General features: G+C 51.7%; 3 protein-coding genes across 10 annotated transcripts in view; 1 reads left to right on the top strand and 2 right to left on the bottom strand.

Moving 5' to 3' along the window:
• The first annotated feature begins 1,627 nt into the window (after positions 1-1,627).
• On the top strand, positions 1,628-15,788 carry CMKLR1 (chemerin chemokine-like receptor 1). Of its 4 annotated transcripts, none has more exons than XM_087912984.1 (4): positions 1,628-2,016; positions 8,342-8,445; positions 11,531-11,601; positions 13,137-15,788. In XM_087912984.1, exon 4 carries the CDS (start codon positions 13,140-13,142, stop codon positions 14,214-14,216), a length of 1,077 nt encoding a protein of 358 aa, XP_087769110.1. In that variant the 5' UTR covers positions 1,628-2,016; positions 8,342-8,445; positions 11,531-11,601; positions 13,137-13,139; the 3' UTR covers positions 14,217-15,788. The 4 variants fall into 4 exon arrangements, with proteins under 4 accessions (XP_087769110.1, XP_087769111.1, XP_087769112.1 ...); XM_087912985.1 differs by having other exon boundaries at positions 1,650-1,996; XM_087912986.1 differs by lacking the exon at positions 1,628-2,016 and having other exon boundaries at positions 8,340-8,461; positions 11,548-11,601.
• Positions 15,789-23,370: 7,582 nt separating this feature from the next.
• WSCD2 (WSC domain sialate O sulfotransferase 2) lies at positions 23,371-44,174 on the bottom strand. 5 transcript variants are annotated; one of them, XM_087912987.1, is made up of 10 exons: positions 43,598-44,174; positions 40,237-40,768; positions 33,499-34,339; positions 30,008-30,122; positions 28,674-28,858; positions 28,367-28,488; positions 28,015-28,189; positions 27,146-27,310; positions 25,192-25,392; positions 23,371-24,343 (listed from the first exon to the last, which is right to left on the bottom strand). In XM_087912987.1, the coding sequence occupies exons 3-10, from the start codon at positions 33,875-33,877 to the stop codon at positions 23,991-23,993; spliced, it is 1,695 nt and encodes a 564-aa protein (XP_087769113.1). In that variant the 5' UTR covers positions 33,878-34,339; positions 40,237-40,768; positions 43,598-44,174; the 3' UTR covers positions 23,371-23,990. The 5 variants fall into 5 exon arrangements, with proteins under 5 accessions (XP_087769113.1, XP_026575195.1, XP_087769114.1 ...); XM_026719410.2 differs by lacking the exon at positions 40,237-40,768; XM_087912988.1 differs by lacking the exon at positions 40,237-40,768 and having other exon boundaries at positions 33,568-34,339; positions 43,598-44,173.
• Positions 44,175-52,753: 8,579 nt separating this feature from the next.
• RPH3A (rabphilin 3A) overlaps positions 52,754-68,408 on the bottom strand; it is a 20,732-nt gene continuing 5,077 nt past the window's right edge. The window contains 17 exon segments of the mRNA XM_087913460.1: positions 52,754-55,141; positions 55,601-55,697; positions 58,523-58,604; positions 59,234-59,385; positions 60,142-60,198; positions 60,556-60,682; positions 61,309-61,418; positions 61,561-61,635; positions 62,319-62,398; positions 62,612-63,113; positions 63,116-63,210; positions 63,598-63,753; positions 64,464-64,591; positions 64,820-64,913; positions 65,420-65,576; positions 66,626-66,712; positions 67,125-67,254. Of these exon segments, the coding sequence (XP_087769586.1) occupies positions 55,011-55,141; positions 55,601-55,697; positions 58,523-58,604; positions 59,234-59,385; positions 60,142-60,198; positions 60,556-60,682; positions 61,309-61,418; positions 61,561-61,635; positions 62,319-62,398; positions 62,612-63,113; positions 63,116-63,210; positions 63,598-63,753; positions 64,464-64,591; positions 64,820-64,913; positions 65,420-65,576; positions 66,626-66,712; positions 67,125-67,254 (2,260 nt within the window). The 3' untranslated portion in view covers positions 52,754-55,010.

A 68,408-nucleotide genomic window follows, 5' to 3' on the forward strand; every position in this document is an offset into this window, starting at 1 on the left:
CCTTCTGGCTCCATGCCGCCATCCTTCCTCGCTCAGATCAGCAGGGGCCCTTTCTCAACGCTGGCGAGCGGACTGTCTGTCTGTTGGGTAGGTTTCCTCTGGGGAGAGCCAATTCTCACAGCCTTTCCTTTTTGATCAGGTAGGCCCCAGACGTTACCTTGGCACCAACAGTCACCCGGAAGACATCCTGCCTTAGGGATTTGCAAGAAGAACTTGACTGAACCAAGGAAGCTTCCAGCTTCACCTGGGCCAGGTTTGGTCTTTAGGAAGTGGACGAGGGAGCAGCCTTGAACCCTCTTTCATGTGGCCCATTCACAAATGCCTCCCTCCCAGGCAGGAATGCCCCCAAGGCAACCGCTTCGCCTACCATCTTCAGAAGGAGGAGGATGAAAATGCTTCATCCGATGGAGAATTTCTTCCAGAGGTCAACCTGAAATGATCCCCTAACTGCCCAGTGAGTGTGGAGGTGGGGTTTTTTCACAGGCGTCTTAAGGTTGGTCGTTTGATGGAGTCTTTGGACGACGTTTCTCAACCCAGGCAGCTTCCAGAGGGCGGAGTTCAACTCCCAGAATTCCCCAGCCAATCATGGGGAAATGATTTTGCAAAATTCAGAACGTGGCCATACAGCCTGGAGTCCAATGGAGGAGAAGACGGTGCAGTGACTCAGGGTTTTGAGTGGGCTGCGGAGTAGCACTTCCTGTTTTGGGTTTCTTTGGAGAAAGTTGGATGCTTTGTGCCAATGGAAGTGTCCTGCCTTCAGGGGCTCTTTGACCTAAATCAGGGGCTCCGAAGTTGGCAACTTTAAGACTTGTGGACTCCAACTTCCAGAAGCAGCGCTGGCTGGGGAATCCTGGGAGCTGAAATGCACAGGTCTTAAAATTGCCAACTTCGGTGAACTCTAAATGAATAGCGCTGCTCCGATCAGGTGAAACCCCGCCATTCCTGTCCCATAACCCAGCAATGTGCATCGCCTTCAGTGATGTGAGGGCTGGAGGCCACCTGGTGAAATTCCAGAGCAACCCACAAAGGAAGACCTGATTGTGAAATCTTGGAGAGAGGAGAGACGTGCCGGCCTTGAGGTGCGTGGGCGAGAACATTGTGCAAATGTGTTTTGCACGGAAGAGCTGCCGGCCTCTCCAGCTGTCCATGGGTGAAAATGTCAGGCTTTCCCAGCCGAGCGTTTGCAAAAGAAAACAGGAGCTACGGAAGAGATCCCCACTTCCAGTTAGAGAGTCTTTAACCCCCAGGAACCTCCAGGAATAAGAACTTTAGAGACCCTTCCTTGCTTCAAGTTACCCCAGCTTTAGTCCTCTACCTGTAGATAGAGACACACCTGTCTCAACCAGGACACCCGTCCTCCAAAACTCTCCTTCCGGCTACCCTTTTTCTGCTTCTGAGGAATGAGCAGGATCTCCAACAGCTTTGAAACCTGGTCAGGTGACGCCAAGCCCCTCCCCCACCCCATCTTCAAAGGTGCTGTGATTTCCTAGGGCGGCTTCGGGTGTAATTTTTTTGCATGAAAAAATATCTGGCAGAGAAGGGCCTGGAATGAAGCGAGGGCTGCTCAGCCCTTCAGCCTTGGCTGGCGGAGGAGGACGAGACGGCCACACCCTCTCCTCTTCCAGCTGCGGAGCAGAGTGAAGAAATTCCTGCTCAAACGTGGTGGTGAACGCCTGCCTGGGACGGCTTGTTTCCTTCTTCAGCTTCTCCTCCTCACCTCTTTTCACGCTGCTGCGGCGCAGATGCTCCGAGGGCCTCTTTTGTCTCTTGAAGAACCTGCCTCGTGGTCCCTCTGCCCTTCCAGGAGGTCTAGTGGTCTTTCCATTCCGCGAGGCGGCCCCTTCCGATGAAGGATGGTGTCCCTTGCTGAGTTCGTGGCGAGAACCTGCAAACCTGCCCCAGACTGAAACGCTGCAGGCAGCTGGAGGAATTTGGCGCTGTTTCTCCTTCTGAAGGGAATGAAAAGGGCTTTTGGTGAAGCGGAAGAAGCAGAAAGGTGACTTGACTGAGCCAAAGGTATTTCTCCTCTCAGGGGGGAAAAAAAGCACCTATTTTGCATCGGTCAGATTTTATAACTAGACTTGCAGAACCTGAACTGTGAGACAAAATGTGAGTGGCAGCCTGCAAAATTTGAGCTTCCTGCTCTTTTGCAAGGCTAACAATGGTCAGCGGGTGTTTGGCCTCCTTACGAGTTGAGCATCCTTAGAATAGCTACAACAATTCTTCTTAATCTTTGAATACGTGTTATATCTCCTAGAGGAGGATCGTGCTAGGGAGGACAATTTCCTGGGTTGTAGACAAGCTGCTTGACCTCCAGTAGACCATCTCTGAACATCTCAACCCTGAACCTGGATCCCTGGTTCCTCTTTTTCTCCTTTCCCAGAATTAAACCCTGAGACAGTAGCCGCGTAAGCACATTTTTCTCCTCTTTGAAAGTTCAGGATGGTTGTGAAACAGTTGGGCAAGAAGTCTATGAAAGGGATGGAGGCACCACCGAAAAGCTTCCACTGGTATATTTACTGTGCAGCCGTTCCCTCTTTTCTCGCCTAGGGAGCAGCACAGCAGGGGGGAGAGAGGGAGTCCAAAGTCGAATTAAACCAGCAATGCAATTAAACCAACCAACCGAGCTTTAAATATTTAAGTATATGGAAATAGTAGCCCTTCTTCCCCCCGGCCCCAAACACGGCTGAGAATCTCCATCAGATATGATGGCAATGACAAAGAAAACGACCCTCCGAGTTTCTCCTTGGCGAAGGCGGCTGCCGGCTTCTCTTTTGAGGACTCCCAGATAGGTCAAATTAGGAGGATTTGGGTCCAGTTGAGGCCAAGTAACCTTGAGGTAGTGCGACCCTGGAGGACACTGCTTGACCAGTACCTTGTTTTATCACCTGCTTCTTGCCCCTTCGGTGATTTTGTTCCGATCTCTTCTCTGACCAAGTCAGTGGAGGAGATGGATTCTCTCTTTTGCAAGGACAGGCGTCCTGGTCAGCCATGAGAGATGATGGTGGGTGTGGCCATGCTTAACTCCTCCAAGGATTCCAAATTGGCTTCACATTCTGGTCAAATTTCTGCCCAAACAGATGTTGATGTTAGACTATCAACGGTGTCTTAATGGGGTCTGAAAGATCTATAGATGGAAAAACTTGGGTGAATTCCTGTCTGTTGTCTGCCTCTCGTGTGTTAGAAACAAAAAGGAACCGTGAAGCTTGTTTGGGTCTCTTTCAGGAACAAACAAGACAGATTTAATGCTGCATTAACATTCTTACTCCTGTTCTTAGGATACAGGATAAACAGAGAATTTGCAGGTTAACAAATTAGGTTAAGTTGTTTGCATAGCATGTTAACCCACCCCTGGCCCCGCTAAAGATGTTCTGTGAAGAGAAAAACTCCCATCTCAAAATAACAGCAAGATACTCTGCTTAAGTTTTCAAAAAAAAAAAATCTAGCTTGTTAGAGTAGTTTTACAATTGGTTGCTTGGCCCCCCTTTAGTGGGTGAGTTGGTAGTGGCAGGTTTTGGCTGAACCTGGGAAAATTTCACTCCTGGTGGACTTGAGAATTGGACACGTTTGTCATCTCTCCTTCAGGCAGGGTGAAAGGGGCCTGTTTTGTCTTGTTTTGGGAAATCATGGTTTATTCATGGACCAGGAACCATCATTCCTCATTCCACCTGGAGGAGAAATCTGGCCTGTCATTTCAGCTGACCTGTTCCAAACCAGAGTTTTGAAAACCAGACTTGAATGGCTGTTGAATGGAAAATGGAAGGTCGTGAGGATGCTGATATCTCCATTCACAGAGGTACTGGCTGAACTGCCACAAGACGCGTAACTAAACCACCTTGGAGATTTGCACAGGTTCTGGAACCTCAGACTAGCCAGATTAGCACAATAACCCAGAAGATAAGCCATGTTTCAAGCCAGCCATGATTCGCAGAGTCTTCTGCTGTTACGCAACCGGTTCCGAGAGCTCTATGAACTCTGCCCGCCACCAACAATAATGGAGTGAAACCAATTTAGCACCGAGAAAGCACACATCCTTTCATTAATTCATTGTGGGCAACACGACAGAAGGTTGCTGTGTATCTTCAGATTGGAAAGGATCCGTTTTATGGCTAAGGACAAACAAATGCTCAACATTTCCTTCCTGCTCATCAGTCTTAATCTCCTTTCCTACAGCAGTGTACTAGACACACACACACGCACACACACACACGCAATAAAGGTGAAATAACTCAAGGGAAATAATTGCTTAGGAAGCTTGCTGATTTGGCAAAGTCAGAAGTTCCTTCGGCTTCTGTGCTCACCCCTGGCCAAACAGCAAATGATTCTGCAGCAAAATGGATTTTCTTCTTTTCACCTTGGCTTCAGGGATTTGCAGCCCATGAAAAAGACTGCAAACAATCCCACATGCCCCGTTTGACATAGTCACAACACTGCTAATGCAACACTTTGTAGTGACAGCTTTTTCAGCAGCCTCAGGTCGTGATGGGAGCATTTCAGGAATTTATCTGGCGAAGATAAGGAAGGAAGGCCAAGAGGGACCAGTGATTAAGTTCACACGCATTGCTCAAATCACCGCTTAACCACGACGGATTAAAAGAAAGTCACAATGGAACCACAAAAGTAATCCTCAAACCACAGTGCTGGGTTAGCTGCAATGGGCCGGACCCTGGTCAGAATTGAGGGCAAAGGGCAGCAGAGCTAGTGAAATATCGATCTGGACATTGGTGTTTTCCAGATGACAATAACTGGTTTTATAAACAGCTCTCTGGATTGCCTCACATTCCTCCCAGCTGAATATGGATGGTCAGCACAATGAAAAAGAGAAGAGTGGTAGGGAAATTCCTCTGCAGAAGTGGATTTTTTTTTAAAAAAAATTTTTTTGCAATGGATTAAGCAAAGGGAAGTGCCAAGATTTGAGCAAGCCGGCTGAGACTGTGATTTTTGTTCTCTCTGCTGATGTCATTAAACGGACATCTGCTCCGCGTCTCCTCTTACAGGTTCCTTGGGGTGAGTTTTCACCATGGCTTTGGCACGGCCGAAATAAAGAATTTCCAGAGTGAACGTGAACAGGCTGTGCTCAGATTTCAGCCCAAAGATACCGGGGGCGTTAGACACACACGAAGGGCGAGATCACGAGAGTTGAAAACGCACCGGCCACCTCCAGCTGTTCCCTTGGGAAGAAAGTCACCAGGCAGCCCGGCCAGAGAGGAGGCGGCACCTTCTCCAGGGGCCTGAAGGGCCAAGGAAGGTCTGGTGGCTCATTTGGGCTTCTGATATCCTCTCCAAACGTCTCGGTTTAGATTTTGGGGAGCCTCTGAGGGAGAGGAATGTGTGGCTGTACACCCTGGAAAAGATGCCTTTTGGGGTCTCCCTAGCCCTGGAATATTGGAGGAGATACCAAACCAAACGGAGCCAAGCCAACCAGGATTTCTGCAGTCCAAAAGTCCAGCATCATGGTCAGATTTAAGCTTCGGCTGGTTTTATGTCCTGTGAGAAAACCCCCTTGGTCTGGGATTGAGATAAGCAATCTCATTGGGTCAAATCAAGATTAATACGTTGAATATTACGGTCTGCGGCATTTGCCCTCTTAAAAATGACCTTGTTGGAACCCCCAGTCCGAGGGCCTCCTCTCTTGGCCCATGAAGGCAACGGGCTCCCTTGGGAAGTGGGCCAGTCCAGAGAGAGGCTTCGTGGGCTTTTAGATTTTTTTTAAAACCAGCTTGCAACCATTTATGCGACATTTTTCGCTGCTCCCCACTTGGAGACCCCTCTGAACCCAAAGGCAGATATATGTTGGCTTAAGCGTTGTCTGAATAACGTGCCAAAAGAAAAATAAATTGCATGACGGTTTTGCTGACTCAGCATACGGTTCCCCCGTGGGTGAAAGAAGACTGAAAAAAGGAAGCGGTTGCTGAGATGGGTGACGTTTTGTGGTCAAGTGGTGGTGGGGATGGGAACATTTACACTCTGCTCATCCAGCCCCTGGCGAGCTGATTCCCACCATGGGTTGGTTTTCTTAGAATGGCGGTGGAGGCCGAGGCCGGCTCTGGAGCTCAAACCCCCCCATGGCAAAATCCGCTTCTTTCCTCTCCACCCACAAAAGGCCGGGCAATTAACCCCACCAACCAAACCAAGCGAAGGAACTTTACAGGCTGTGAATCCCAGGTCCAACCTGCAGTCCCAGAGGGAGGAAACGTTGGGTGAAAAGGCCCAAAGCCTCCCTGGTCAAAGGCTGCTCAAAGCGTGTCTAGCGAGCGATTGCAATAAAATGTCTGCAATCCTTGATTTGGAACGGAGGGCCGGGAAGAAACGACGTAGGATTAGTTGGGAGCAGCTTCTCAACAGATCGCTTGGTTAGTTCTGCATTTTTTGGCCATCTTCACGGACAGCTGCTGGGTGGGCCCACCGGTTTCTGGTTCAGCTCCAGGGTTGCGATCTCCAGCCAAGGGTCCTGGGTTCCTTGGTGGCTTCAGGAGCCCAAACCTGCAGCTTGGATAATAGCGCCTTCTGTCCTCCAACCTGAACTTCTCAGTAGACACATGGACACATAAATCAATGCACAGGCACAATCTAGGTGGTTTCTTTCTTTTTTTTAATGGGGTGGGATGTGGTGGCGTCAGTGACTGCTGATCCAAGGTGGCCTTTGATCCCTCTGGAATTGAAGGAGGTGTTTCTTCAAGAACAGCACCACCTTCATCTTCCTCTCAGGTGGCTTCGGACCATCTGCTTGCTGAGCGGTGCCCTTGGCCTGATCCAGCTTCAAGGCTCTCCGGAGACCTTCTACAGGGTGCCCGGGAACCCCTTGCCCCAGGGAAGCCTGAGCGAATGAATTTCCTTGGGACAGTTGAGGGCACGTTCTACCCTGGTTTCCCTGGCCCCAGCTTGGTCTCCTGCTAAGCTTTCTTCTTCCCCTCGTCCCCGGGGAAGCAGCCAAACCCAGAAGGGTCAAAGAGGGGGAAGGGCTTAAGCCTGTTTGCAATGCAAGCAGGGCTAGAGATAAGCGGGGGAGCTTCCTTAGATCAAAGCCACAGAGAGCCTGGGAAAATTTCTCCCCATCGGTGTCCCTGACTGTGAAAAGCCACGCCTGGGCGGCTGTTTATCTGGGCCAGTGCGTGAAACAACATTTCAACTCCCTGCCTTTTTTCCAGCTGGTATCCGGGCTCAACAAGTGCCAAGAGAGCCTTGCGGGAGGATCTGAACATGCTTTCAGAGGGCAGCACCATTTCTCTCCGATCGGAGCACCCAGCGTGCCCTGAAAGAGGCTTGCCCTGAGCCAGGGGATCGCGTCACGTAAATTGAGTTATTCTCTCCGATCCTGAAGGAATCGCCTTCAGACTATCCCCCTCTTCAGTTTCACTGCTTCTGTATTTCAGGCTTCTGGGCTGACTCCAAAAAGGGCTTCACATGCTTGTCTTTCCCAGTTGGGCTCCAGTTTCACTCGTGGGTGGAAGTTGGAACTCCAGCTGGCCGAAAGAGATGGTTGTCTTGATGTAGACTAAATGCTTGGGAAGGACTGTATGTCAGCAAGCATGGAGAGGGAGCCTCGGTGGATGCTGAGAAGCAGAGTCCATACCTTCAAGGTAGACTGCTAAGAGAGGCTGAAGAAGAGGCTCCTCCACTAACCCAGTGGAGCAGAAGTGGAAGAAGAAGGAGAGGCCGAGTCTTTTAAGTGAGGGTCCTGGCTTATCCTTCTTCTTCTGGCCTCTGGACAACTTCAGGCATTTTGGAGTCTCCAACTCTGGAAGTTCATCCAACAGCCCTTGGTCACCTTGAGTGAGCAGGGATCCTCTCTAAGGAAACAGACCAAGAAAAAACCATTTTTAAAGAACTATTACCATCTGGCAGGGGGTACAGAATAATAAAAACTAGGACAAATCGGCTGAAAAACAGCTTCTATCCCAGGGCAGGAGCTCTGTTGAATTCTGTTGTGTAGTGCAGTGTTGGTGTGGTGTCGGGGTTTCCGGTTCAATGTGTGAAGGGTGAAGGATGTGTGTTCGTGTTTATTTTCATGGTTGTGATGTGCACTGAAGATGGTGTTTGATTTTGTTGTACGAGGTGCAATGACGATAAAGGAAACTAAGCTAAATGGGCATGGTCTCAAGGAAGAGGCGGACATTGGGTCCTCAAAACGAGTGGCCACCTTTGCTCGAGACCAGGGCCAAATCCTACCTTGTGGCTGGGACCATGAGATGGCAGAAGGTGAAGTTGGTGGGATTGCACCAGAAATGACAAATACAGGAAGTCAAGAATGATAAGGGACTTACTCATTTCTTATCACACTTGCTCCACCTTCTCTTCCTTTCTTGGCACATTGCTTCTTCTTTCCCTTGCATTTATGCAGGTTAGCATCCAGATCGCTGGTCTTGACGATTTTTCTTGAGCCAAAACTTCTTCTGAGAGGGACGTTTCCCCATCAGCAAAGTACGACCACCGTCTCGTCATAAGGTGAGGAGCTCCGGGAGTCCCTCCGTGCTGGTTGGGTGGGTTTGTGGGATGACAGGCACCCCCTCACCTCCTGGGGCAAGTTAGAGTAGCAAGGAAGTTGGCGAGCAGAGAGAGCCAACGACCTCCGACCCCATTTGTCCGAGAGGGAGAATGAGTTCTCCCCCAATCCCTCCCAAGGGACAGAGCCGCTAGAGTTAAAACCGGCTGCAACCCAGTTTGTGGTTGGGTGGGAGGGCGTGGGAGACACTTGGCAAACTCAGCACACCCGGCTTAGGTCTCATGCAGCCAAACTGGTGTGATGGGTCACCAAATTGGAAGCTCAACCACCTTCCCCTTCTGTCCTGGTCGGTCCAGGGGCCCCTGGTGAAACCAGTTGATCTCCCTGCAGAAGCCAAACACGGCCTAGGATCCATTCTCTGGGACGCACCTGGAAAAGAGGTGGAACTTGGATCGTAATGCGGTGGCCACAATTCTCTTGACTTTTTTGACTCTGCTCTGCAGAAACCTCTGGTGGTTTGCATCGGAAGGGACAGGTATTAGCTGCCCACTCAGGCATGGCAAGGCTCAAGTCCTGTTAAAAATGCAGCCCTGACTTGGAATGCCTGCACCCATTTGGGGCGGTGGGTCTGTGGGCCGGAATGCCAGGATCTTCTACCCATTCTGGAAAAAATGCAGAGGGAGAAGGTGGGCGCCCTGGCTAAACCAGGCCAAGGTCTGTCCTGGTGGAGGCAGGAATTCTTTAGCCAGATCATCAGTGGAGGGGGGAACGGAGAAGGCCGCCTTCATTCTGCGGTTTGTGTGGCCTTGTTCCATCTGTTTGTTTTCCTTCTCGTCTTGCGGCTGTGTTTCCAAACACCTGATAGCCTCGAGGTTGTGCGCACGAAAGCTGAGCAGACAGTTCTACAGGCATCCTTATCGCCTGCCCAGAAAGCAACAATTCGGGTGCCCCAGGAACCTGCCAGGAACAACACAGCGCTGCAAGGGGCCTGTCCTTGGGGGGGGCAGAGATAGAAAAGAAAACTAGGGGAAAGAGAGTCCTATCATTTTTTGGGGGGGCCGGGGGGTCTGCTGGGGAGGTGGCTGCCTGTGTTGGCGGTCAGGGCCTGAGTCAGGAGGCTTCTAAATTGGGACATCCTGTTTGGGTTTTGAGATGACAAAGTGCTGAGTTGCTTGCGTGCAACTGCTTTGCAGAACCTCTTTGCAAAGTTGGGTGAGGCTGCTGGGAGCCCACCCAAGTTGAGGAACAAGACTCTGAATGTTCCCATCAGAAGTAGAGCCACCCCGCTTCACCCCAAGGGCCTCTCCAGCAGTGCCTCATGGGCCGTTGGGCATTCTGAAGAATGGGTCCCAGCAGCCCAAGAAGGACGTGCCTAGAAGCTTTGGCGCTTTTTCTGAAGTCCTGGTTGGGGTTCTCCTCAGCCCCCTTCCAGCTTCTGAGAAGTTCTGCTCCATCCTCAGAAATCCAAGAATTCAAGAAGAGACTGTCAGAAATGGCGTAGGCTCTCCTGCTTGGGGGAGGTTAGACTAGATCACCTACAAAGTCCCTTCCAACTCTGTTAATCGAATCAAATCGAATCGAATCCCGGATGTGGAGATGTCAATTCTGAGGTCAAAAGCAGCGGAGGGTCATTCATTAGCTTGAAGGGAAACGCCAGGGCGTGTTGTTGGTCCCAGGAGATGGAAAGTCTATTGGGTGGCCAGGACATGGTTCCATTTATTCGGAGTCATTGCCCCAAAGTATTTACCCAATCAGTCTGACCTAATAGGTTACATTCGGACATGCATCCTATCACCTTCTTGGCAGAGTCCTTCCCTTCACACCTATCCTGCTCCTTGAGGTAACCACCAGAGTAGGAGGGCTACTCCAGGGATACAGGGGAGAAAATCCCCCTCACTGAGCAGTATTATCCATAGCCTTTTGGTCAGGAGGATACAAAATCCTTGCCGTGCCTCTGAGGTGTTGATGCCTTGGGCCACAACCTCCAGCCCGTCACTCGTAGATTAAATCCATTCCCTCCCCAAAGAGTCCGTGGTGGCCTTCCAGAGAGAGGTGGAGTTCTGATTTGACCGGCTTCTCTGGAGCATTTCTTCATAAAACCCCCTTTCCCTCCTGAGTGAAGCTTTCCGGAGGGCCAGGAATCTCTCTGCGGCCAGCCAAGGAAGGTCCCTGAGGGAATAAAGAGCGAATTAGGTGGAGCCACTGGGGAGTTTTGCTCCTCAAATGGGTCACCTTAATTAGTGGTGAAGAACTGCACCAGGAGAAGAAGGGGCCCTTGGACTGGGTTAGGAAGTAGGAATGAAGACCCCGAACAACCCACGGACGTCGCCCTGGTCTTCTTGAAAAAAGATCCTTACATTTCTAAAAAGACAACAGAGTTGGAAGGGACCTTGGAGGTCTTCTAGTCCAGCCCCCTGTTCAGGCAGGAGACCCTATATGATTCCAGACAAATGGCTCTCCCATCTCTTCTTAGAAACCCCCAGTGTTGGAGCAGGGTCACAACTTCTGGGGGCAAGTCGTTCCACTGACCCATTGAACATTCTACCGACTCAGTTGAATTAAGGAAAGGGGGGGGCGGGGGTGGTTGAAAAGCCAGCAGGCCGTCATTTTCTGGAGGGAATCCATGTTTGTCCTTACGAAAAGGCGGGGCTCCGAGCTCTGCCCAACGCAGGACCTTCATTTTGTAGGGTCCCCCCAAGCTTTTCTCCTCCTTGAGAGAGAACCACACCCCCCCTCACCTCCTCCTCCCACCCAAAGAGAGAGCTTATCCTTTATGGATAACGGGCACTGCTGGCTCCACCCAGGATGGCAGAGTCTCTGATTCTGCCAATGCAGAGCCACCCAAACTGCTGCCCGCCTCCCTCCCTCCCTCCCCTCCCTCCCACCCACCAGGACCAGGAGGGAAAGCAAAACAGCCACCAACTTCCCCGAGAGGGTTTCCTCTTTCCAAAAAGAAAGCAGCTGCAAAGCAGCTTAAACCCAGCCCTCGCCTCGAATGGCTCATTGAACAGGAGCATTGCTCGCCTCGTCCTCGGCTGATATTCTTCGTTCCGCCGGGTGTCATTGTTTGTTTTGTACCCTTGGCAGGAAAAGTTCCCAATAAGGCCGACTCGGCTGATCTTCCTCCGTATTCCTGCGTTGAGCCTCGCTTGTTGACGGTAAGAAGACTCAGGTCACAAGGGCCTGTCTGAATGCCGCTTTTTCTTGGCTCCTGCGCCTGGCCTGCTCTGGCTGGGGACATCATTTGGGGAAACGAAACCTGTGCGGGTATTATTGTACCTGGCTGGTGTGTGTGTGTGTGTGTGTGTGTGAGATTTTGCAGTGGGTCCTTGGGGGGCCCCTTCCCAAGCATGGAAGCTTATCAGAGATCCAACCTAGAATTAAGGAGACGTTTCCTGACCTTCAGAACTATCAATCACTGGAATAATTTGCCTCTGGGAGTGATGGGAGCTCCGTCGCTGGAGGTTCTTAATGAGATCGGACCTTTTGTCCAGAACGGCACAGGGTCTCTTGCCTGACCAGGGAGTTGGGCGCTCAAGATCCTTTCCAAACTCTGTTATTCTGTATTTTAATCCAGCTGAACCAAGGCTTGCCATTCCTTCTCGCTTGGCTTCCTCCTATGATTATTGAGGTGGCCAAGGAAGGAACCTCGGGTCTGGAATCCTAGCTCAGCTTGCCCACAGCTTTGGAAAGACAGTTCATCTGGGTCTTCTGAGGCCTCGTCTTGCTGGCAGAAGCCCACCGCCCATCTGTTTCCTGGCCCCCAGATGTAAAACCTGCCCATGAAATATTAATGTTTTTGTCTGCTTGGAAATCCTTGGTCTGCCTTTTAAGCTCCAGCTGAACATTTCTCACTTGGTTCCACTCAGCAGGATCTCCAAGGTGAAGAGCAGTGCTGATGAAACAAAATGCTTTTGAGTTGCATTCTTAGATGAGATTTAACCCATGTGGACTTCAACTCTGGCTGGGGGATTCTGGCAGCTGAAGCCCACGTGTCTTAAAGTGGCCAAGGTTAAGAAACATTGTCTTAACCCATCAAAGTTTCCCACTCCCATTTGTATTGTCTTTGAGAACAGTTTTGAGTATTGCAAGTGATACTATTAAAATTTCAAAGCTCACCAGGGTTTTACTTTCACGCGAAAAACATGCTAGCCCTCTATTTATTACATATTAAAGAACTGACACCACTGTGCTCTGCTTGCCAAAGGATTTTTCCTTCTTTTTAAAATGCCAGCTAGACAAAGTCTACCGATGCTTTGATACAGTTTGATCTAACAGAGGGACCGGACTGATGTTCCACCACTAGATGTGTGATCTGTCTTGTCTCTCCTGCAAGGGGTTCTGGGACATTTTTCAAGGCAGGATGCTCATTTATTTTGGAGAATGCCGTATTCAGCCTCCTCCTTCCGTTCATTGGAATTGGCGTCACCGGGTAGGATTGGGGTCATCCAAGGAAGAAGTTGTGTAGAGATTAGTCTATGTCCCTCTCCATCCATCCATATCAATTAGTTTTGACTTGCAACAATAATTCTTTGTGTTTACTCAGTTGTTACTCAGCCATTACAGGCAGCCTTAGATGAGGCTAGCTCTCACTGGCTTGTCCTATCAGCCCTCACTCTTCTGTGTTTCCTAACTGTGCTGTAGAGCTACCTTGGCATCATGTCAATTTTTTGACTTACCTGTGTTCCAACAGATCATGGGAGAATTCGAGAACACTACGGATTACTTAGACTATGATATTTTCGAAGACCTCATTCCTGTCAGAGACACATACAGAAAAGAAACCTCAATAGAGCCTCTGACCATTGTTCAAGTGGTCACCGCTCTCATCTACAGCATCACCTGCCTCCTGGGTCTATTGGGCAACGGTTTGGTCATCGCCATTATCTTCAAGATGAAGAAGACAGTCACCACCATCTGGTTCCTCAACCTGGCAGCTGCTGACTTCCTCTTCAACGTCTTCCTGCCCCTGAACATCGCCTACACCGCCATGGGTTTCCACTGGGTTTTTGGCAGAGACATGTGCAAAGTCAACAATTTGCTTCTCAACCTCAACATGTACACCAGTGTGTTTCTGCTGACCATCATCAGCTTTCACCGCTGCGTTTTGGTGATCTTCCCAGTCCAATCTCAAAAGCATTGGACCCCGACAATTGCCTGGGTGGTCTGCGTCGTCATTTGGGTTTTCGGTTTTCTAATGAGCTCCCCTTCCATTGTTTTCCGAGACACCACAACCTTCCACAACCGCATCCTTTGTTTCTACAACTTCTCCTTGTCTAGTTCTCGAAATGACTCTGGCCTTGGCACCCAGAAACACAAAATGGTAACCACCTTTCGCTTCCTGATGGGGTTTATCTTACCAGTGATCATTATCACAGTATGTTACATTACCATAATTTTTCGCCTGAAAAAGAACCGCCTCACCAAGTCCAAGAAGCCGTTGAGAATCATTGTCACCATTATCACCACCTTCTTCTTGTGTTGGTGTCCATACCATACCCTCCACCTCCTGGAAACTGACCATCGCTCAGTTCCAGAAACAGTCTTTGAAATTGGGTTGCCCCTTGTCACCGCCATCGCCGCTTCCAACAGCTGCATGAACCCGATCCTGTACGTCTTCATGGGCCAAGATTTCAGGAAGTTTAAGGTAACCATCCTGTCCAGGCTGGCGAATGCCCTGACCGAGGACACAATCAATTCGGTCCACTCATTCTCACGCAAGAGCGTCACCAAAGCCAGTTCAATGACTGAAAAAGAATCCATTTTACTCTGAGCTTTGGAACCCAACGTGGATTACAGTAGATCCTGGTTTCCAGCAATGATCCAAAGCTCCTGATGGTTGCCTTCTTGGATTATTCCGGTGGTTTCAGGAAGGACTTGATACTGGCTTGGTGAATCTAAGCCAATGGTGGTTATAAGTACACTCTTGTTTATTCTTATCACAGCATTTTGCAGGTTATGGCATAAACACCTGACCCTAACCACAGAAACAAACTTCACGACAAAGGAAGGCTTGATGGTTGAACTTCAGCCTGTAAAGTCTTCACTGCATCCTACAAGTTCTTCGCAATAAGCATATTTTGAGCTCTGGGGGAAATGGACCCCCCCTCTCTGATCTGAGAATTGGGAAGTTTAGGGTTTGTAGAGATTCTCAGTCCTCCAGGTCCTGGTTGTCCCCAAGGTGCTTTTTTCAGGAGGAAACTGGACTTTCTTGGTTTTTCTTTGAAGACATTTCACTTCTCATCCAAGAAGCTTCTTCAGTTCTGACAGGATGGCGGGGAATTGCCTCCTTAAAAAGCACCTTTGGAAATTTAGGGTGAATTTGTTTTAGACAGGACTCTGAAACAGATGGGTATGTGTGTGTGTGTGTGTGTGTTTCCTAATCCTTTGTACCTGTGCAAATCCAGGTGTGATTTCTCATTCTGTCACCTTCCAGGTGAGCAGACATGCAAGAGATTCATTTCCTGCAATCGTCAAGTTTCCCAGTGGAGAATTTAATTCTGGTAAAATAAAATAAAAAACCTTCTTTCCATACTATAAATCACTCTTCGGAGAATCATCATTTCATACAGTTCTGTCCAGCAACTTTCTCTCTCTTGTTGACTTTTCCCTGAGATTTCATAGTCCACGAATAAATCTTTGCTCTAAGAGGCGGGTGGTGCATCCCATCTATTCAATTTCATGCCCAGTTAATTTGGGAAATAATTCATTTTCCGCTCTTTTTCTTTTCGCTGATGAATAGACCTAAATCTGAGGCGCTGAGCTAGAATCCAACCCTGGATTTATAACTTGATCAGTTGGTTTTCCTTATCCCAGATCTAACAAAACCGCTTCGGATTGTATCTGGAAAGACCTGGGCTATGGAAGCTCTCTTTCTGAATCCTTCTTTCCCCCCCGAAGGGTCAGGCAGAACAACGTCTCCACCCTGGAGTAGATCAACAAGGATCTCTAACTCCTGGCAGTCTCCCCAGATACAACCAGAATTAAAAAGGAAGTTGTGGAAATTTGATACACCGGGAACAATCTCTTGCATGAAAGAAATAGTTCCTGGACATGCAAACATTTTTTCCAGCTGGTGAATCTTAAAGGATGAGAGTCCGTCATTCAAGTCCCAGCAATACGACGTGTGTTGAACATCAATCTGTCGTCTCAGGTTTTCTACAAATGAAAAAGTATGTACCAGTAGGTGTTGTATGTAAGATTCCTAACAAGTATATCTGTATTTAAGATAAGTTGGGGTTTTTTTTAACTTGGTATTTCTAAAGATACGCACTGTTGTTGTTTTTTTCATAAGCAATTTTGTAAAGTCCACCTTTTTTAAATGAAAAAAATAAATTCCAAGCAGTGATATCCTGTAGCATTTGTGTTGCAAAGTGGGGCGTATATTAAATAAAGAGACACATTTTTGTGCGATGGTTTGAGTGAAGGAATATTTGGAGGGGAAAGTATTAATAGGTCAGGTGGCTGGGGAATTCTGGGAGTCGAAGCCCAGCAGTCTTAAAGTTTGCCAAGACTGGACACCCCTGAATAAATACCTCAGCGCAATCTGGTGCTGGTCTCTTCTAAGAACCTTAACTATGAAGTTTTCCATGATCTTCTTCTCGGCTCTGGAGGGGCTGCTAAAAACATCACCAATAAACAACGGCCTTTAGCGCCTCTGTGTTTTTCATCTGCAAAGTGTTTTGCACATTTTCATCTAATTAATTCAAGTGTTACCCAAAGAGGGCAAATTTGTGAGGGAGATAGATGATCAAGGGAAAATTCCTTTCAGAAGCAGACCAACAAGCGTTGGGTGAGGCCAAGGGAAGCTCTGCCTTAAGACGAAGGCTCCGGTCTCGAATAATGTATTTTCGTACTTATTTCCACAAAGGCATGCACCTTTAGGTAGATTAAAAAAAAAAACTTTTTTTAAAATGGATGCTTTGGAGAGGGGTGAATTTCAGAAGCATTTGGCTTCTGCAGATTTTGGAAATGAAAGGGACGTTGTGTCTAAAGACAGACTAGACATTAGAGAGATTGAAGATTAGCATTCATATTGTGAACTTCTGAGAATACGAAGGTCTAAATTATCCAGCAGAAATTTTAAAAAGTAAGAAACCAAAATCAAGCTAAGTCACGGAAAATGTGAGCACAGAAGGTCTGTGAACATTGTCCATTCCCGAGACTTAATTTGAGGGCTGAAAAGATTTCCCTTTTCAATCTGTTTGTTTAGCACCAGGATATAACAAACTGATCTGGCAGTTGCAATCCAAATATACACACACACACACACACACACACAGACACACCTTGGTCTAACCATATGACAGGCCAACTTGCCAAAAGAAGGGCGTTTACAAAAAACATTTCTACATTTCCTTTGTCTTCATGCTATATGTGTGTAATATCCAATACAAAAATAAAATTCAGCAGTCTGGATATATGTTTTAAAAGCCTTCTAAACCCAGAATCTTTGTAAGAAAGAAACAAGGGACTTACCTTTTTGTAGGCTCAGAGGCTAAGCAGGTTCAGCGTTGATTAGGACTTGGGAAACGGGGGAGTCCAGAGAATTCTAAGATGTAGCCTAGATTGAGAAGCCCCCCAAAACATCTCAGAAGCGAGGAATGGAACATCATTTGCAAACGGTTCCCAAGAAAATACAGGCCTGAGTTCCTGGAGGCACCAGGATAGCTTCAGTTGGAGGGAAACCTGACCATCCCTTAACGAGAAAATAAACAGCGCAGCCAATTTAAAGTGTCTTTCACAAACCCCGAGTTGCAATTCTACAAAGAAGACCTTCCAGAACAGGTCCTCTCCACTGAAGTCAAGAAGGGGCTTGGAGAAACATCCTTGCTGAGGACCGTAAGACACCAAAGGCAGAGAAAAAAAGACTTTGGAAGCCTGTTTAGGATTTCTGGGAACTGTAAGCCAATTCCTGGGCAGGCAGTGACTTTGAGGGCTGCCAAGCGCTCTTGTTGACCTCCAACCTGATCCTGCGGCTCATACAAAGATCCTGGGACTCAGCTGCCCAATTGCAAGAGGACTCGGCCCAATGAAGTCATATCCCCCCTAGCTCTAAGGAAAGTCCTCAGCCCAGCCTCGCGAACAGAATGTGGGGCAACTGCCTGGAACGGCCTCTGCTTGAGACCCTGGGAAGGGGCTCTAGAGTCACAATCCCACCTGTCGTGGCCACGTGGGCCAAGATGTGTCTTCCAAAGAGAAAGGTGCATATTGCCTTCAGTTGCTGCAGAAGGTCCATTGTCATCTCTTGTTTATTTCTCCAGCTCATCCTCTCCAGAAAGCCATGATCTCTGCAAACAGCTTTCCTGGATTGATGAGTGGTGCACAACTCTTGGGTTAAACCACCAACGTAAAGCACACTTGGTGAAAGCAAATATTTGACTTCCATCCTTCCAGTTTGTTTGCCTGTTTAATGTGGTACCAACCCTTTTCCCATATAAATAAGGGTGTCCTGGAGGAAGCAGCTGGTGCTTTTCACAAGCTAGAGATGGAAGCACCAACATTCACACGTTCTGCTAAACCCTGGTTTGCTTTAGCCACTTTTTTTTTTAACAGGACAGAGCTGGCTTTCCAGACCTGTGAAGTAATTGGTTCAGAATCTGTTTAGGTTTTCTGGAATTCCACGTCAAATTTTAACAGGTATTAGGGGTGATTTATGGCTGGCTTTGGCATACTTTATCATGTGTGCAAAGAAAGGCAGATCTAATATTCAGTGCTGTTATCTCCAAAGTTTTTTTTTTATTAAAAATATAAAACAGATCTGACTCAATCTTTAGATAACAACTTACATCACTGTAGGCTCTCTGATTTTCACCTGTATCATTTTTCAGGCCAAAAAGGACGTCTGTTCGTTTTATGGGTGCTCGTCTGTACCCAGTCACTTAACTCAGGGGCCTCCAAACCTGGCAAAGAGAAGACTTTGTGGACTTCAACTCCCAGAATTCCTCAGCCAGCCTTCAAGTGGCCAAGGTTGGAGGCTCCTGACCTCGTCCATCACCTCTTCCTTCTACTTCTCATCCCTTCGCCTGGTTTAGTTTCTTCTCCTCCATCAGCTCAGTGTTTCTCAATCTGTCCAACTTTAAGGTGTGAGCACCACTGAAAACCCCTTTGATTCCAGGATCCGTTTCCGCCCTCCTTTTTGTGACACTGGGCCACGTCTTCTGGTGGCACCAAGCAGGGGAGGGGGAAAAAAATATATGTCCCTTTGAGCATGTGGAAGAGCAGCTCTTGAAATGCCATCACGCTGAGATGGGAATGTTGTCCTCGGTGCGCCTGAGGCTGAGCAAGATGTAAATTGCTCCAAAACCAGAGAGCAATCTTGTCTGTGTCATTAATAATTCTCTCTGAAATAAGCATAACTGCATATTTGCTTGATCGTATCAGAGGGCGAACGCAGCCGGCTGACACGACAACAGAGGGAGATAAGTGAACTGAAGGAAGGAAGGAAGGGAGGGAGGGAGGGAGGGAGGGAGGAAGGAGGGAGGGAGGAGGAGGGAGGGAGGAAGGAAGGAAGGAAGGGAGGAAGGAAGGAAGGAAGGAAGGAAGGAAGGAAGGAAGGAAGGAAGGAGATGGGGAAGGGAGGGAGGGAGGAAGGAAGGAGGGAGGGAGGGAGGAAGGAAGGAAGGAAGGAAGGAAGGGAGGGAGGGAGGAAGGAAGGAGGGAGGGAGAAAAGGAAGGAAGGAGATGGGGAAGGGAGGGAGGAAGGAAGGAGGGAGGGAGGAAAGGAAGGAAAGAAGGAAAAGAAAGGAAAAGAACACTCTCTGGTGGATAGTTTTCTGGTTTCACGCTTGTTACAGGGATCCAGAGACGGGCCTTCTTATTCCGTTTTCCTTCCTTCTGCTTCAGTTGCCTTCTTGGAATCACCCAGAGCCTTCCTCTCCCTCGCCTGCCTCTCTCCCTTTCCATGTTCAGGAGGTGATGGGTGCCGATGAATCCTCACTGCACAGTTACACTCCTTCTCTGCATCCTTTCAGACATCTGGGCTGGTTCCAATCGCACGTTCGTGTAAACATTGGAAGAGATTCCTCTGAGTGACACCCGTAACATTTGGGTTTAGCCTGCCTTGCTTTCCATTATTATGGGGTGGTGTTTTGTTCTCTCCCCCCCCTCCCCCCCAGTTTAGCTGTCAGGCTATGGAAACAAAGCTGTGCGGCATGTTATTTCCATAAATCCCCCCCTTTTGTTTGAGAAATGATGGGAGCAAAACAAAAGGAAGACATATTTGTTTTCTTCCTGGGTGCCACGTTGCTTGGACGGATCCCCATTCCAATCCCAGCTCCCCATGTTCTGGCAGATGGTGGACCATAAACTTTATGGAAAAAGTGTAAAAGTGATAAACAAACATGTTTCTTTTGTGGAGGGATGAATGTCATGGCGTGGAAGACTTACTCTCTCTCATCTTCCTAGGCATGTTGTTGCTTTTATTAACATACGAGTGGATTATATTGTTAAGCACCTTCTCCCAAATCATCTGAATTAAAACTGACATTTGTGATGTTCAGCCGAGAGACGCGTCCCTGTTTTTCTGCTCCTGTTAATTGCAATGGCCTGACTTCTCCGCTGGAGGAATTTTCTTCGTATTCTGCCTCCTTCTTCCTTATAACAGGTGTGCTATGGTGTGCTGGTCTTTCAGCAAAAGTGTGCACTCTTATTTGTGAAAACGTAGTCACAACGAATTGTTTTCCATATGGATTGTGTTTCCCCAGCTAAGGCAACCGTTTTCCAAGTGCAGATGCAAACATTCAGTAGTTTTATTCTCTAGAGAGTTCCATTGGAAAAGTTTGGGGAGTCCTGAGGCTTCTTCAAGGTAAACGAATAAACACAATAAATTTAGAATAACAAGAACAAGGAATCCATCTCTTCAGTCTGGTTTTAAAGTCATGCTTGGGTCTGCACAAAGTCTTGAAGACAATAAAAACTTGAAGCAAGAAGGAAAGTGGGTAGATCTAAACATGGCCTGAGGGGCCTCCAAGAATTCCCCACTGACCAATAAGATGGTTAACTTTCTTCCTTTAAGCAGACCATTCCCTTCAAGACAATGGGCGTCGTTGTTGGAAAATATTCTGCAGTCCTGTCCAGATTGTGGATCAGTGATGGAGCTCACGCTTTGGGAATCCGTGGGCTTTTGTTTTATTCCCGGGGTACAAAGCTTTGCTCGGACATATAACGATTTAGTTCAATATTGAGATGATGGGAGAACTGAAGAACTGAAAACCCCCCAGGAGGCATAAAAAACCCAGGTTTTAATGCTGTCCTCGGAAGGAAGGGAAACAGGATCACTCAGTTTGCCACCGAGACAGCATGACAGATCTGAAGGACTTCACTCTTAATTCTCTCTCTCTCTCTCTCTCTCCTCTTTCGGGTATCTTAGGAAATTATTTCCTAGAGTAACTCAATATTTCATTGGGAGCCAACTTAGAAACCAATGAATTCCTTCACTGGATGCCTCTGGGACCTTCAGTCTTGGTCTCCACCCAGGAGGGGATCTAAAGGGCTTGGAGTTCAGTGTGTGTGTGTGTGTGTGTGCGTGTGTGTGTCCATTTTTATCTGTGCAAAAGGGAACATCTCCTCATTTTTCAGGCCCCACGTTCACCTGTTTCTGTTCTGAATCTTTTCTCTCGGTCTGCTGAAACAGCCACCCGTCCAAAGTATTTTTAAATTTTACAGGGAACACCAGCCTGGGTTTGAATGGGAAGGCAGGGTTGCTATAGCAACCACTAGGTATAACCAACCAGCCGTTGTCTAGTCCTCCCGGGGGCGGGGTGGCACCTCAAAATTAATAAGCCGGTGGGATGCCAAGCAAAGCAAAATCCTAAGGAAGGTTAGAGACAAAAGGGGGGCCCCCTCCGTCTTTGAATGGGGTCAGGGAGCTGGGTGCGATTCTCTGGAATAAACAGCCCTCTTCATTCCTGCCTTGGGGGTCGCCCTCCACACAGTGGGAAATGGGGTGGATTCTCCTAATCTGCAAACGGAGCTGGGTTTTGCACGACGGGCATTTCTCGCTGTTCTAGGGCATTTCTCGAGGGTTTTGCGTAGCTCAGCAGATCTGCAAAGTGGCAGGAAAACATCGGCCTCATGAGCCGGAGGGCTGAAAAAGGAGAGACGGGCAGACCGATAGAAGATTTGTTTCCCTAGCTCTCTTATCTGCCTATTTTGAATTCGCCTGATCTGGCGTAATCCAGCGATAAGTCCCTCTGATGGCGAAATCCGACGCTTCTGAATTAATCAATTTGGAGGGATTTGCACCATATCCGGAGTCACAGTCTAGCCAAGCGAGCTTCGTTTACACAACAAGGGGACGGCAAAACCGAATCACAACTTTCACACATTTTAGCCTTTTGGTTTTGCTCAGCCTTGGCATGACCCAACTATATGATGTGAGAGCACAATTGGGATGAAAGCAGGAAACGAATTTAAGATGGAGACTGGAAAGTCTCACCTTGAAGGCTGCAGTTGTTTCTTAGTGAGTCTGGACTCTCATAACTTTGCAACAGTGGAGACAATATTATTTTTTTCCTCCCTCCCTCCCTCCCTCCCTCTCTCCCTCTCTCCCCCCTTCTCCTCCTCTCCTTCTCCTCTCACTCCCCCCCAACAGCCTTTGGTCAGCTAATTTTCCTATTTCTCTGCCTACCCTGGACATCCAAGCATGCGTGCAGGATGTCTTAAGAACTTCTGCAATTACATTCTTGGTCTTGCTTGCATTTCCCAAGAAGTTGTGATGGTAAACTCCCCCTTTTTCCACATCAGCTGTTGCATCCACACGCGGAAAGGGCCGTGAGAGAACGTCCCAGACCTCCCACTGGAAGAAGGAGAGGCCACCCGGGGTGGAAGAGATCTGCACCCCATCACCAGCAGCAGCCCCTCCTCAAAATGATCGGATCAAAATGCCTTTGATATCGGGGGGTTGCTGAGCAGAAGCCCTGGCAGGGGGAGCACCTGTGAAAACTCCCAGCGGGAGCTGCTCATTTCGCATTCAGCACCACGGTCAGCGTAAGCGGGAAGGGAGGGACCGCGCAGGAAAGGAGGGAGGGGCCCCTTTCTGATAGGAAGCATCCCAGCCCCTCCTTTGCCCACCCACCGTCCTGCAAGACCACATCCAGCCCTGGTGATGTTCCAGCTGCCGCTGGGCGGAAGCCGCCCTCCCGTTCTGCTCAGCGCTGATGGGCGCGGATGGGCAGGGGCGCCTCGCTCGGCAAGCAGACTCTTGGCCAAAGGAGAAGCATCCGCACAACGCACATCAGGGGTGCCCAGCAGGGAAAGACAAAACGACAGCCCGCAAACGAGCGGGAGCTGCAGAGAAATGTCGCAACGGGCCGCGTGGCTATTGTGGACGTTGGCCAGACCGTTAGGCTTTCTCACAAGGCTGCCCTTCGCCTTCTCCAGCTCCTTTCTCATCCCTCACGATTCCTTGCTCCCGCTCAGCATTGGGTGGTCACAAAACGTAGCTGGTTCTCATTAGGTAACTGAAAAACAACCTAAGGGATTTTTCCCCCAGCCTATCTTTGCCTTTATGCACACAAAAGTAGAGAGATTATTCCAAATAGGACTTAGCCTACCTATGTCCCCTATCATCCACCACAGATACATACATGTATGTATGTATGTATGTATGTATGTATGTATGTATGTGTGTATCTGTGGTGGATGATAGGGGACATAGGTAGGCTAAGTCCTATTTGGAATCTCTGTTATTTATGACATGAGATAAAATTCTAATTCACTTGAGCGTCATCATAGCAAAGCTGCTCCTTGGAAGTTCAGCAGGAGCTGGAAGATAGAGATACAACTAGCTGATGAATATAAGATTAGGGAGAGACAGGTGTTTGGTTTTACCTGTGGCTGGATCCATCACCTCATACCCAAGATAGTGCCATCCTCCCAGACACAGACACCGGATCCCACAAAAGACCCACAGCTACAGCCGTGGAGATATTAACAAAAGGTTGGTTTAATGGGCGGCATTTGACCTGAGGATTGTTCAGATGGAGTCCAGCAGCTTTGAGGTGGAAAGGAAGGAAGATGCAGAAATGATATTGCTAGCACAAAGCTCAGCAGGGATCAGCTGATCTATCCTGACCAGCCTTTGAGAGGAAACCAGGTTCTGAAGATCCAGGATTCAAAAACAGAGGAGTCTTCCGGGGTCAGCAGAACCAAGGGAGGCGACCACACGGTGGGGGTTTTGAACCAAATTGCTTGTTTCAAACTGGGTTCGAGAAGGCAACCGGCTAAGGAAGAGAAGAGCGACCTTACTTGGGTGGGAAGGAACACAAAACTTTGGGGGGTGGGGGGTGGGGGGGTAGCAGCAGCAGCAGAAGCAGCAAAGATCTCCCACCGAGGGAGCTCATTTTCTGGAGACAGGTTGGCCGAAACATCTTCGCTCAACCATGACATTCGCCACCTTTGCTCATGCAAGAGAGCCCTCTCAAAGCGAGGCCCCAGCAGGATGAGTCCTCCTGCACCACCCCCTGGGTGGAAACGGTTCTTGGCCAGGAGGGAGCCAATCTGCCCCTCCTAAAGAGATCGGTCCCTCGGCCCCAAGAAATCTCCATCATCTGGGATAGTAGTCTCTGGGGACACCGGTGAGGTTCCTGAGTTTCAGAGCCATGTCCACCGTCTTGATGTAGCCGTTGATCATTTTCTTCATCTCTGGGGTGTAGGGGTCATACTCCAGTTTCCTCAGCCCTGAGCGCTTAAAGTTACCGTCCTTCTGGCCCTCGACGCACAGCAAGCGGTCCTCGTGAACAGCGATGCCCAGCAGGCTGACCATCCTCTTGAGCTGGACGAAGAGATCCTGCTTGAGGTCCTCAAAATGGACCACCAAGACCTTCTTGCCAAATTTCAGCCAGTCAAGGGTGTGCGTCACCCACCACGGAGCATAGTTCTTGACAAATTCCGGCCATTCTGAGTGGAGGAAGAAAATACATTGGTCAACCCTGAAGTGGGCCTGGACGAGGCCACCTTGGAGGCTCCAGGGTTGCCACACAACAGGGGGGGGGCGGGAATAGTCAGGTGGGGTTTGGTAGCCCAAACAATAAAGCTTTCCTGTGGGAACCAAGGACATTCTCACAGGGGGCTGGCCAGAGGAGGAGTGAAGTAACCAAGCAACCAGCCAGCACCTGGTTTGGACAGCGTGACCAGTGACTTGGAGGGAAAGGGGAAAGTTTTACTTTTTCATTGGGTGAAAGGCATGGGAACTTTCAGAGTTGGCTTTCACCAGTTGTGCCGATATGGTGCATCCAATAAAACTGTTTTTTGAGGGATTTGCCAGCCTCGGAGTTCTGCTTTCTATGGTGCATTACTTAGAACACTGACCGTGTTAATCTCTAAGCCAAGGAAGGCTTAGCGAATAACATTGTCAGTGTTCCAAGTAATATACATATGTGTGTGTGTGTGTGTGTTCAGGTTTCTTCCCCAGTTCTTTCCATTCTGCACAGCTGACTTATAAGAACCATGAAGGTAGAAAGCTGGAGGCCAAACCTCCTAGGACTAAAAGGGTCCATACCTGTCACAAAACATGGGCACCCCACCCCTCCTCTTTGAGACACGACCCTCACTCAGAGCACCCCTATCGATGAAGATTGAGGCTTATCCCGGTCAGCTGTGGCTCTCCTGAAACCTGAACTCCGCCTAGCTTCTCTGGAAGCTCTGGCCTCGCATCGGAGCTTCTGGGTCCTGAGGTTCAGCGGAGGTGGTGGAGCTGCCTAATGAAACGCCTGATTCGGACGGGCATCCCAGCTGGGCAGACCTACCCTTGCCCTTCCAGTGGGCGTGAGAAGCAAAGCCGATGTGACCCCCGTACTTCCGGTTGAACTCCGCCATCAGTGCTTTGAAGGGGTTGCGAACCAGCAGGATGGCCGCGTCAAAGGCTTCGATCTCCTTCTGCCCACTCTCGTGCGTTTTGATGCAGATCGTCCGGCCGCTGCGCCAGTGGTCCCGCTCACCTTTGAACCCTTTGGGCAGCGTGGGGAGGGGGGAGAGGGAGAGGGAGGGAAAGAAAGAGTGAGCCGTGAGCGGCAACTATGGGGAAAGGAAGGAAGGATGTCGGGAAGGGTGTGGCAACTCTATAGCTGGTCTCTTGATTCCGGGAAGGCAAGGCAGGGCAAGGGGCAGAGAAAGGAAAAGGCAGGATGGAGAATGATTTAAAGCCAGGAGGGTCTTTCCCCTTGACCGGCTGCTGAAGAATAATTTAAAATAGGAACTAATCGGGAAGAGATCCTAAAATGAAAATGGCCCCCCACATAAGGATAAAGGTGGCAGGTATCTCTGTCTCTCTCTCTTACTGCATCACTGGAGGTTTTCAAGAAGAGATGGGACAATGGCTTGTTTGAAATGGTCTGGGTCAAGGGCCCCCAAACTTGGCCACTTTAAGACTGGTGGACTTCAACTCCCAGAATTCCCCCGCCAGCCACGCCTGCTTTTTTCCTCTCTCTCTTAATCTCCTAAAGTGGAGAGAGATTGCAGAGGAAGGGATCGCAAGAGAGTCAGCTATGCTGGCTGGAGAATCCTGGGAGTTGAAGCCCACCAGTCTTTAAAGTGGCCGAGTTTGGGGACCTCTGGTCTAGGATCTCCTGTTTGACCAGGGGGTTGGACTAGAAGATCTCCGAGGTCCCTTCCAACTCTATTCCTCTGTTCTTTACTCTTCAACTTCTCGTGCAGGCTGGCTTCAGGCCTTCCTCTCTGCGTTCCCTCCTCACAAGGCAGCTTAACAGATGCTTTACAGATGGGAGGGTCCCGTGTGGTTTTCCCCCGGTGGGATCGTTCAATCTCAGGTCGTTAAACCTCCTTTGCCCGGCGAGAGGATCAGTAACGGAGCTCTCCATGGGATACCAAGCTTCCCCTTGAAGACTTGGTGGGGCTTTCTCTAAGAAGCGGTTAACCGGTTTGTCTTTTTTCTCCCACGGATCTTTCAGAACCGTAACGAGCAAGAACTACCAAGGTTTGGTCTCCAGGCAACCGCAAATCCCAAGAAAAAGATCTGAAGCCGGCTTGGCAATTTGGAAGGAACAGAGGGAAGGAGAGAAAAAGAAAGAATGGAAGAAGATAAAGCGATGGCCGGAAGAGGCGAATTCCCCAATTGTCTGGGTTGGGCAGAGTTTGAAAGAAATGGTGGGGTCAAGGCTCCGGTCTTCCAGAAACGACCTTGATCCGTCTGGAGTTCTTCCCTGACAAGGGAGGCCGGATGCCAACGGGGTAGCCTAGGACAGAGGCCTCCAGCCTTGGCAACTTGTGGATTTCTGGGCTGGGGAATTCTGGGAGTTGTAGTCCACAAGTCCTAAACTTGCCAAGGATGGAGACCTCTGGCCTAGGAGATGTTCTACCAGGTAGCTGGAGCAAAGCCAGAAGTTGGGCAGAAAAAGTGACCCACTATTTAGGCCAGGGGTCTCCAACCTTGGCTGCTTTAAGACTTGTGGACTTCAACTCCTAGAGGTCCTGAGGAACTCTAGGAGTTGAGTCCACAAGTCTTAAATTGGCCAAGATTGGGGACCCCTGATTTAGACTAGAGAAGAGACTCCATTCACCGCCTGGATTTTGTGGGGACACACTGGTTGGTCTTCCATGGTGGAAGCTGCTGAGATAGAAAGGGTCAAATTCATAGCTGAGTGAGGTTTTCGGTTGAGTTCTCCTCCAATGGCTCAGAGTGAGTCTGGCCCCCTCTCCCCATTCCACACCTATTCCGCCTCCCAAGGAAGCCATGTCAATCACCTTTATTATAAAGAGAGCCATCAAAATAATAACTCCCCGTATAGAAACCCGTGGCCAGCTCGATGAGATGCCGTGCCCATGTGTTGCCCGCTCCGGGAAAGCTGGCAAGGGCGACCAATTGTTTGGCTCGAGCGGTGAGAAATCTCCGGTCCATACATCGGTTGTCTGTGAAGCAGAGAACAAGACAGGGTCCCTGTGAGGTCATGAAGGAGGTGTTTCTGAGGGCTGATGGGGTCCTGGAGGGCACAGGGGAAAGAGAAGAAGTTTCCAGACCCCTGGCTCATCCCAGACCACTCATGCTGGTGGCCTGGAGGACTCTCGGTTGCCCCAGGCCAACAGGCCGTGCTCTGGAGCAGAAGGCTTTGAAGCTATCTCATTGAGCTTCCAGAAAAGACGCTTGGCTTTAAAAATGTATTTATTTATTTCACATGGTTTTACATGGAAGCCGAGACTCAAATTGTCAGCTGGGAAGTGGCCAACGTTGAGAAATACTGAACTAGAGCAGGGGTCTCCAACCTTAGCAACTTTAAGCCTGGAGGACTTCAACTCCCGGAATCCCCCCAGACAGCTGTCTGGGGGATTCCAGGAGTTGAAGTCCTCCAGGCTTAAAGTTGCTAAGGTTGGAGACCCCTGTACTAGAGGGTCCGTAACACCCACCACCCCAGATCAGGGACTAGGCTATGGTTTTACAAATTAATAACCAGAGACGAGGGTATTAAGGTGAGCTCCAAGAGGTGGTGGACACGGTGTACCCGGGACCCCAGACCCCCTTGGTGATGGAACAGGAGTCTGCCAGGGTGCCCAGGAGGTCTTCTGAATGCCCCCAGCCCCCAGGCCCAGCCACCCAGCCCCTCCCCTGCCCCCGATACCTTGCACTTGGGTCTGGTATACAATGAAATAGTCTGAAGTGCCGCAGCTTTCAAATTCCTCCCCGTTGCATCTCTGGGCGCAAAGATGCTCTCCTTCTCGTTCGTGCAAGGAGAAAAGAGTGGTGGGGAAACCGCAGTGGCAGAAGGTGCCAGCCAGAGCTGCAAGAGGGTATTCCTGGGAGGGAGGGAGAATTCACGGCTAGGCGTGGGGCAAATGCTTCGGGAGCAGAGAGGGACGCAGGTCTGCTCCTGCCCGCCGATTGGGAAGGGCGGATGCAGACATCCTGGCGTTCTCATGCACAACACGGGAAGGGGGAAGGGCCACGCCCTTGTGCAGCCCCCTTCTGCTCACCTTTCCTGTGCAGAAGTCAACGCATCGGTTCACAGACATGTTCCTCATGGGCCTGCTCGCCAACAAAGCCAAGGTGAGGTTTTCTGGCCGGCGGAAACAGCCACGGAAGACGGCACTGCCATCTGGGGAGAGAAGCAGAAGGAGGTTTCTTGGCCAGAATTCGGAGAGAGAGAGAGAGAGAGATCCAAAAGCCATGGCAGACTCACTAAGGACGCTCTGGGCACCAGACCCTTCCTCCTTCCGCCCATCCAGTTGACCAAAAGGACGACGCTGGGCCAATGCCCTCAAAAACGGAGGCCACACTCACACCTCCTGGTGGACTCCTGGGCCAGCTCCAGGCGGTAGATGGACAGCCGGTTCGGTCCCCCGCAAAAGCTGCTCTTTTCTCCTTTGCACTCCATGTTGCACTCGGCGTCGCTCACATTCATGGCCAGGATCTTGTGTCCACAGTAGCATTCTGCCCCAAACTCCAGCCCCGCGTAGAGGTAGCCCCTGCCACAGACGAAGGCACCCTGAATGTGGGCATCCTCCAGATGCAGAGGCCGGACGTCCCTCCCCGGACAATAACCCTGCACAGCAGCTGAAGTCCTGAATGAGCGCCGTGGGCTGTGTCATCCTCGCACACTAACTGGGTTAGCTGAACCCCTTGAGGAATTCTGAGCAACTGGGCAGGAGAAAGGGACGAAACCAGGGGTGGATTTCTGGGAACGGGTCCCACCGCCTTTCAGCTTTAACGCTATTTCATCGTTTGCCGCCCCAACCATTCGCTTGACGAGGAATAAATTCGTCAACTAGAGAAAATAAAAGTGGTCTCTACTCTTCCTCTCAAGTGGGCCAGGGAGGGAAACGTGATTCGGTGTGTTACTCCTGATCACAAGATTTACTCCAGGCAGGTAGAAAAACACCTATTTCCCAAGAGGAACGGTTACCGTCACTCTATGGAGTGTAGACAGCGCTATTACTTCAAGTCTGCTAGATTGTGTGATAGTGTGTGTGGGGGAGTGGAGGGGAGTGAGGTGTGTCTTTTGCCACTGCTGTTGTCTTTTGAAGCAATAACTAAGGGGAAAATCTCCAGCAGGTAGCAGTCAGAGGAGGAAGTCCTGCCCCAGAGCAGAACTGAAAAGTATTTGTGGGTCCAGAAATTGGAGGAGAAGAAAATTCATGGATGCTCTCTAGGGAAGAAGACAACCTAGAATGTTCTTCTTGGTCTGTAAGGGCCAGTATTTCTTTTTTCCTCCTTCCCTCCCTCTTTGAATGGCTCCCAACAAAACACTCTCCCAGATAACCTCAATTCAGCATGATTTGGCTCCAACCATTTGGTGTCATGACCCTCGCTTCCCCACTCCCTAACCCTTCAACGCAAGGTAACCCAAGAGGCATCAAGACCTTCCTTCCAATTGATAAAATGGATAAATTATTGGAAGGGATCACCGTCTGCCTTCCCCGGGAGCTCTCCCTGGTCCTGAAATGCCTGGCAGTCATTGCCACAGGAGTCCAGCCTTCGGCCCTGCACAAGACCTGGACCAGCTGCCCTCATGGCAAATAGTCCCAGGGAGAACCTGAAATCGCCAATCCCCCCAAAGAAGGAAACGCACTCGATGCCTGGAGTTAATGAAGTCCTGGTGCCGTTTGCCACCCTACCGTTCGGCGCAGTTGTCCTGGCAACGGAACAATGTCATTTTTTTGTAGTCAAAGAAGGACACTCCGCGGAGGGCTCTCTGGTGAGTGTTGTCAACATAACAGCCGATGTATTTTGCTGGTTAAAGGAGAAGACGTGTTAGCATCCGCCCTTGGGAAGGAAGAATCCGCTTCAAGAGAGGGACAAGGCGCACTCCAGATCTTGACCCAGGGAGTCCTGGGAAAGACGGGGATAGCGGGATTATCCAGAGTGACAATTCTCAGCACTAACTTGGCCTGGGGAGAATCTCCATGGGTTTTTTCAGATTCTGCATTTTAAAAAATTCTTGTGAGACCTACGAGATCCCTTCCAGAGGCTGCTTTTCCTAGCAGGATTCTCTAACCACCGCACGGCCTCCCTCCTCCTCCCCCCAAAATTTGCACTGCTTGTCCAGAGAACCATCCATCAGAGTGACAAGCCAGCTTTGCTAGTGCCTGGATGTGAATTCAAAGCACGTTCCGCTGCATACCGATGGCTCTTTCGATTTACAAGACCAGGGTTGGTGCAAGGAGACCTGCTGGGAGTGCCTCCTTCTGGCATGGCAAGGGGAAGAAAGGGGTGGCACTGCCAGCCACCTTCGGCTTTCCGTTTGCCACTCACCCAGCTGGGGAGGTTGCCTCAACTCCCCAAAGGTTACAGCTCTGCCCTTTCCTTGGATCTGAAAGGAGACCAAGGCTGAAGTTAGCCCAGTGATCCATCTGAACGGGACTGAGGTGCTGAACTACCACTCCCATCATCCCCAGCCAGCAGGGTCCTGGCACAGCCAGCCAATGATTTGAGCTCATTTCCCTCCTCGGCTTTTCAATGTGCTAACGAGGCAAACTCTGATTCTAAGGCCCATAACAATCTGGCTTTATAGTAAACACCCATCGGCATTGACAAAATCCACCCTCAGTCAATTGCAAAAGGCTGCCTTACTGGGAGCAGCTGACATCCTACAACGATGCCTTCAACACCCTCAAACCTCCATATCTGCCTCTCCCAGGTCCTGGGGAAGGACTCAACAGGCGCGTAGAAATGCCAAACCCAGTCTGAACATCTGGCTGAGTGTGCAACAAAGCACCCTTGTGCAACAGGTGACACCTGAGAGGAAAGTTAAGGCCTGAAACGTCCTGTCCTTTGGCTTTAGCTTTCGGGAGAAACTGACTTTTGGGGGGACATAGCCACGCCCCAAATCCTGTCACTGAATTTGGGGTGCAGGAGGTTTAGAAGGGAGGAGAAAGAGGTTGACAATTGATAGCAAAGTCCTTCCAATTCAGTCTTGGAGAAAATCCCCCAAGTGCCCCCGCCACACACACACACACACACACACACTCCTGTTCATGGGGTTTTTCAAAGGGCTGGTCTGCTGGGGCCCCTGCCCTGGTCCAGAGGGGGCTTCTGGCTGGAGAAAAGGAGTGGTGGGGTGAGATGGGCGCAGGGGACCCGAATGGACCCCTCCCCGCTCTGCTCTTGCCCTCAGTGGAGCATCAGCCAAGGGAGGGAGGATGGATCGTGTCCAGGACAGCCCCCCCCCCAAGTTGGCTCCGATGATTTCCCTCCCTGACAGCCAGAGCAAAGAGCTGCCCTCCCAGAAGTTAAGAGTGGGGGGTACATTGCATATGGCTGCGCCTGCCAAGCCAGGCTGCCATCGTCGGTGGCAATCGGATCTCCCTCGCCATCTGCTAGAAATTCTCGGAATGTCAAATCAAATTAGACTAATGAGCCTGGCTGAACGGGTTTCCAGAACGGGCCCACCTCCTCCCTGCCATTCGCTGGGGGGGGGGAGGGGGGGGAGAAACACCCTAGCCAAGGCCAAGAAGCCACCAGGAAGCCAAAATCCAGGTGCTCCTTTGGAAGAACTGCCAGAGCGAAAGGACTTTGGGTCAGGAATCTGCTATGCAGGGTCTGCGAAGGGAGCCTTTTCTGCTGTGGTCCCCCGGTTGGGATTCTCTCGCCAGCCGAGATCTTGCCGGAAGGGCGTTAAAATCAGGCTCTCCCAGTTGGCCTCGGGGTTCAGTTGGGTCCCTCTGTGTTGGGCATGGCCGGTGGACTAACGGAGATGATGCTACCCCGGTACCAACCTTCTCGTGGGCTGTTTATCTCTGCACTTAATGCTTCTTCTTATTTTTTTATATTCATGGTTTCAGTGGTAAGCTGCCCAGAATTGCCTGGAAGTGTGAGATGGACAGACCATCCACTGAATAAAAAAATAAAAGTCATAAATAAAAGGCGGCAGCTGAGGGAGGCTGCTTTCGGCAATCTTGACCCTGAAGCACCTTCCTGCCTCCGTGCCAGGAAGGAGGAATGATCCTTTGGCTCTGGATCTGTCCCTCGGCCCAGGCGAGGTAGTTTTAAACCAGAAGTCTCCAACCTTGGCAACTTTAAGACTTGTGGACTTCAGTCCACAAGTCTTAAAGTTGCCAAGGTTGGGGACCCGTTTTAAACGCTTAAAATGAGGCACTAACTCTTTAGAAATTCAATTACGGTGTGGATATGGAGAGAGGGAGGGAGGGAGGGAGGCCTTTCAATTTTAGGAGACGACTGTCCCCCAGGTGAGCAGCTTCTCAGAGGGAGGAAGTGAGGGAGAGGTTGAACTGCCCTGAGGCCACAGAGGATGCCCAACAGGCAGCCTGCAAAGGGGAGCTGGTGAAACTGGAAATCTCCCAGACTGGGCCAGCCGCTCCACTCTGACTCCACCTTTCCGAAGAGCTTCGTGAACCTCAGAATCTCTGGCTCTTTTTCTGGTCTTTCCTGCGGAAGAAATGTTTTGTCTCAGCCTCAATGTTTCCTTATTGACTATATTTCTTGGATTGGGGAGCGGATGCAGTGATTATTCCTCCCCTTCCTAACAGGGAGCTGTCTTGGCCAAGCCAAACCAAGTGCTTTGCTTTTATTTTCCTGGAAATAAAGTTACTACGTTCTTTGAAGTATATTAAAAAAAAAAAAAAACAGAGAGAGAGAGAAAGATTAATCATTTAGACGGATTACTTCTACCTGCTGGCTGCAATCTTAGGAGACTCTGGTGGGAATAGATGAGGAATTGAGACAATGAAAATGTCCAAATGTTGTTCCCATCTTTAAGATGGAGGTCGAGGGGAGCAGCTCGAAATCCGTCTGATTTCAGAAGGAGGTAAAATTCCGGATGAAATGATTAAGCCATCCTTTGGTGGACAGCAAGCAAATAATTCATTTATTTTGACAGCGGCAGCAGATTATCAAGAATAAGGGATGACTAGTTTAGTTCCTGCCCCCCCAACGCTGCCAGTAAAACCACCCGGTTGATATAGATAAGGGGGACATCAGGAACATAATAGAACTCGATTTCAAAAACCCGACATAGCAGCCAAACGAACCTTGTTGTAACGAGTTCTTGGGAGAATTCTTAGAAGATAAAAACCAGGTTTTAACTCCCGTTCCCTGCATGCTATTCCCCACTGATCCTGAACCAACGTCTTGCCCAAAGGACCGTTACCTCTGTCTTCCTCCTTCTCGTGAGCTCTCCTCCCCCTGAGCACTCCAGTCCAGGTCTCCCCATAATCACCTCTGCTCCTCCCGGCGGCGTCCTTTGGGGGGCTCTTGAACCAAGTGCCGTACCGCCGGGCCAAGGCCAGAGACTCCGGCATCGCTCCAGCTTCCCTGCTGAGCGGCAGCGTCCCCAACAACTGAGCATCGGTCCCTCCTGCGGCACCATTGCTGGGCCTGGGGCCGGCCCCCGGGACCCTCGTCTCCCCACTGAAGCCAGCATGGAGGAAGACCAGGCTGCCAGCCGTCAGGTAGAGCGCGATCAAGGTGAAGAAACGGATGGGTTTCCGCCGAAAGTACCTTTGGAATTTCAGCCAGAGCTTGGCCATGCCAGCGTCATTACGGATTTTCACAGGGTCCGGGTGGAGAAACGAGCAAACCCCACTTGGGAAACACCCTTCTGAAAGGAGGAACCGCTGTCTGCTGTCTAAGGGGCCACAGACCTGGGGCCACGAATCTGGGGCCACGACTGGGCCCTCAGTGCCCTCCCCTCAATAAATCAAGCCCAGCTATGACGCTCCTGTCCATGCTTTGATTCAAAAGGAGAAGGTTGCAGAGTTGCTTCAAACAAAGGACCTGGATCTTCGGACTAGGAGTTCTTGGTCTTCAGAGCAGCCAATGATGAAGGTATCATGGTCAACTTGGGGATCAGGAGTTGCCGCCGTGGCCTTGGAAGGGACGTTCACCAACGTTCACCAAAGAGAAGGTGCTTCCAAGGGGCTTTGAGTTATCCAATAATGTCCAGGAACGCAGCTGAACCAACTGCCATTCATTGTCACAGAAAATTGAACCTAGAAATCAATAGAAAAGATATTAAGACAGCGAAGACATTTCTCTTTGAGGTAGGCACTAAAGGAGCTCCCTCCATCATGACTTTAAACCCTGCTTGTCTCTGGAGATCGGGAAGGGGGCCGTTTCCCTACAGTTTCCATTCTCTTTCCCAGTTTTTAGGAGAGTTAACATAACCCAGGAGGGACTCCAGATCCTGGCTGGCATTTCACAAAAGTCGGTCTCAGAGTAAGGGCTGCAAAACCGGGTGGGAGGACCTTTATGACATCATTACATGGACACCTCTGATTGGCTACTGGGGCCAACTGCAAGCATGGCTGGCTGGGGGATTCTGGGAGTTGAAGTCCACACATCTTAAAGGGGCCAAGGTTGACAAATGCTGCTCCATAGCTCCTTCCCAGCCAAGGGAGGTTTCAGAAAGCAAGAACAATGTCAGTTGGTGCTCCATTCAAAATCCAAGAAAGAAATACTTAAGACTCCATTAATTAGAGAAAAGATATCTTTCACTGGAAATCAAGTGGAAGCAACAAAAGAATTCTGAATCTGAGAAAATGGGCGTGTAAATCACGTATACAAAGGGATGGCAACGTTCCCACCCCCAATCGTTCCATTGGCTCATCCAATTAAAAGTTGTGTACCGCATCATGTGGGCATCTCCAGGTGGTGATGAGGCCTCTGTCCGTTGACCCTGACATATTTTGATAAAGAGTTGCAGCTGCGCATAGCATAGGATAGAAACCTAAGCAAGAAACTCCGCCACCCCTCAACTTATACAGTTCTGTTTTGTAAAAACCTCCATAACTTCGCTTCCCATAACCACGTCCCCCCCCTCCTCCCCCCCGTGACTTACGACAGCCGGAAGATGCAAAGCAAAGGGAGACAATCTTGAAGGCTGACAAACCTGTTTGGACAACATTGCCCATCCTCCACTGCCCAATTACGTCGCCATCGCCCTGACCTCCACAATCTTTCCCTGGGACCACCCTGTGCCAAGGCAAAAGAGGCTGGGCTATTTCCACCCCCATGACCCATCCTCCTTGCCCTGGCTCCTCTTAAGGGCCTAAAGTCATCCTGGGCTCCCTCGAAGAGGCCCCTGTCCTCCGACAACCAGAGGGAGGCTGCAAGGAGCCCGTCCGAGAGGCAAGGCCTCCTCACGGGGACAAACTCGGGGCTATCGCTTGCTTTCTTCGGTTTCAGGGAGAGCCACAGCCGCGGCTGCATTGCAGGGTCTCCCTCTGCTCTCGGAGCTGCGTTCAGGTCTCCCCTGCAAGTGGAGGCGAAGGAAACCATGACCAAAAAAAACAACAACCCAGGAATAAGGAAGGAGCGAATAAATGAGGAAGAATGAACGCCATTAATTTAATGGACTCTAATGTTCCTACCATCTGTCTTGAGATGATTAAGTAAAAAATAACACTGGGGCAGACGGCGTGGAGTATAAATAAATGTTTTAATTCTGCTTCCTCGTCTAACTATCCAAACACGTCTTTGCCTCTGAAGCGTGAAGTTTATAGCAATCAACGGAGGGGGGAAACCTTCTGTGGTTCCAGGGAACGGGAGCGATTCGAAAGAAAGAGAAATGAGGCTTTTTAAACAAGCTTTCTTCCTTTTCTTTTCTTCCAAACGGCAGACTCCTTGGGGACCTCGGCTCGGCTCTGCTTTACAATCCCTCCTTCCCCGCTTGCTGCACCCTTCCAAACCATTGTCTTCTGCCGTCTGGAGCGGGGTGGGGTGGGTGTGAAATTCGGAAGCCTTGTTATCAATCTCGTGCCCGGTCCAGATCAAGATCTCTCTCTCAACCGTGCCATGCCTGTTCCTCACTCCACCGGGCAAGGAGTCAGGAGGGCTCTTCTCCCGGGGGTCCGGCCCCTCCCTACTTGGAGGAAACGAGGGAGGGGAGGGCTTTATTTCTGACCAGGCTGTTGAGTCTCCCAGAGTTGTGTGTGAGACAGGCAGGGGGGCCTCGGGAAAGGCCAGGGCTGCAGCAAAAGAAACGGCTCAGCTTACGTTGGGCGGAAGTGGGAGAAAGCCTCGCCGAGCAATCCGCCCCCCACCCCACTTCATTGCACCGGCCTAGTATAAAGCTCCTCTTCAGAATCGCTTGGGTGGGCTTTTTGTGTTGTCTCCTGGAGAGACGAGGGACCCTCCTTCCTTGGGGATCCCGCTGCTCAACAGAGGCCCTTGCCTCACTGCCTCCGTTGCAGTCATTGTGAGCCTCGACTGGGGTCTCCGTACGGCTTCCGGCTGCTCTTAACCTGGTTTGCTTTCTCTCCGCAGTGCCCACGAGGGAAAGCGTGGTTGAGAACCACGTCAGGCAAGCCAACCGCTTCCTCTGCCTGCAGGCCAGGCAGGACCCCTCACCCACCCACCCCACAGGCAGCAGAAGCACCATCACTGATCCGCCGCCTGCCGGCCATCGAAAGACCCTCTTTCTCCCTCCTTTCGGCTCAGTAGGGATTCACTTAACAGCGGGGGCAGGAAAGGTTGTAAAATGGGGCAAAGGTCACTCCACTGCCTCACTTAACGACAGAAATGTTGGGCTCAGTTGTGGTCGTAAGTCAAGGACACCCCCCCGGATAAGCTTTCGTAACAGTGGCCGTAAGAACCTGGGGAGCTTCTCAGGAAGTGATTTACGTGAGGCCTGGAAGCCTTCCCGCCACCTGAGGGAGGGGCTGCAGGAGCTCGACCCAGGAGAGGCTGAAAGGAAACCGGTGCAAGGCAGACCCGAACACTGGGGGCATATCAAGGGCATTGTGGGCCGAAAAGTAAAACGCTTCTCTTGCCTTCTGCTGTTCTTGCTTTGGAAGTAAAAGATGCGCTGCCAACAGTTATGCCAGCCTCTCAACCTGGAGGTTGCCTCTACAGAGCAGAGAGGAAAAATTCAAACAATAACCCCGGATAATGTGCCCAGGCCTGGCCCTTTCCTGCATCGCTCTACCTCAGCGGGTTTTAATGGGTCAGTTTTGTAAAGTCGCAATAAGCGGACAAGGGAACCCAAGGGACACTAAATTATTCAGGTCCCTCAATTGCTCTCTTACCAGCGAACAGTGTCACAAGCTTGGCTTCCCTTCGGAGCGGCGGTAGCTTTTTTTTTTTTTCTCCTTCAAAGTGTGCCCAAATGCTACCCAACGTCTGTGGAAACCCCAGATTCCTTGGGATGAGAGAAAGAAAAGAAGAGAACCGCAATTGAGCAAAGACAATGTCTCCATTGTAGCTACAGTTCCCAGCCGAGGAGGAGGAGGAGGAGGAGGAGTTGGAAAATTACTGCAAGGATGGAGAACCACCTGCCAATCGCCCAAAACTGATGCCCACCCCCCCATCAGCTGAAGGGTGGCATTCATTCTCCTCCCCCCTTCCTCTGGCCCAGCCTGGCATTCCTGCATATTCAGCAGACTCTTCAAACGTGGGCAGGGACGGCCTTTCTCTCTGAAAGAAAGCGGAGCTTTCCAGAAGCGTCCCGAGAAGAATCCACAGAGCCTGAGAAAAGTTACGAGTTCAGGAAAGGCCGGGAAGATGAGGCGAGCCAAGAAAAGATAAAGACGGTCGAGACGAACTCAACCCAGAATGGAGCTATGGCACCGCCACGGTTGCTCCTGACAGCAAAGCTGGAAAACGCCCCAAGATTGTCGTTTCGCTATTCCCCTGGTTTACTAGGGGTTTCTCCCCTCTGCCCCATATCTTAAGTTTTCTTCATATGGGAAATTGCAACCGGTAGAAGCTCTTAAGAGAAGCCCAACCCCTGGTGGTCAATGAAGTTCTCCGCTGAACTGCTGCCTGGGGCTACAGATCAGGTCATTCCCAGGAGGGAGCCGGCCAAGGTCACAATCCTCAGGGGTCCAAGGGTTGGAGGACTGCCCTCCCAAAAACTATGAGACCTCTTGGCCCCCCAGATGAAATGGCCACAAGCCAAGAGGTGAGCCGTAGGACCAGGAGATGGTGCAGAAGGTTGACATCTACAAGGGTTGGCCTTCTCTGCCTTCTGCTTTGCCTACCCATCATCGCCCTGGCTGGTTCACCCCGCAAAGATAGGAATTCTCCCTCAAAACCCAACGTTTGAACACGTTAGGATGGAGACAGTTAGTGAAAAAGCAAAGCACTGGTGACCAAGTTTTGAAAACAAGCAAAGAGACGTTTGAGAATACAGAGAAAAACCTGGAGAAGAGTTGAGTTTCCTTCATTCAAGGAAGGAATCTACCCCGGGGGAGACGGGAAGTCAGTTCTGGGGTTTCTTTGGGGGACACCTGACCCAGGTGGTAACTGGAGACCCCAGACTGCCTAAGAAAGCCACTTTCTTCCCTTTGTAAAGTGATATATCAGCAGCACTGAACAGCCAACAAAAGGGATTTTGCTTCAAGGCCAAAGCCCGGCTAAGCGGCCAGCTCAGCTTTTGTTCACAGACCGAAGGAGGAACTTGCTCCAACTCCGGGGATATAGTCTACTTTAGGCAAGGGAGTCTGGAGGCGGCTCCACCAAGCCCTGAAGGTGGCAGCCTTGCCAGATACTCCCGGCATTGCAAAAGGCACCAGCAAGGAGAAGGGTGGGGGACTCGGATTACGCAATCGGGATTCACTCTCATTAGAAAACTATGGATTTTGCATTTTAAATACACTTTAATCCTAGGCAACCTGGTGCCTTCCAGATTACTCAATGCAACTCCCACAATCCTAGGCAGAGGGCATGAGAGATGAATGTCGAAGGCCATCTCCCCCGCCCTGGCTCAGTGGAGAACCCTCATGCCAGCCTTGCCAACTTATTTCCTGACTCAGCCGAACCTTTCCATAAACTCTGGCCAAACTTGGGTTTCTTTGCGGGGGCTCTGAATGATGGAGAACAGGCCACTGGGGGAGGGGGGTGTTGGAAATGTACTCTTAACCCCACCCTGGCCTGTCCCCCTTTAAAGCCACTGCGACAGCCTTCATACAAAAATTAAAATTGCTCCCCTCTGAGCGGGATTTCTCAACACGCGAAAATGAGAAGGAAGGTGACCAAAATAAACAAATAAATTTGAAGGAAAAGCGACCCACACCCAGACCGGTTATTAGAAGGCTGCCAACTTTCACTACGTTTGCACAGGAAGGAAAGCGCACGCATCCAGTATTAATCAGGCCTCTAATTAATTGTGACTTGCCTTGATGCAAATTTAATGCATTCGGCGTCGCTACAGATTGTCATGTTGTTGTTTTTAAGGGATGAGATCAAGGTGATTGTATTTCTCTCGCTTTAAAAAAAAAAGATGCCATCCACCCAAAGGAGCAGCTGTTTTTCGACAGACGCCGAAATGCGTCAGCCGAGACGGGGAATGAGGGCCCTTCTGGAAGCAGGCAGCCAGAGGTGGTGGGACCACAGGATCCATCCCAGGCTGAGTCTGTTCCTAATTTCCCTCTGGGTGGTTATGGCTGTTCTGTCACAAAAGCCATAACCGAGGCTTGCAGTCTTCTTAATTTTTATTTTTCTTGTTTTAAGATTCTTTTAAAAATAAAACAGGGGGGGTGGGGAAATGCAAAGCAAATATTAGCCTGTAATGTTGTTTGGCCTTCTTCCCTTAAAGCTGGATGAAACATGGTAAAGAGGAAGAGAGGGTTTTTTGTTCCACCGCTGTTTTAGAATCTGAAGACCATCGAGAGAAAAAAGCAAGAAAATTGTTCCACCACAAAAGAGAAGGGAGCTGTTATTCTGAGGAATGGTTTCGGAGAAGAAGAAACGAGGCCCAAAGACACACACACACACACACACGCACAACCTATGTGCACAAGCCACATTCAACAAGAGTCCATAAGGAACCCATCAGTTGCTTGAAGGGCGTCTCTGGTCTACAAAACGCCTTTTCCCACAATTCATTTACATGCTAGACGCAAAACAGCACCCAATCCTTGGGAATGCCTTGGCACAACACACCAACCTTGGTCTGGCACGCATCAAGTATCCAAGTTAGCTGTATTTAAGCATCTCTTGCAAGCTCAGATAATGGGCTTGTTCAGTAACCAGGCTGAGAACGCTCTCCAGAGATGATTGTCCAACATTTCTCTCTTCAGTTACAGGCTTGTCTTCTCCGGCTGAGTTCAACCGTCAAAGAAAAGCTGGAAGGTCTGCAGGGGAAGAGACTCTGGAACATGCGTGCGGCCAGGGCGGATGAGGCGAGCAAATTAAAATTATGAACATATGTTGGAGGAACTAAAAAGAGACATTTGTTCTCCCTTTCCTAATTTGGGAGAGTGGCGTCAGCTGGTTTTCCTTGGTGGCACTTTTGGGGCAGACCAAAGGAAGACGTTGGTCCCACGACAGACTCGTCATCCCTTGAGAATTTGTCCCCAAGACTGGTGGGAAGGGCTCTCAGCAATGGTGCCTGCATCTCCAGCTGGGTTTCCAAAGACCTTCTCCAAGTCATCTTCAGCTTTGGTCCACAACTCCATCCTCTCCTGGATCCAAACCACCTGAGAAGGAGAATGCGCCTCCTAGGTCATCCTGGCTCTTTTTCGGAAAGGGTGCTAAATCCACACAGAGCAAGGCCTTTGACGACCACGATGGAAGCCAAGCGAGGCCTCCAAGCAGGTGGTCCTAGATGCCAACTGAAGCTCCCCCAAAGAGTCCCAATCTCTCCTGCCAAAGGCTACACTTAGCCCAATCTGAAGATACAAGGAATGTAAAACAGGGGGAAAAAGCCACCCTGAGCTGCCCTGACTCCTTGTCAACGCACATCCACTTCCTTCTGCCCCAACAGGCAGGGTTGCCTTCCTAAGAGCGGCTGCAGGGCTGCGGGGCGGGCCTGCCTGTTGCCTGCTGCTTGGGGATGGTAGTGGTTGAAGTCCCGCCATTTAAGGGAAGGCCCTGGTGGACTGGCCCCAGGTGCTTCCTCCTGCTGCAGTGCAGTTATCCTCAGAGATGCCCATTGCCTGCTCCTCCTCTCTTCCACCACTATCCTCAAACTGCTTTTGTAATTGGGGAGGGGGGAGAGGGAGAGGGAGGGAGAGAGAAAGCCCTTTGAAAAGGATGAGTGAACAAACAGGTGAGGAAAGGGAGGTGTTTAAAACAGAAATAAAAAAAAACACCCTGGATGCTGCCTGTGACGGATGCACTTTAAAAAATGAACCAGCTGCTAGACTGGGGGGTGGGCAGGAGGCAGATGAGCGAGAGAAGGGATCAGAGCCGCTCCATCCCATTTGCTAGTAACTGATACAATGACCTCTTCCTCTTCCAGCGGGTGACACGTGGCCTCTATAGATTAGAAGTTAGAACAGGTCAGGTTAATCCCAAAGGGACCGGCTGTCCTTCCTGCCTGCCACGGGGGCCTATTAGGGCATTTCCAGAAGCCCACCTGGGCTTCTTCTCACATGCAGTTTGGGGGTACAGATCTCTCCAGGACCCCACGTGTGGATGAAGAAGCCATGGGACCTCCTGTTCCACCTGTCCCTTTCCACCCAAGCCACAGCCACGTAATTGGCCGACTCGAAGCGACGTGGACGTGGCCACTCATATCCCACCCATCGGTTCCTCCCCCAGCTCAGCCTTGCTGGACCTCAGCCCATCTGGATAAGCCCTTTGGTCCAACTCCAGCTTTGGAGCTGATCTTCCAATGGGGTGCTGGGTGCAGAATCTGTCTGTCACCCACCGATGTCAAAAACGCAGCCAGGGAAGCTGAGATGATGGACCCATTTGCCCTGAAGTTCTCTCCAGCTCTCCATGCCCAAATGTCTTCCCTGCATGGAAGGCCTCCAGACGTATCCCAGCCCCAGGTCTTCCAAGGAGCATCTTCTCCCCACATTCACACACCTAGCACATCTGTCCCGGTGGGACACACTCTCGCCCCAGATGTTGTCCAACAGCCCAAGGGATTGGAAGAGTGCTTGGCACTCTCGACCTCCAATGCTCGTTTAGCTCTCCAGGAAAACATCTGATGTGCATTGAGGCACCAATGTGTGGCTAAACTGTGACCTCTGGCATGGCCCTGACTTACTTGATTTTTCTTCAGCTTTACGAGGATGGATGGATGGATGGAAGGAAGGAAGGAAGGAAGGAAGGAAGGAAGGAAGGAAGGAAGGAAGGAGTTTGCTCTTCTCCTTCAGTGTCCACAGCTCCAGGGAGTTGATCCACCCTGTTCCTTCCTTAAGATGCCACCATCCAACTAAGTCCCTCATGGAATTTTTAAGAAAATCTCTTTTGAAACAAATTCCAATTTGTTGGGAGGAGAGAGAGAGAAGGAAGAGAGAGGGAGGGAGAGAGAGAGAAAGGAAGAGAAAGGGAGAGAAGGAGAGGTCCTAGGAAAGACACTGGCTCTTCATGCTTTGGGACAGGGTCCCAAATTGGAAACAACTTGGAATTTGTTTCCTTTGGTCTCTTGCTCGTTTCCGAAGATGCTGCCCCATTTTTCAGGAAGCCTCTTCTCTGTTTTAAAGTATTTCAAGCTTTCACACGCGGCCTTTGATGTCCTGATTCCCCCCGCCTTGGGGCTACTTGGCCTTGAATGCCACGATCGGAATGCCATCATGGTTACAACTGCAGCCACAGGGCGGCCTCTCTGCCTCCTTCCCCAACAACCTGCCTCCAAAATGTGGGCCGAATCCCCCATCCCATAAGCCCCCCCTCCCCCCTTCCCCAGCTCTGAGTCAAGAGGATGCTGAAAGGTCATTAACGGGTAATCAATCCCAGATTTCAGGAGATAACAGCCAAGCAACCAGCTTTAGGCAAACTGCCCTGTCTTGTTCTGGGTTGTGAAGGGCTCCCTTCCTTCTCACATCCCCAGAAGTTGTGTGTGTGTGTGTGTGTGTGTGTGTGTGTGTGTGTGTAGGAATTAAGGTCTCCCTTCCCTCTGCACAAAAGCAAAAAATCCCCCTTGCAACCCCAGCAGGAGTCTGTCCCAAAGCATGAGGAGCCAGTGTCTTTCCCAGGACCCCTCTTTCTCTCCCTTTCTCTCTTCCTCCCTCTCTCTTCTGTCTCTCTCTTCTCTTTCTCTCTCTCTTCCCTCCCTCCCACCCTCCCTCTCCTCTCTCTCTCCTAAAGGAGACTGGAGGAGGGTCTGGAAAAAGGGAGATTGAGGGAACACTTCACCCCCACCCTAGAGAAAAGGCCCACTGGCTGGCTGAGGGAGGGAGGGAGGCTCTTTTGCCCCATGGACCTAAAAAGGGGAAGGGGAGATGTGACAAGACCCCGGTCCTCTTTGCCAGACCCAGAGCGAAACTTTGCATGGCCCCACGAGGGACCCCCCCCCGCCTCTCCTAGGTGAACCCAGCAATCAAAAGGCCTGGGGTGCTACCTGAGCTTCCTACCTGGGAGAAGAGTCACCTTTCTGAGGTCATCGGAGGTCAAATCCTCCCCTCCTCTTGGCAGCTTCCGAGGGCCCCTCCAGGCTCCTCGGGGAGTCCCCCTGGAAGTGCCGGGTCCTTCAGAGGAGGAGAAGCCGCCTGGGGAGTCTGGGAGGGTCTTCCCCGAAGCTGGCGGGCTGCAGGCAGGTGGAGCCGCCGACCGTGCAACTCGGAGGATGCAGCGCTTTCGGGGGGGAGGCAGAGGCGAAAGCCCCCGTCATGGCAGGCTGGCTCCGTCGGCGGCGGGGCTCACATGCTGGCGTGGCCGCGGGAGGGGGGAGCCCTTGGCCTTGCGGGACTCTCCAGGCTGGAGAGGAGAGCCCGCCGGTGGCGGGTCGCGGGGGCTCCCCTCACTCCGCGCCCGTTTCCACCGGGAGCCTCGGCTTCCCTCCCTCCCTGCCTCTGCCGAAGCCCCAACTGAGCTCCGCTCGCTCGCTCGCCCGCCCGCCAGCCTCCAGCGCTGCCTCCTGCTTAACCCCTTCGCTGCGGAGGCTTTTTGCAAGGAGCTGCCGGAGGAGAGGCTCCGTCCCCCCAGGGAGGTTGCAGCGGGGGTGGGGGGGTTCCGGTGGGGGGGAGGAGAGGCTGGGAAAAGCAGCCCGCGGAGCAAAAGCCTCGAGAGGCAACCCGACGCCTTTCCCCTTGCCCAGGGCTTTCAGCCAGCGGGGGAAAGGAAGGCACAGAGCTGGTCTGGTGCAGGAGGCTCGGAGAGATGGGGGAAGAGAAGGGGGGGAGGAGGAAGGCTCGCAAAAGGAGAGGCGCAGACGAGGATGAGAGAGAGCCGAGAGGTGAGCTCGGGAGGTCCATGCCGGTCGGGAACAGAGACACACTGAGGGGGAGACCCCAGAACCTCTGGAGCAGCCGTCTCCAACCTTGGCAACTTGCGGTGTGGTGCTTGGGGCCACTGTGCTGGAGCAGCTTTCAAATCTCCTTGTGTTCGTGGAATGCAATGACAACAAAGCTATTCTATTCTATTCTATTCTATTCTATTCTATTCTATTCTATTCTATTCTATTCTATTCTATTCCATTCCATTCCATTCCATTCCATTTAAGCCTGGAGGACTTCCACTCCCAGAATTCTGGGAGTGGAAGTCTTCCAGGTTTAAAGTTGCCAAGGTTGGAGACCCCTGACCTGGAGAACGTCCCACCGAGAAGGTTTATTTTGGGAAAATGCTTCCAGGAGCTCAGCTCCCCTTCGTTACAAGCCCGAATTCTGCACCTTGTATGCTGTGAAGAAGGACAGAGACCTTAAGGTTCTACAAATTAGACTTAATGAATCGATCGGCTCTTTGAGGAAAGCAAGCCAGATGTTTCATGAGCAACTGGCCGAACAGCGCTATTGTCACGAACTCTAAATGTGGGTCTGTGGCCTTTTGTCTTCTGGGCTGATACTTCTTGCCACACACACGTCAGTTTTCTCCAGGGGGTGGGGGCGTTTTTCACTCAGAAAAGGTTGCGGAGGGAAAGAGCGGTGACCTTCAAAGAGGGCTGGAGGGAAAGACTTGGGTTAGAAAGAGAATGAAAAGTGGGAATGGATGAAAGGAGGGCAGCAGGAAGATGGAGAGCCACAAGGCTGACCTAAGCAAGAAAGCTGAGGAAGGAAGGAAGGAAGGAAGGAAGGAAGGAAGGAAGGAAGGAAGGAAGGAAGGAAGGAAGGAAGGATGAATCGGGGCTAGGAGAAAGGGCCTCGCCAAAGCATCCACCCCTCAGCCCTGTAGACTTGGGAATTTACTCCCAAACTCCTTTGTGACCAGCACATTCCACAAGTTGGCACCCTCCTCTTGTGCCAACCACGCCTGGGGTGCCTCCCTCCCACCTCTCTCTCCTAGCGAGACAGGGAGAGGCAGGCTGGCCAAGGTTCGCCTGGACGCAGAAAGTCGGTCCAGCTCTTTAGCCAGAGTGAGCCGTTTTCCCCACGCCCTGCCAAACTTAACCAAGCCTCCCAGGTCACACACCCTTCATCTGTAAAACCTCCCTCCTGTTGTTACTACAATGCCCTCCAGCCTGTTTTGTTGCTTGTCCTTCCTTCCTGTTGCTAAGCCCCGTAAGAAGATTTCAGAGCCACAGAATTATTAGATAATGGCTGTTTTCTCCCGCATTAACTCCTATTGTTTTAGTAGTGGGGGGCGGGGGGCGGGGATAAAGGCAAAAAAGAACCTTGCAGTTTAATGCCAGGAGCAAGGAGATTAAAAGATTAAAGGGGAAACGAGTCCAGTCCGTGGGCCTTTCTTTCTCTTCTCTTCCAACAGTTCGCTTGCAGCTTTCTGCCCCAAAGTCTGGGATAAGCAGAGTTGGGAGTTGAAGTCCACAAGTTTTAAAGTTGCCAAGGTTGGAGACCCCTGCCCTAAAGAGAGACCCAGCTGCCCACTCTGCAACCATTTTAGTGGCAGCTGAACACCAAATCTTCTTCCTTAGGGACTGGCGGGTCTGAGCACCAACCCCATTTGGCTCCTGCAATTACAATCCCGGCAAGCAGCAGCCCCCCCCCAAGAGGGGCTGGACAAGGGCGGCCATAACCCGGTTGAACTGCCCAACACGACGCCAGACGGAAGCCCCAAGTGGCAGGGGAAGAATCCCGGACAAATATTGTCCCACCTGCTCAACCTGAAGACTGCTCAGCTCTTGGGAGGCCCTCTCAGGATCAACCCTGGATCCCTTGAGGGATTCTGCTTGGGAGGGCAGCCTTACAAATAGCCCTTCGCCCATTGAGGACCTGTCCTTGGCTTTTGGGGGCGACATTCCGCTAGCCCAAACATTTTGGGGAGACCTCAGCTCAAAGCTTTGTCTTGCTTCTCCTGGGACGACTCTCAACAAGCACAACAGGGACATCTTATCTTCCTCTCCTCCAACATCTGGCATTCCAGAGGGACGAAAGTCCAGCCGTCACAAGAGGTAATCACAGCTAGCCTGGACTCCCCCCCTTAATTAGGCCAATCCCCTCTAAAGCCCTTTAAGGTTGGGTGGCCACAATCGGGATCAGCTTAGGCCAGGTGTCAGCTTTGGATGAAAAACAATGACTTCTCCGCTCCGGCTAAAGGCAGCTGAGCTGATCCCTTGGATTTTCTGAAGCACAGATTTGTCTTTCTGATTGCAAGATCCAAGCTGGCTCTGCAGGAAAACTTCTGGTCCCAAGGGCCAACTGGATCTTGCAACGTTATTCTGGGACGCATATATTCGTTCACCTTTCTGACCTTTTGAACTTCAAAATCACACAATAAATTGGTGTGGAGTCCCTTAAGGTAATTGAAAAGCTATTCAGAATCTATGAAAGATGCTTTAAATGAGAGGGGGAGGGAGAAGGAGAAGAAGGGGAGGGAGGGAGGGAGGGAGACAGGGGGGGGGAGGGAGAGGGAGAGACAGAAGCAATGCAAAACTTCTGAGCTGGCATTTTCTTCCCGTCTCTTTCCTGTTTCATCGGACAATTGTTCACTTTGCAAATCGATGGTGTCCTTAGCGAAGAGAAGACCAGAGCCCCGGGCCTGGCAGAAGGAGGGAGGCCTTGGCCGACGAAAATCTTGTTATCCACCCCCAGAGCTCCCCAACTGCAATTACTCCCTTCTGGGGTGTTTGGCTGGGCGGTCCTGACCGGTCAGAGGTTTCCTGCTGGGCAAGACCCCCTTCTGTCTCCCTGCCATTCCTCCTGCCAGGACGGGCAGCTCTTGGGCCACAGTGAGGTGCTGTGGCCTGAGCACCCTCCAGCAGAAGAGTCCCGGAGACCTCCGTGGCCCAGAGAACACCGGCAGTGCCAGCTATGCTGGCAGGGCACCACCCCCTGCTCAATGCCCCCACCCCCACTCCTGCATACTGACCCAGAGAGCCGCGGCAGCAGACGGGCCTTGCTTAGGGGTAGCGGGAAGGATTTTGCAGGGTGATGCTGACAGGAAGGTGCCCTACTCTGATTCAAGGGAACGTGTTTAGGTTGGGAGGCAGGATGGCAGCTCCAGGTTCCCCCTGAACAGCTGCCAAGGATGAGAGGCCCGGCTGCATCCTTCCCCCGGGGGCTATCTGTCCAGACTCTCCTTGATATATTAGCGCTCCAACTGTTGGCTGAGAGAATCAATTAATTTCTTTCTGCCAGAGATGAGAACTGCTGTGGTTGACCTGCGGCAAATCCTGCCTTCCTTCCATGCTTGTTTGACTCCGTACCCGACAGATCAATACGGATCGCGGTGGTTAGGCCCGAGAAGAGATGGGGAGCCGTTTAATGAGGTAATTGGCCATCAGAGCTCTTCTTCTGGCCATTTCTATTGGGTGGAGAAGGAGACCGTATTGGAGAGCCAGGACACGGCATAACTTAGTTACCGGGAGCCCCCAGTTGGAGTTGTAACAACCAGCAATTTCCCCCCTGCCAGGAGATGAATTCAGCTGAGCCCCCAAGGAGAAGCATCCCTCAAAATGCAGAACTTGGAAGTAGGAGCACACCTCCGGGGCCAGACTGCTTCCTCACGACCTCAAACTTGTAAAATAGGAACAAAGATTCGCCTGTGTTCGAAGGAGCCAAAATTCAGGTGAAATCTGGGGCTTAATCTGTACTATTTTAGAAAACAGGTGACTTTAGGACACGGATCAAACACTGATACTGTGTTTGCCCTGACTCCCAAAATAAGTAGACCGAGAAACACCCAGGAGCAGTACTTTTACAGGGGAAAAGCGAGACTTGATTGGCATCTGAGCTGACCTCTTGCTAGACCGATAGATTCAGGAGTAACCAGCTCATCTGGCAGAAGATTGACAACCTGACCCACCAGAAATCTTAAGAATTGCAACCACCTCAAGAACCAGCCAACCCTGCTGGCTGCCAGTTGCTAGGACAGCATCTTAGCCGCTTGGATCAAGCCCAGCCTTGGAGGCTGTCCGTGGTGCTGAACCTCCCCCTGCAAGGTGAACAGGAGACACCCTCGTGGACAGGTAAGCGTTCTTCTTGTCCCCCCCACCTCTCAAGGCCTTGTGCAGAACTGGCTCAACAGCAAAACTGGCCTTTTGAAGACTGGCAGGGCAGGGCTGGCTGCTAACTCCCCCTGAGGACCGTGCACCTTTTTCCAGCCACCAACACCAACTTCCTGGGCATCCGAGATCGATGGGAGAAGGCAAAATTCCAAGGAAAAGTCAAACTCAGGGAGAGATTTGATGTTGTACAAATGGCCACGCCGTGGTGTTTATCTCCAGCGTCCGGCTGAGTGGGTTTGGGGTCTTCCATCGCCCCCTTTGCCTGCGAGGCCTGCCCGAAATCCTTTGTGGTCGCAAAACAGTTTTGGGGACATCAGCAGAAACATTGCACACATCTTGGCTGTGTCTCCCTGCCTGCAGCTTCCCCTGTTGGGGGCGGGGGGGGTTCTGGCTCTGACCGCCCACACCGCCATATTCTGAGCTGCCCATCTGCTGCAAGCAAAGCCTCTTTCCTTTGGATGGGGGGGAGGAAAAATCTTGGAGCAGCAGAGAAGAAATACTTGCGGCACTCAGCCTGCAATTACGGAAAGTGGCCAAGCAGGAGCTGAGCTGCTTTCTGGCTAAATGCTCCCATTTTCTCTGGCCCTCGCTTGACACGACTGCAGCATTTTCTAGCTGCAAGAAAATAAGAGGGGCACAAAGGGCTTTTTCTTTTTTTGCGGGGGGGAATTTCCTTTGCTTCTTGTTTTCATTGCCTTCACCAAACTCTGAGGACGGGCTGAGCCCGGGTGCGGCTTTTAAAATCTCAGCAGGCTGCAGCGGGGTTGTTGCTAAAGATTGAGGGAAGCAAGTGGAAAGATTCGGATGAAGTCCGGAAAGGTTTCCTGGGCTTTTCAGAAAAAACAGACAGACAAACAAACAAGGAGAGGCTCAGACAGAGCAGATTCTGATCCATACAAGAATAAAAAATCGATGGATGCAGATCTTCTCCGTGGCGTGAAAACAAAACTATTTTCACCAGCAATGTACCAGCCACCCGAAGCAAAGCTAATTCATCAAGAGCCTTGCTTGACAAGGAAATTATGGATCTGGGCATTATTTATCAGTCTTACTTTGGAAACAGGTGGACTTCTTCTGGGATCCAGTCCTGGTGGTTCAGAAGATCCCAGGATAAAGGAAGGGGGAGGATTCAGCACAGCCAATTCGGGTGCCGGAGGCTAAAACATAGGAAGAACTTTGGCAGGGATTGGGTCATGTCTAGTTTAATGAAAACAAGGACCGGGGGTGAAATGACAGCAGTCTTCCGGTATTTGAGGGGCTGCCCCAGAGAAGAGGGGTGGGGCCAACCTATTCCCCAAAGCACCTGAGGGCAGGACAAAAAGCAGTGGATGAAACTAATCAAAGAGAGAAAAGCAATCCCCCCCCCCCGCCCAGAAATTGTGGGTGCTCCCATCACTTTTAAAGAAGAGATTGAACAGCCATTTGTCCAGAATGGCAGAGGGTTTCCTGCTTGAGCAAGGGGTTGGACTAGAAGACCTCCAAGGACCCTTCCAACTTTATCATTCTGTTATTCTGGTCCCACTTTCTGAACCTTCCCAAGCCTACCGAGTGGCTTCCCCTTCTGATATTTAACAGCCATGCCCCATTATCACCGATCGATATTGCCGGTTATTACTTAATGAGTTTAAAACTTGTCATTCTGGAGTTCCTTCCGATCTGCGCATCACGTGGCAGCTAATTGCCACCAAAGTTATTTGGGGCTCTTAATGAAAATGCAAATACGGACGCATTAATCAGACAATTACTTCTTAAGCACGAGACAGGCGACGCTCCACCTAATTAAGAGATAAGCAAAGTTAATCAGGGACCTGACGGCATCAGTTATGAGGACGGATGGGCTGTGAATAGAAATATTAAAGAATGATGGATTCACGGGGAGACCCCCCCCCAATCTGTTTCTTCTCTGAGGCTGATGAAAGGGAGCTAAATGTTGTTATTATTATTATTATTTTGCTTGTTAAAAAAATATCTTCTGTTTTGAAAGTTGAGCCACGGTCAGGGGACAAATCGCTAAAATCAAATCGTCCTCTTCCTCCATTTACACAGGATTCCAAGAAGGAATTAGAACTAAATTCACAAGGTATCGCAGAGTTTAATGGACTGAGGCCGGACGTTTATGTAGCCATTGGCAGAGCGTTATAAATTCTCTTTTTTCTTCCCTTACATAAAAGGGTGCTGAAGGTTCCATTCAACTTTATGTACGTGATTTGAAACTCTACGGGGCTCTGTGGGGCAGGAGGAAGTCTCGGGAAAAATGCCTGAATCTAGAAACGCAGCATCTCAAGGAGAGTGTAACCCCCACACACACCTCTCTGGCACCCGAGTTATTCTATTGAGCGAGCCTACACCCTGCTGTTTGCATAAGGGCGCCTCATAGATTTTTACCCTACTGCAGACACCAGAAATCTATTTTTCAGGAGGTCAAATAGGTCATTAGAGCAGCTGTGTAATCGAAGCTGCACTTTTCTTTATGGGCGTCGCACAAGGAAAAGAAGGAAGGGGGGTTTGTCACAGCAGCCATACTGACTTTTTTGACCGCTCCTTTCCTGCGGACACCATGCTAATCGTTTGCCCCCAAGGGCTGCTAAAATCTTCCTTACAAGCGGAGCAATGTTAAATAAGCTGTTATTTTTACCTTCCTTTGTGGAGTTTTTAAAATAAATAAATAAATAAATAAACTGTCCATCCAAGAAAGGTTTTGCAGGGGTTCAGGCTTCGGGGGTTGGGGGAGAAGTTTTTTTTTTGTAAGTTCGCTTCTCAATGAACGCACAAATACTGCAGAGCCAGGACTGGCCTTTGTCCACCCCCACCTCTAGCAGCGAAGGGATCCGGAATGAAAGAGGGGAGAGCTGGGTTCCAATCGATCGGCGGCCTGGAGGAAAACACGGAGTATCCATGCATAAAAGATAGTCGGGTCTGAAAACCAGGCGGTTTCTGTCAGGGGAGCTCCGCCTGCTGGGCATCGTTTCAATAAAATCAGCATAAAGCACGATCCATATTCAAGGCATGGTGGCCCCAAAGTCTCAGCCTCCTCCCCACTTTTCCAGTTATACATGACATTCGTCTTTGGCTGCACCACCTTGGCTTATAAAAATGCAGATGCTGTCGATAGCAGAGCTCCAGATTTACAAAGCCGGTGGAAAGCTGCACTCCCTGCTGGTCATAATTTATGTTTCTGTTTGTGCTGCATACCAATCCTCTAATAGAACTATGTTTTATATGTATACATATATATATAGTGTATATATATATATATATATATATTGATTCTCCGAAGTAGGCTGAGCAATTTACTGCGACTCGTCTATTTTGCCATCGACAAAACTACCCTGCTTGGTGGTCAAACAAAGAATTCACAAAAGAAAGATTATATTGTGCATGATGGGGGGACTTCAACTCCCAGAATTCTTTTGCCAAAGGAAAATGAAATAAAAAGATCCCTTTTCCTCCCCTCTATATGCCCCCAAGTGTTGGGTCCAGTCTTGGCATTGCTGGGCTGCGACTGCCACCTGCTGTCCATTCTGAGAAAAAGGAACAAGTCGCTCTTTCTTTCTTTCTTTCTTTCTTTCTTTCTTTCTTTCTTTCTTTCTTTCTTTCTTTCTTTCTTTCTTTCTTTCTTTCTTTCTTTCTTTCTTTCTTTCTTTCTTTCTTCCAAAGGACCCTTTGGGGTTCTTTTGACTTCTGCAGAACCCTTTTTTCGGGACACTCTTTCTGAGCCAAAGCAGGATGGTTTGCTGTGAGCTCTCTCGGACTCGACTCTTGGGGGACCCCCGTTCTGTGCTCCCCTTTCAATGACAGGACGCCGTTTCAGAACAATCGTCCTTCTGGGAGACGGTCAGATCACTGGACGGTCAAAAGATTTCAGTGGGTGTTTTGCTCACAGGCAAACCGCAGAGCCTCTGGCTTTACCCAGTAAACGAAGGAAAGGTAACAACTCTCTCTTACCTGATGCAGACTAAGAAAAAGCAAAGGCCGAGGAGGAAGACTCTCCCTCAACCAACAGCATTGAAAAGCGATCCATTTCGGACACCCCCACGAGCTGCACAGAACCTCATAGTCAAATCCGAAGGAAAAGGGACGCCATGGCCTTGGCCGGGGTCAATCCCTTCTCCTTTAGCTCAACCGGAGGCGAGGAAGGGGGAACGCATAGAAAGCAGGAGACACACCAGCCAGCTTCTCCTACGGTTCTCTTTATTACGTCGGGCGTGAGAAGGGCGGCTTGGTGGGGAGTCGGGCGGGAGGGTTACAAGAACATGCGGCGGGAAACCAGGCAGATCCCTCTGTCCTCGGTGAGAGAAGTTGTCAATGTTTGTGTGTCTTGGTGAAGCCATTGCATGCTTACCCACTGAATGCAACTGTGAAGAGAGAAAAGGCGGCGGGGGTGATGGTGGTGGTTGGGTGGGAGGGAGGAGGGGGCCTTTGGGGGGGTCTCTAAGTGCATGCTTCAATTACAAAGAGAAGGAAGGAGGGAGGGAGGGAGGGAAGGACGTCTTCATTGCAAATGTCCACCAATCGTTGGCTGAAGGGAAGGGGGGTCTTCCAATCAATCGGAAAGGACGACAGGTGTTGCTCTAGTTCTCTGCTAACAGGGACTTCCATACTGTACATACAAAACAGCATTGAAAAAAGGTGTTTTTTTTTGAGAAAACCGAGGGGCTTTGGGGAGGGCAGGGCAGGGGAGCAGCCATTAGTCCCACATGGTCCACCCTGAACCAGTGACCCTCCTTCGGGAAGGCTGGGAAGCAGAATCGTCCCGGGTTTTGAGGCCGGGAGGCGGCCGCTGCCAAGGAGGGAGGCGCTCCCATCTTACGATCAGACGCTTCTTCGCCAGAATCCTATCCGCTCCCTGAAATTCGGCGAGGGATCCAAGACAAAGCGATGCAAAGTCCGAGCGAGAGAGAAGAAAAGCGACTCGGGGGGCGCGTCTTAAAAATGGCATTTGTGGCCCCAACTGGGTGTCGCCCGTGCGCTGTGACCGAACCGTCCTTTCTGGCTGAGGTGGAAGCTCTTGTGAACCGGCCACCAGCTTTGGGAGGCCTGTGGGGGGAGGAAGCAGGCAATCCCCCCCCCCATATCGGAGGCTTTCTACCAAGAAAAATGCCAGGTCCCTCCCGGCGCCATTCCTTTGGCGCCCCTGCCTGGTGACAGGCCCGGTGCTGGGCCCAGCGGTCGGTGGGGAGCCTGCCGGTTGCCACTGGCTTTCTTCTCAAGCCGCCAATCCCTCCAACCTGGGCAAAGGTTGGGAAGCGTGAACGCTGAGGAATGTCAGAGGAGAGGCCTCCATGCAGTGAATGCTCGGCCCTCCAGGACAGACGTGGGCGGGTAAGCTGTGTGTAAGGTGCTTTCAGATGAGCCGGCACTGCTTTCAAGGCGAGAGGCAAAGGAGGGCCTGCCGGCGGATCTGCTTTCCGTCTTGAAGGAGCCCCTCCGGAGGGGAGGGAGGGGGGCCCAAACGCAGGGAAGGCAGGCCTGGGACGCCCGCAGGGCTCCAGCCCCATAAGGCAAAGCTGGGACGGCCTGGACCCCTCCCTTCTCTGAGCACAGGCACAGGGCTGGGGCTGCCGGCTGCCCTGGGCTTCTCTCCTCTCCTGAGCTGCTGCCTCCACCCTCCAAGCAGCCAGGGAACATCAGGAGGAACAGCGGTGGGGGGAAAGGGGGACTATTGCATGTCAGGAGGGAGGGAGGAAGGAAGGAAGGAAGGAAAGAAGGAAGGAAGGAAAGGGAAGGAGGGAGGAAGGAAGGAAGGAAGGAAAGAAGGAAGGAAGGAAAGGGAAGGAGGGAGGAAGGAAGGAAGGGAGGGAAAGAAAGGAAGGGGAAGGGAAGGAAGGAAGGAAGGAAGGAAGGGAGGAAGGAAGGAAGGAAGGAAAGAAAGAAAGAAAGAAAGAAAGAAAGAAAGAAAGAAAGAAAGAAAGAAAGAAAGAAAGAAAGAAAGAAAGGAAGGAAGGGGAAGGGAAGGGGGAAAGAAGGAAGGAAGGAAGGAAGGACGGACGGACGCAGGGGAAGGGAAGGAGGGAGGGAAGGAAGGAAGGGAAGGAAAGAAAGGAAGGAAGAAGGGAAGGGAAAGAAGGAAGGAAGGAAGGTGGGTGTTTCAAGAACCTTTGGGAGCACAAGTCTCTTTGGCCAAAGGGGGAGGGGAGATCCAGAGGGCATCGGAAGGGCAGATAATTTAGCCACCGAGGAGCTGAGCCAAACTGAGGGGGCTCAACGCAACTGCTACTGCTGGAAACCCTCGGAGCCCCTTGGGGAGGCCCTGAGACGCCCGAACCAAGCAGGGAGGCAGCAGCCGGTGAGAAGACCTGGGCCGGGAGAGGGGAGGGAGGGAGGGAGGGGCCCCTGCCGTGGGTTTCCCAAGAGCCAGAGGGAGGGGGCCGTGGCAGGGCTGGAAGAGGAGGTGGAGGGCTGGAGGCGGGGGGGCAGAGGGGCACAGCCCCCTAATCGCTGGCCACGTGGTGCTCGTTCTGGAGGGCATGCCAGCGTTCGATCTTCTTATCCTTGTTCTTGAGGCACTCGTACCAGTGTTTCAAGCGCTCGCCCTTGGCTGTGATGCCCAGCTGGCAACCACCTGCAGCGGGAGAGAGAGGGAGGGAGAGAGAGTTGGGGGCCACCACCCCCCACCCCTGGACGGGGTCACCTCGGGGCCGGCCCCAGCAGGCCCCTTCCCAGGCCTTCCCTGCCTTCAGTGAAGGGGGCCACTGAAGACCCTCCCCCCACTTTGAGGCAAGGCCTTGAAGAGAGGGTCTCCGACTGCAGCGGCTTATTCAAGACCCCAGAATTCTCCCGGTTTTCTGGGAAGCGACATTCCACGGTTCTAATTCGAGACCAGGAGAGGCCAACCTTGCAGACTTGGGGACTTCAACTGCCAGAATCCATGCTGGCTGGGGAATTCCGGGAGCTCGGAGCCCACAGGTCTTCCAGGTTTAAGGGTGTCCTTTCACCATCCTCCCTGCAAGACCAGCCTCCTTCCGAGAAGCCCCCTGGAAAGAAGGCAGGAGACCCCACCCCGCTCCCGGCAGCCACTCACCAATGTAATCGTTGGACTTCCCAATGTCGTAATCCCAGACCGAGATATCCAGGGACTTCTTGGCCAGGTCGCTGTGCTTAATATCGTAGAAAAATTCCTATCCCAAGAGAGAGAGGGACCAAGAGGCAGGAGCGGATCAACAGCCGGATTTGCTACCAGCTTCCCTTCCTCCCTCCCTCCCTCCCTCCCTCCCTCCCTCCCTTCCTTCCTTCCTTCCTTCCTCCTTCCTTTCCTTCCTTCCCCCTTCCCTTCCTTTCCTTCTTTCCTTCCTTCCCCCCTTCCTTTCCTTTCCTTTCCTTCCTTCCTTCCTTCCTTCCTTCCTTCCTTCCTTCCTTCCTTCCTTCCTTCCTCCTTTCTTTCCTTCCTTCCTTCCCTTCCTTTCCTTCTTTCCTTCCTTCCTTCCCCCTTCCTTCCTTTCCTCCCTTCCTTCCTCCCTCCCTCCCTCCCTCCCTCCCTTCCTTCCTTCCTTCCTTCCTTCCTTCCTTCCTTCCTTCCTTCCTTCCCCCTTCCTTCCTTCCTTCCTTCCTTCCTTCCTCCTTCCTTTCCTTCCTTCCCCCTTCCCTTCCTTTCCTTCTTTCCTTCCTTCCTTCCCCCTTCCTTCCTTTTGCTCCCTTCCTTCCTTCCTTCCTCCCTCCCTCCCCCTCCCTTCCTTCCTTCCTTCCTTCCTTCCCCCTTCCTTTCCTTCCTTCCCCTTCCCTTCCTTTCCTTCTTTCCTTCCTTCCCCCTTCCTTTCCTTTCCTTTCCTTTCCTTCCTTCCTTCCTTCCTTCCTTCCTTCCTTCCTTCCTTCCTTCCTTCCTTCCTTCCCCCCTTCCTTTCCTTCCTTCCTTCCTCCTTTCTTTCCTTCCTTCCTTCCCTTCCTTTCCTTCTTTCCTTCCTTCCTTCCCCCTTCCTTCCTTTCCTCCCTTCCTTCCTTCCTCCCTCCCTCCCTCCCTCCCTCCCTCCCTCCCTCCCTTCCTTCCCCTTCCTTCCTTCCTTCCTTCCTTCCTCCTTCCTTTCCTTCCTTCCCCCTTCCCTTCCTTTCCTTCTTTCCTTCCTTCCTTCCCCCTTCCTTCCTTTCCTCCTTCCTTCCTTCCTTCCTTCCTCCTCCCTCCTCCCTCCCTCCCTTCCTTCCTTCCTTCCCCCTTCCTTCCTTCCTTCCTTCCTTCCTCCTTCCTTTCCTTCCTTCCCCCTTCCCTTCCTTTCCTCCCTTCCTTCCTTCCTTCCTCCCTCCCTCCCCCCTCCCTCCCTTCCTTCCTTCCTTCCTTCCTCCTTCCTTTCCTTCCTTCCCCCTTCCCTTCCTTTCCTTCTTTCCTTCCTTCCCCCCTTCCTTTCCTTTCCTTTCCTTCCTTCCTTCCTTCCTTCCTTCCTTCCTCCTTTCTTTCCTTCCTTCCTTCCCTTCCTTTCCTTCTTTCCTTCCTTCCTTCCCCCCTTCCTTCCTTTCCTCCCTTCCTTCCTTCCTTCCTCCCTCCCTCCCTCCCTCCCTTCCTTCCTTCCTTCCTTCCCCCTTCCTTCCTTCCTTCCTTCCTTCCTTCCTTCCTCCTTCCTTTCCTTCCTTCCCCCTTCCCTTCCTTTCCTTCTTTCCTTCCTTCCTTCCCCCTTCCTTCCTTTCCTCCCTTCCTTCCTTCCTTCCTCCCTCCCTCCCCCCTCCCTTCCTTCCTTCCTTCCTTCCCCCTTCCTTTCCTTCCTTCCCCCTTCCCTTCCTTTCCTTCTTTCCTTCCTTCCCCCTTCCTTTCCTTTCCTTTCCTTTCCTTCCTTCCTTCCTTCCTTCCTTCCTTCCTTCCCCCCTTCCTTTCCTTCCTTCCTTCCTTTCTTTCCTTCCTTCCTTCCCTTCCTTTCCTTCTTTCCTTCCTTCCTTCCCCCTTCCTTCCTTTCCTCCCTTCCTTCCTTCCTTCCTCCCTCCCTCCCTCCCTCCCCTCCCTTCCTTCCTTCCCCCTTCCTTCCTTCCTTCCTTCCTTCCTCCTTCCTTTCCTTCCTTCCCCCTTCCTTCCTTTCCTTCTTTCCTTCCTTCCTTCCCCCTTCCTTCCTTTCCTCCCTTCCTTCCTTCCTTCCTCCCTCCCTCCCTCCCTCCCTCCCTCCCTTCCTTCCTTCCTTCCCCCTTCCTTCCTTCCTTCCTTCCTTCCTCCTTCCTTTCCTTCCTTCCCCCTTCCCTTCCTTTCCTCCTTCCTTCCTTCCTTCCTCCCTCCCTCCCCCCTCCCTCCCTTCCTTCCTTCCTTCCTTCCTCCTTCCTTTCCTTCCTTCCCCCTTCCTTCCTTTCCTTCTTTCCTTCCTTCCCCCTTCCTTTCCTTTCCTTTCCTTTCCTTCCTTCCTTCCTTCCTTCCTTCCTTCCCCCTTCCTTTCCTTTCCTTCCTTCCTTCCTTCCTTTCTTCCTTCCTTCCTTTCCTTCCTTCCCCTTCCCTTCCTTCCTTCCTTCCTTCCTTCCTTCCCCCTTCCTTCCCCCTTCCCTTCCTTTCCTTCTTTCCTTCCTTCCCCCTTCCTTTCCTTTCCTTTCCTTTCCTTCCTTCCTTCCTTCCTTCCTTCCTTCCCCCTTCCTTTCCTTTCCTTCCTTCCTTCCTTCCTTTCTTCCTTCCTTCCTTTCCTTCCTTTCCTTCCTTCCCCCTTCCTTTCCTTCCTTCCCCCTTCCCTTCCTTCCTTCCTTCCTTCCTTCCTTCCTTCCTTCCTTCCTTCCTTCCTTCCTTCCTTCCTTCCTTCCTTCTTTCTCTCTGTCTTTCTCGCTCTCATTTCTTTCTTTCTTTTGGCATCCAAGTGCTTTTTTTAAAAAAGAGTGACACATTATTTGTTAAAATATATATTTTTAAACCGTGCACCCACCACCTGCCCAAAGCAGCCAAGCCAGGTGGCAAACAGAAAAAGGCAAAGAGGCCGATGGGGACGTCGTGACCAGGAAAAACTTCGGGGTCGGGGTGTGGCGGGGGTGGGGGAACACAGCAGAAACTCTGCCTCACCTCGTTGAATTCGGGGTTCAGGGTCTTCTTCTTAATCTGCGTCTTTTGCTTGGCTTTCTTGCCCATGTCGGGTTTTAAGCAACTGCGGAAGGGAAAAAGGGGGGAAACTCATCAGCAGAGAGGCAGAGTAACAGAAGAGTTGGAAGGGACCTTGGAGGTCATTTAGTCCAACCCCCCCTGCCCAAGCAGGAGAGCCTACACCGCTTCAGACAAGTGGCTGTCCAATCTCTTCCTGAGCAGCCACGATGCCTGGAAGCAACTTCCGTTCCACGGGTTCATCGTTTGCACCGTCAGGAAATTCCTCCTTGGGACGTTTCAAGGGGGTGCAAAAAAACCCACCCTCAAAATAAATTGTGGGTGAACTGGGGTGGGTGGTTTTGTGTGGGGGGGCAGGGGGGCTGCAGCCCAAGGGGAAAGAGGTGTGAGGCCTCCGAGGAAAAGGCCTGCGGAATAAACGGTGGCCGTGCCAATGTTGGTGCCAACCGATTGTGCCAACCCAGGGATGGAGGCCTACGGGTCCCGTGGGAGCAGAACGTGGGAAGGGTCCGTGTCTTTCTTTCCCCCTTTGCGTCACCTTGGCTGGCCCACCGGGGCAGGAATGGGATTGGCCCCCAACTCTGCAACCCCTGGACCCCCATGCCCCCAAAAAGCCTGCTCAGCCGAGGCTTTGCCCGGCTCCCCACAAAGGGGCCCTCTGAGAGGCGGACCTACATTTTGACGAAGGGGTCTGAGTAGCCGTTGGCGTCCATGGCGGCTAAGTGGACGCAGCGCACCACGCCGACCACCAGGCCCCCTTTCTGGGTGTTGTACATGAGAGAGACCAGGATCTTCCCGCGTTCTTCCACCTCTCGGCCTTGGTCCATCTGCGGGGAAGAGAAAAGGGGGCACGTGTGGGTCTCTCTCCCTGCTCCCCCACCCTCGAAGCTGACCCCACCCGGGGCACAGAACAACTCCAAGGATCCGTGCAGGGGCAGAAGGGGCAGAGAGAGAGCGCCTGGCCCAGAGAATCGCCGAGCATCGGACACGAGCGGGTGGACGTCTCCTCCTCCTCCTCCTCTCCCCCTCTTCCTCTTCCTTCTCTTCTTCTTCCTCCTCCTCCTCCTCCTCTCGCCCCTTCCTCTTCCTCCTCCCCTCCTCCCCTGCTCCCCTCCTCGTCTTCTTCCTCCTCCTCCCCCCTTCCTCTTCCTCCTCCTCTCCTGCTCCCCCTCCTCCCCCTCTTCCTCCTCTTCTACCTCCTCCTCCTCTCGCCCCTTCCTCTTCCTCCTCCTCCTCCCCCTCCTCCTCTTCTCCTCCCCCCTCCTCCTCTTCTTCTTCCTCCTCCTCCTCTTGTTCATCCTCATCCTCATCTCCCTGCTCAGCAGCTCCAGAGAGACCGTCCTCTCTCCCACCCACCCCCCCAGTGCTGGGGCGGGGGTGGGGGGGGGCTCATCCCTTGGAGGAGCCCCTTAACGGAAGACCCTCGACATGAAAGGGATCCAGAAGCGCCATTCGGAGGGAGGAGAAACCCTGGCAGGCGGCGGAGGCTCCACGGGGCCACAAGGCGGCGCACGGCGCAAACAAACGGCAGGCGGCCAATCTCTGCGCCTGGGGTTCTGCCGGGAAGCCAAACCACGTCTCACCTCGTCTTCGTACAAGGCCATTCCCCGCGAGGAGCCCGTGGTCCCTGCCCGCTTCATCTGGGAGGAGCGGAGGAGAAGCGGCATCAGTGCCCAGAGAGACCCTCCCCAAACTCTGCGCTTTCCCGCTCCCAAGGGAACTGGGGTCCAGAGGTTTATCAGGGCACCAGTCCAGCCTTTGGTCTTCAGCGGGTTCTACTGGGTTTTCCTTCCTCTTTGTTGGCCGGGCTTCCTCCCGGCTTATAAGCAGCCATCCCAGTTTGTGACATAAACCAGCAAGCCACCTTTTCCGAGAGGTGAACCTGCCGCTGACACCCTCCTCCCTCTGCCTCCTCCTGGCGTGACCCTTGGACGAGGGGAGACCCCCGCCCCCCCCCCCCAGCAACCCAGCCGCCAGCCAGAGCGGGCGAGGCCCACCGGGACGACTCTTTCCAGGCAGATGTTGAAGTTCTTCTTCTGGTTGACCTTCAGCTTCTTGAGCGCCACCCTCGTCTCCCCGATGAACTCGTTGTGGCCGAACTTGTCCTCGTCACACACGGAGATCCTGAGCAGGAAAGAGCCGCCCAGGTCAGCCGGGTCCCTCGAGGGAAAAGGGCCCCCCCCTCCCGCCTGCCAGCCTGCCCCAAATCGGTGTGCGAACACGGGAAGCCCGGCGCCTTCCGTCAAACGCAGGCAGCCCTTGACTTACGACCACAACGGAGCCCAGATTTCGGTTGTTTGGCGAGACGTTTGCTCAGCGGACGTTGTCCCCCTTTTATGACCTTCCTGGCCACAGTTGTTCAGTGAAATCAGGGCCCTTTGTGGAGTTGGCAAGGTTAAGGGAACTGGGCCCGCCCCTTGATTTCGCTTGTCAAAAGGCCGCGAAAAGGGAGGACCGCGTGGCCTTAGGAAAGAGCGGCCGTCGTAAGGACGAGGTCTGGATTTTGATCCCGTGACCCCGGGTGGCAAGGATGGAAAAGGGCCCCGGGCCCCTTCTTTCAGTGCCCTTGTGACTTCGAATGCTGGATGAATGCTAATTGTAAGCCGAGGACCAGCCGACGACAAAGCGCCCCGTGTTCTTCCTGCCTCCTGGGGGATTCTGGGAGTGGAAGACCCCGTCTGCCCCCATCTCAAAGGCAGGAAAAGCGTCTCTGGCCCACCGCTTGGGGCCTCCCGGTGGGGACCTCTTGCCTTAAGGTCTTCCGCTGCATATCCTCATCCGTGATGCCGTGGTAGACCAGGGTCTCATTCCACACGGGGTTCCGGGTGTTCCTCAGCGTCTTGGTCCTGAGTTTGTTGGACTGGAAGAGGGTGGGGGGAGGGGGGAGGAAGGGGCCCATGGGTCTCTCTCTCTCTCTCTCTCTCTCCTGACTCCAGAAGGTCCCACCTCAGAGACAGGACTGAGCCACGCTGGGCCTCCAGATCCTCCCCTCCCCCGCTTACCTTACTGGCCCCCGGCAGCAGGTGCAGCTTGACGTAGGGATCCGCCAGTCCGTTGGAATCCATTGGCTTCAAGCCCTGAGAGAAGAAAGACCCCGCAGAGGTCAACGAGAGGAGGAAACCGGGCGGAGAGAATTGCAGGTTAACAGAGCTGGAAGGGACCTTGTAGGTCATCTAGTCCAACCCCGAGCAGGGGACCCTACTACACCATTTCTGACAAAGGGCAGTCCAGCCTCTTCCTGAAAGTCTCAGGTGATGAAGCTCCCACAACCTCCGAGGGCAACTTTTGTTCCATGGGTTGATTGTTCTCCCTGTCAGAAAATAACTCCTTATTTCCAGGTTGAATCTCTCCTTGGTCAGTTTCCATCCATTATTCCTTGTCTGGCCTTCAAAGGTGCCTTGGAGGATAGCTTGACCCTCCTCCTCCTCTCTGGAGCAGCCCCTCAAATATTGGAAGATGCTCTCCTGTCTCCCCTGGTCCTTCTCTTCACCAGACCAGCCAGGCCCAGTTCCTGCAACCGTCCGTCGTATGTTTTACTCCCCTCATCCTCCTGGTTGCTCTTCTCTGCACTTTTTCTAGGGTCTCCACATCTGTTTTTATAGTGCGGTGACCCAAACTGGACACCGGACTCTAGGTGTGGCCTTACTAAGGCTTTATATAAAGAAAAAAAAATATCCCTTTACCTGCTCCCCTGCCGCCAGTTTGACCCACCTGTCTTAAAGCCCACCTGTCCCTGATGGGGGAAAAGGAAGAGGCCTACCTTGGCCTTGATGATGGTGCATTGCAAGGAGCTTTTCTCCTGGTCGTAGAGGAGGCTGAAGTCCAAGGACCCCAGGGTGGCTGTTGGGACAGGAGCGGAGGGGGAATGGGTCCGGGTGGGGGAAGACCAGGGCCAAGGGGGGGAAATGAACGGTGTGTCTCGGAGTCGGCTGCACCCAGGCAGGGCCGGCCTCTTCACTCCCAATAAATCTTCTTTAAGCTTTGAAAACCCGGCTAGGGACTCGTGATTTAAACGGGCGTCACTCCCGGAGCCCTGACACCGGAACCACCTACTCGTCTCGTCGGAGTCGTAGCTGTTGGCTTCCTCTTCCTCGTCATCGTCCGGAGGAGGGGGCCGGGGGGCCGCAGGGGCAGCAGGCTGAGCCACGGCCTGGCCGTAGGGAGCCGCCTGCCTCTCTGCCCCACCGCGGGGTACCGGGCCCGCCCACTCTCCTCCCTGGGTGGCACAGCAGGAAGAGAGGCGGGGGGCTCTGCGTGGGAGAGAGCCATGGAGGACGCTCCTGCAAAAGGAAAGAGAGCAGCCGAGAATGGCGGGAGGGAAAAGCCAACGTTTTCTCTGGAAACAGACACGGACACAATCAGGTCCAACTGTCTGCGATGGGCCCAGGTGGAAGATCAGCCCGGGAGCTCGGCCTAAGCTCCGCTCTGACCTCATGAGGTAAGAAGGGTGGTGGGATGGCGGCTGAATCTCAGCGCCCAGCCCTCCACCCCTTTTACACAGAGGCCCGGCTGGGCGGGTGGGTGGGGGTCCCCGGCCTGACGCAGCCACCCTACTGGACCTGGTCCTGCCCCCTGGGCAGAGGGGCTCTGGTGGGGAAGCGCAGCGGGGTCTCTGGTGCCGGCAGTTGGGCCCGCGTGGGCTCGCTTGATCCCTAAGCAGCGGAGAAAAGAAGACGGAGGAAAGGGAACAGAAGGGATCCAGCTACAGAGATCTGGTGGAATCTGCTGGGGGCAGGTCCACCAGGATGAGGGTGGAGAAGGCAGGCAGTTGAAACATGCTCAGAGGCACTCATTCATGGCGGGGGTTGCCAGGTGTACACACACACACACACACAGAGGAGGAAATTCAACCTTGGCTACTTTAAGACTTGTGGACTTCACAAAGCAAAGCTGGCTGGGGAATTCTGGGAGATGGAAGCCCACCCTCTTAAAGCTGCCAAGGTTGCCAAACACAAGCCCCCTGCACGGCTCCTCACACACACACACACACACACACACACACACTCACACACACCCCGCCTTCCTCGGCTCCCCCTCACCTCCGGGGCTCCGAGCGACTTCATTCTCAGCTGGGGAATCCTGGCTCGGCCGGGCCGCTCTGGGGTATTCGCTGCCACTCGGTGCCATCCTGGCCTCGGAAGGTTTTCGATGAAGTGGGGGGTAATTTCCCCGATTGGGGGCTGCTGGTTCAGCTCCTGTTTATATTTGGGGAGGGGGGAGAGAAATGAGACAACCAGAAAGCTCCTGTTGTTTTCTGCAGTCGCTCCCTTGAATAAATGGGGTTTGGGGGCAGTTGGGAATCCCCCCCCTTCCTTGCACCCTCTTCCTCCCCCCCTCCATGATCTTCCCCCCCAGCAGCAAAGAGGAAAGGAAGCGAAGTGCTTTGCAAGGCATTTTGGTTTTCATTCGTCCTCCCTGCCTGTCTGGGATGGGGAAAAAAGGGATTTTATTCTATTTTTCCCCAAGAAAATAGGAGCTGAGCTCTCTCTCTCTCTCTCTCTCTTTCCACCCCCCCCCTCCTGCACCCCTCCCCCCCCTTTGGCTGCCTGGATCAGCTGTTCTGAGGAGCCAGCTAATGAGTGTTCAGACCGCGTCAATCAGCCAGCCCGGCCTGGCGTTCCCGGCGGGTTTGGCAATTCCAGGCAATTGACAGAGTAATTCAGATTTTAATAATGGCCCAATCACTCAGAATGAGCCGTTCCGGATGAGCAGCTGACAACCGCAGCTTTGGGGTGGGGAGGGCGGGGGGGCACCCAAGGCCAGGCGGGGCCAGAGCAGAAGCCGCGGAAGCCGCAGAATCCTTTGCGGGGGGCGGGGGTTGTCAGCCTGGGACACCCCCACCCCAAAGCCAGCCTCCCCGCCAAATGAAACCTCACTTGACAGGCGAAGGGCCCCCGTGCCTTACCGTACGGGCCTTGCTGGGTAGGAGCAGCAGCAGGAGCAGCTGTGGCCGGGTCTCGTTGGCGAGAAAAAAAAGGAGATTTCAGGTCACCCAGGCAGAAAAAAGGATGGATAATTATTGGCTTCGTTTTCCTTTATTTGTCAATTGATCAACTGCTCCTGCAAAGGCCCTGAAAAGGTGCTACAGGACAGAGGAAGAGGACGGAGGCTGCCCTCTGAGCCCTTCTGCAAGCTTGATTATTATGGGATGCTGAAACTTGCCTCCAAAGGCCTCTCTGGCACCTGGGCACAGCCCCTCCCCCCCCAAAAAAAATTCCCCCTATTTTCTTTGGTCAAGGTTGCAGGGCAGGATCTGTTTGCCAGCCTCCTGAGTGGGGGGGCTCAAAATCTTGTTGGGTTGTTGGCTTCGTTTGGCTCGTCCTGACAAATCGGAGGCCCGTTTCACCGGCAAAGTCTTCTCGGAGGTTTGACACAAGGCTGGTTGGCTTCGGGCTGCTGTCTTAAGTCTTCTGCCTCTCAGTGCAAACTCTCTTGACAGCTAAAAAGTGACACCCCCCCCCCCAAAATAGCCGGGAGGAAGCGGTGCATCTCCTTCAGTGCCTACATTCGAAAGGCAAACTGGCCCCGTGCCCACCCAGCGACCCTCCCGGGAAAAATAAACCCTTTTCTAAATACTGTTTTCCTTCTTTGGGTGCAGCTCAACCTAGAACGAAGAAGGAATTTCCTGGCCGGGGGGCGGGGAAGAGCTTCAACTTCAGAAGTTGTGGGGGCTCCAACAACGGAGGCTTTTAAGAAGAGAGGTTTGCCTAAAGTGGTATAGGATCTCCTGCCTTGAGCGGGGAGTGGACTAGGCAGCCTCCCGGGTCCCTTCCAACACTGCCATCCTGGGATGAGTTTGGGCCCGCCCTCCTGCCTCCCTGCAACCCCTCCGAAGTCGGGGGCCAAACCTTTAGGGCTCACCGGGGCTCTGCTGGTGGGAATACGGTGCTGCTGGCTCCTGCGTGGGGGGGGCAGGTCTGCTGGCGGCTGGCGGGGGCTTCTTGGCAATGGGCATAGGCGGGGGGAGCATCTGCTTGGGCAGACCCTTGAAGAACCAGGCCCCGGAGCGCTTCCATACCTGGAGAGTGGCGAGGGGAGGAGAGGGAGGGGTCCAGATTAAAGGGATCCAGTCAAGGGGGCGGAAGGGGAACCATCCTCCTGGGGCTCCCGGGACTTTTAACAACCCTCTGGATCCCGGGGCTGCATTCGATTTTGCTTATTAAATTCAGACGCCGCCTATGTTGCTATCCAAATGCAATAAAATATATACAAGCAATTACAACTATAACAGCAATCCAAAGGGTTAACTTGCTAAGCTTCCTTTCTTCTATCTTTTCTGTACACTGAGAGCTTCTGCACCAAAGACAAATTCCTCGTGCTTCCCATCACACTTGGCCAATCAAGAATTCCATTCTAATTCTTATTCTATTCTAATTCTAATTCTATTCTATTTTATTGTTTCTTCTATTGCATTGTATTCTATCCTCTATTCTATTCTATTCTATTCTATTCTATTCTTTCTTCTATTCTATTCTTTCTTCTATTTTACTCTATTCTAATTCTATTCTATTCTTTCTTCTATTGTATTGTATTGTATTGTATGCTATTGTATTCTATTCTCTATTCTATTCTTTCTTCTATTTTATTCTATTCTTATTCTATTCTAATTCTACTCTATTCTAATTCTATTCTAATTCTATTCTATTCTTTCTTCTATTGTATTGTATTGTATACTATTGTATTCTATTCTCTATTCTATTCTTTCTTCTATTTTATTCTATTCTTATTCTATTCTAATTCTACTCTATTCTAATTCTATTCTAATTCTATTCTATTCTTTCTTCTATTGCATTGTATTGTATTGTATTGCATTATATTCTCTATCCTATCCTATCCCATTCTGCTGAACGCTCTGCTATGAACCCCGGTGGAGGAATTTTCCCCTCCTCCAGACCCCCATCGCGGAAGGGCGGCCTTCAGCTTGGAAAGGGGCGCCTGCTGCAGGAAAGGACCGGCCCTCCCCACAGCTCCGCTCTAGCGTTGAGCCCCCAAGGGGACACCTCCCCAGCGTTCCCCAGGGGCTTCAGGGGCGACCCCGGAGGGGCGAGGGGCGTCTCCAGGGCCCACCTCTCTCTGCTCGGTGCAGATCTTGCACAGCCAGACGGGGTGGGGCCGGTTGTTGGTGGTCTGGATGCCGCATTTGGTGCACATGTTCTGCGAGGAAGAGAAGCGGGCAAGGATGGCGCCTGTCCTGGGCGGCAGTGCAGAAGGCTCCGGGTTCAAAGGGGCTGGTTGCCAGGGCAGCGTTTCATCCGTCATGTCTGCAGCCAAGATGCCGCCCCTCCTGGCTTTGCGCAGAGACCCGCCTCCCCTTCAGTTCACTTAATTAAGAGACTTAATTAAGAAGAAGATTAATTTTAAAAAGAGCTTTAACAAAGGCAGAGGAAAGGCAGAAAGAAAGGGATTTTGCAAAGGGGAGAGAGACGGAGAAAGAGGGAGAGAGAGAGAGAGAGCAAGAGAGAGGAAAGAGAGGAATGCTACAGGGAAGCAGAAGACTGAAAGAAGACCCCCCCGTGCAGGGGCGCAAGAAAGCCTGTGGGACACTGACACACACACACACCCTCACCTTTTTGCAGTCTTCACACACCACACAAGCCGAGCCTGGGTGACCCAGCTGTTCTCCACACAAAATGCAGCGGTTCACTCCGTCGCCTGCCATGTTACGGCGCATGTCGTCCAGACGAGTCATGAGGCGCCTAAACCGAGCGATACGAGTGAGATACACACACACACACACACACACACACACACACACACACACACGAGTACAGCTTGTGGACTTCAATCCCCGGAATTCTGGGAATCCAGGCTATGCTGGCTGGAGAATTCTGGGAGTTGAAGTCCACAAATCTTAAAGTCGCCAAGTTTGGAGACCCCTGAGCTATAGCAACATTGAAAATTAAATTGCTAAAGCACAATCATCAAGAGGATTTAATTCTCTTAAATTATTCTTCGTTGGGGCTTTGCTCACCTGTTGGCCCTCGCCCTGAGGAACTCAGGTTTAAAAAAAGACCTCAAATTTAACCCGAACCCATTAAAAAGACCCCCGCCAGAACAGAGTCCCGGGGAACAGCAAATGGGAAGCCAGAACAAAGCTTCTCCAATCACCAATCCAACCCAACAAGATGCTGCCGAGACTTTCTGTCTTCTCCTTGCGCAACGTGGACTGAACAAGCCAGATCTCACAATCCAGCCTGTAACCCTGGGAACCTTGCAAATCTCTGTCCTGGTTTGTTTTGGTCCTATTATCAACTGCGGTCGATTTTTCCCCCCTGTAAACCTGGGTTTTTTTGGCCCCAACCCCTAGCGATCCAGAAAAGTTGGGAAAGCCCAGACTTTGGGGAAAAACAAGCCGCCGCCCCCCCAGTGCCCATAAAGCACCCCCTCTTTCAGGTTGCCAAAAGCCAGGCCCCATCACCGTCTGTTGTTTGGGCTGGCAGGGAAAGCGAAGCTTCGGCGTGCCAAAGCCAATCTGGTTGACTGATCGCAGCAAGATCTCAATATTTTCTCCTGCCATCTTTGGCAAGCCACAATATTTCTCCAGGGAGAGCACACACACATCCCCATTTGGCACGCAACCACCACACGTCAAGTGGGTGGGCTGCTTCGCGAGGGCTTCTCGGGGAAGCTGCCGCCGATGAGCCATCACCGCGGGTTTCGATTTAGTTTAACAGAATTGGAAGGGACCTTGTAGGTCATCTAGTCCAACCCCCCACCCCCCACCCAAGCAGGAGACCCTACTACACCATTTCTGACAAATGGCAGTCCAGTCTCTTCTTGAAAGCCTCCAGGGATGAAGCTCCCACAACTTCTGAAGGCAACTTCTGTTCCATCGGTTGATTGTTAGGAA

Source organism: Pseudonaja textilis, chromosome 15, assembly GCF_049901715.1.
Source record: "Pseudonaja textilis isolate UNSWEBS1 chromosome 15, rPseTex1.2, whole genome shotgun sequence".
Classification (NCBI taxonomy): domain Eukaryota; kingdom Metazoa; phylum Chordata; class Lepidosauria; order Squamata; family Elapidae; genus Pseudonaja; species Pseudonaja textilis.

Excerpts from the sequence above, each read along its gene's own strand:
- WSCD2 (XM_026719410.2), bottom strand. The coding sequence starts at position 33,877 with ATGGCCAAGCTCTGGCTGAAATTCCAAAGGTACTTTCGGCGGAAACCC. Across the intron at positions 28,859-30,007 it reads CAGGACAACTGCGCCGAACG|GGGCTACCTCTACGCGGGGC; the intron begins GTAGGGTGGCAA and ends CGTCTGTGGCAG. Across the intron at positions 24,344-25,191 it reads CGCCCACTGGAAGGGCAAGG|AATGGCCGGAATTTGTCAAG; the intron begins GTAGGTCTGCCC and ends TCCTCCACTCAG.
- CMKLR1 (XM_087912984.1), top strand. The coding sequence starts at position 13,140 with ATGGGAGAATTCGAGAACACTACGGATTACTTAGACTATGATATTTTC.